Genomic DNA, 72,089 nt, shown 5'->3' on the forward strand with positions numbered 1-72,089 from the left:
AATTCACCTTGTGTCTTTATACAACCATTCACCACATTTGTAGAATTGTAAAATATAATTTACAAAAAGTTGATGTATATGAAAAAAAAAAAAGCGAATGACTTAAATATTGTATAAGAATCCAGCCAATTGCAGTTGGTTAAGAATTTGTCAAGCTTAATTCTTTTGCCGTTTTGCGACACAAAACAAAGATGAAATGCGAATATTATTTTATTGTCATGAAAATTGTTGAAGATGTGGTAACTTAGCATGGAAGATCTACTCCTATGATTTGAACCTTAGGTAAACTAATAAGGTCTATTTGTCTAAAACCATTAGATTATTTTGTTTATCGGTTTCATTAAACATATTACCTACCTGTTGAATTATATTTTATATATTAAATTAATTAATTTTAATTTAAATAATTCGACTAATAACTCATAAGTTGAATTACTAGCTTAGTAATTTTGTATTCTGATCAGATTAATTATCCGATTGATTTTGATAATTTTGTATTAAAAGAGAAAATATTATGCGAAAAACAACCAAAATAATAATTGCAAAAAGTATATGGTGATTGAAAAGAGTGATACATTGTTTTGCGTTATTTTATGCTTTGGATGCATGATCATATATAATAACTATTCTTGATATTATTAGGCAAGTGAAAGTTATGTATATCTGCAGTCATCTCTTTATCCTTCCATATTGACACATATTTTTGTTTAACGTGGAAGCTAATTAAATTAAATTAAATTAAATTAAAGCCCCACATGCATGGACAAATATATAGGATCATCACGCAGCGATTGGTGCCTTAATTACTTTCGCTCTCAGGTATTCAATAATAATCCCTTTACCCCACACCACTACTCATCAATCCCCTTTATCTTCTTCTTATTTACCAAGTGATTAATGCTAAACCGCTACCCTTTCTTCCATGCATGGTTTCCTTCTTTGTAAAACATTCATTCAAAAGTTGTTAGAATATGGGTTTGTAGGTTTTTTTTTAACAGTATTTTTTAATTTAACAGATTAAAGATTAATTTAGTCCAAATTTTATTTAAGAATTTATTATATATTGACTAATAAATTGATGTATACATAAAATAAAATTTAAATTCTCGACATTTGTTTAAACAAACAAATGAACTAATCACTTAATTAATTTAAATTGGTTAGGTTTTTTAGCTTTTAACATATAATATTGAAGAAAAGAGAGAAAAAAAAAACGTAGTTTGTGACATTATTGTCGTAAGTAAATGAATAATTATTAACATATCTAATAAGTAACAATAGAACCTTATATTATATAGTAGCACCTTATAGTGTAAGCCAAGTAATTAACAGAAATATTTTAAAAATCTATGTTATAGAGTAACAGACTAACAGCACTCATCCCATTGATTGGTTTTGGCCGTTAGTGTTAGGGATAGTGTTAGTGTGGTCCTGTAACTGCAAGTAAGTACCATGGGATAAGTCACGTGTACAGTGTACACCATTCTACAGTTTTATTTACTTTTACTTCTCCAAAAAATTAAAGTAATGCCACTCTAACAACCTTAATAGTATAGTGATAATGACACAAATTAAAGAAAAACATACTAGTAACGGTAAATTTTTTTGGCTACCAAATTTTCCTTTGATGATGATAGAAAATTATTGGCAATTTATTTACGAATGTCTTGCTAACTTTTTTTTTTGGTAGTTAATTGAAAAATAAATATATATTAACAAACTTTTGCAATTATTATTCTTCAAACAAACGAACTAACATAACATAGCTTTCTCAAAAATCAAATATCCGAAATAAATAAAAAAACAATTATTTCTTAAAACAAAATATTCTAACTGTAAATATCACGATACGTTTTTTTTTTTAGTTTTAGACAAATTTGTCGTATCCGTCGACAAACTCTATTATTTTCATAAAATTCGCCGCATCTCTCGGCAAACTTCATAATTTATATGAAGTTCACCACATCTTCCGGCGAACTTCATCGTTTATATAAAGTTTTCGCACCCCAACAAACTTCACCCCGAATTCACCACACTATATATGCCCGTGAGACCTTCATTTTGTCGTTTTCAGATTTTTTTCTCTCCCAAATCTTCTTTGTTTCATCTTCATTTGTCGTTTTTTTACTATCTTTTCTGCCAATTCTTCTGTCTTTCCGACCCCTATAAAGTTTTTTGTCGGCTCTATTGTCAGTTCCAGGTTAGTATGCGTTTCTTTTGTTATCGATTTTCAATTTGAGTTATTGTTTATAACATATTTCTTTATAGTTAGAGCAACTTATTAGTTAATTGTTAATTGAATATGTAGTTAGATTGGAATATGTATGAGTAATTAGTTTGATTAAATTATCAGTTTGAAATATGTCCGATAAAAATTTAGTTAATGTAAAATAGACAAATAGTTTGAATATGTCTGATAAAAAATTAGTTAATATGAAAGGAACTAAAATTTTTCGGTTTATTTTATTTTATTAAAGTATAGTGATGGAGCAGCAGTTATTGGGGAACGAGCATACCCTATATAGACTGGATCAAGTTGAGCATATATCAGGCAGACTTGATCGAGTGGTACACTTTTATCACTCTTATTTATTATATTATAATGAAAGGTGAATTTGTAATTTTATTTGTTGACCCTATTTTTTTTTGAACTTGTTTATTTTGTTCGGTAGGCGCCTCAGATCTTACACAGGAGACAAAATTCTATGAGACGCCCATCTGAGTAGATTAGACCATATCTCAGACAAGCGGGGTTTGAGTATATGGCGTACATGGTGGAGTTCGAGCATGATTGGCCATTGGCGTCAGCATTAATTGAGAGATGGAGACCTGAGTCCCATACGTTTCATCTACCATGCGGGAAGATGACTATCATCTTGCAGGATGTGTCATACCAATTGGGACTCAGGGATCGATGGTGATCCTGTTAGTGGTTGCATAGGTGGGCAGGAGAAGCACTATGATGGATGGTCCATTGAGGACTTCTGCCAGCAGCTATTGGGTGTTGTATTGGGCGCAGATGATAGACAGTCACAGACAAAGTGCACTGTCAAACTTAGCTGGTTTCAGAATATCATTTGCGGAGATCTGGAGGAGGATGTGACCGAGTAGCGCTTGTTGCGCTACACGAGAGGGTATATCATGCAGGTGATCGGGGTATCTTATTTCCGGACGCATCTGACTCTCGGGTACACATCAGGTGGCTGCCCTTGCTAGAGGACCTTGATAGATGTGGCAGGTTATCATGGGGCTCGACTATGTTGGCATGGCTGTATCGCTAGATGTGTCGTGCCACGGAGCATAGTCAGCACAATTTGGATGCTTGCGTCAGTTTGCTGCTCTCTTGGGCTTATTACCTTATTCCACTGCTACGGCCAGATGGATTTAAGACTCGTCGATTTTCGCTAGTTGAGAGGTATTATTCGTTTTTGCACTTTTCTTCGTGAGTTAATGAAATAGAGTTGTGATGTATAATCATTCGCTATGTATTGTGGGTTGAGTATCATCCGGATAATGCCAGAGGCGATAACATGCTTAGACATTACAGACGTATGCTGAATGGGGTCGGCATCCTCTATATAAGTGATAAAGATTTAATAATTTAATTTTATATTAATTAACTTTGAAACTTTTATATGATGCGTTTTGCATTTTGTGAACAGGTTGACTGGACGCCGTACCCTGACCTACAACTACAGGATGTAGTTCCACCAGGGATAGCTAAGGCTAAAGTCTCGGCAGCGGTTGTATGTCCGCTCTTTTGCTTCGCTATCATCGAGTGAAATCAGGTTGACCGGGTTGTGCATCAGTTTGGTGGCCTACAACATATTCCGACTAGGACATTGAACATCAACAAGATGCATCGTCACGATGGGAGGATCGGACGAGGCGAGTGGTTCCCACATTTTCTCGGTGGGTGGCATGAGATGTGGGATGCTCGTGCAGACCATCGACTCCACATATACCATCATATTGACTTGCATCCATCAGGGCCATATATGACATGATTTCTTTAGTGGACCCACATAGAGTTGTTTGGTCAGGGTGACCAACACTTGGTGGCAGGCGGAGTTGTGCCAGATGACTTGCCGAGTCACCACCCCAAGGCTCCAGAGCTGTATCAGCCAGAGGATGATTAGCTTTCAGAGGTGCGGCCTTATTTTGAGAGAGGGAGAGGTAGGGGGAGGGGGAGAGGTAGAGGTAGAGGTAGAGGTAGACGTGGTGGAGGGAGAGGGAGGCAAGGGGATCCGAAGGTTGCCCGCGATGGAGATTCGGTCAGCCCACCAGCGCATGAGGCAGAGGATATTGGATGCCAGGTCGGGGATCTTTCAGGACCCTTCCTCGGAGACTATTTGACCCTTAGACCTCTTGGTTCACATCCTTCGGATACCGGGCCCAATCACCAGGGGCATACACCAGGAGCCAGGCCCCAGTGCGCACCTTAATGTTCAATTCGACCTGCCATTCATCCCGTTAAACTTCGGGCCCGAGATTAACTATCAATCTATTTTGGATACGCAGGACATGGTGGATGTGACCCTGGGTATGCCTGATTGGATGACACATTTGATACAGGGAGGTGATGATGGGTTGCCAGATGTTTCGGTAAGGCCACAGCAGACCCATCCTTTTTCGCAGATGCACATCGATCACCCCTCCACAGTCTGCATACCAGCCACGACACGTGGACGATCCATCTAGCGGGTCATCATCCACTGCAGATTACGCGACTCTCAGGGACCAAATGAGCACTCCAGTACCTGATCCGGATCCACCCCTCGGGTGAGAACAACGCGATGTCAGACCTCCTGCATATAGCACAGGTGGATGTCTTGATGCGAAGCCTCATGGACGACGTCCTGATCTACGTGGTGATAGGCGAAGTCATGGCCAGTAGGATATTTTAGAGTTTTACGCATTTTAAATGTCTAATGTACATGGTACAACGCTTTGCCATCATTATGCACAGCTTGTATTATCGTGTATCATCATTATTTATAGTTTTCATCTTTATTATTGTGTTATTATGCATATCATCCTTTATAGTTATGTTTTAAAGTTCAATCATGTATTCCGTTTTTAACTAGTCAGGCGTAGTGAATTACATGATACAACATTTTATCAAAACCTACTCAACGATAATTACAATACAAGAGTTATCCACCCTAAAATAACAACTTATAACTAACGTCGACTAGATGATTCCCTACCCCCATCAAGAGCTTGCAAGTCCTACATGTGTGACCACTTGACGACACAATCTGCATCTCTTCTCCCTGCTATACTCAACATCATCCATGTTGTTGCGAATCCTGGAACTAACGGGCTGACCTCTCTTTACTCTCATCATCCTAGGGTTGGGCCGAATACGGACCCCATCATATGATGGCCAGTCATCCTCGTGACCAATCGGTCGAAACTCTGATCTATAAACATTAAATACCGACTCCATGTGATACATAGAATGTACATACCACTTCCAATCAAGTCGTGCATGAAAGCAAGCTGCAAGAACGTGACGACAAGAAACATGAAGAGCCTGAAAATACCCATAATCACACTTACCCTTATCAAGTAGCACTTGGTAATTCTGTTGCCTAGAACTGGGCACTGCTGCTAACTCTTCAACCGTGAACATAGTCTTCGACCGATCAAACTGATAAACATTCATAGTGTTGACATATTTCGAGTTGAACTCTATGGCCTTCATCAACGTCTGTGAGAATTTAGCACCAACTTGAAGCTGAGCAAGAGAATCTGAAACCTTCCTAGCAAAAAGTTCACCCAAATAGAAATAACTTGACTTAACAAGAGCAGTGATGGGCAAATTATGAGAACCCTTCATGACAGTGTTAATGCACTCCGAGATGTTTGTCATCATGTGACCAAATCGACAACCCTCATCTGCATACTGCACCTCATGTGAACGAGGCATTTCTTCAAGCCAGTTTGTAATTGTGACATTCTCGCCCTTCAGACGACCAAAATAATGAGCGAACTCCTGTTGCAACTTCGAATATACTACGTTAACTAGAACCTTCTTCAAGTCCTTATTTTTGAAGTGACTCATGAAGTTGGCAGCAATGTGTCTTGTACAAAATGCTTGGAAGGGATGCAGTGGTTTCCATAAACTTCTATCGGCGTTCAATGCAGCATCAATTGATTTGTACCTGTCTGAAATCACTAAGATGCCAGGTTGTGGTGCCACAAGCTACCATAAATATGAAAGAAAAAAATGACCAAGCCTCCTTCGTCTCACCATCAACCATGGAAAATGCAATAAACAATATGTTTACATTGCCATCTTGAGCAATAGCCATGAGTAATGTGCCTCCGTATTTACCATATAAGTGGGTGCCATCGATGGAAATAAGTGGCTTGCAATGCTTGAAAGCCTCAACACACGGTAGAAACGTCCAAAATACCCGATGAAACATGATAGTGTCAACTGCACCAGGCTAAGGCTATATCACAAGTTGCACCCAAGTACCTAAATACCCATTAACAATTAGCATATCTAGATGGAGATTTTATACATAACTAAGCACAATGTATTGCATCTTACCGGGTAAGTACATCTGCATAGCGAATAACCAACAAGAAAGATTGTTGTATGACTCCTTCTAATCATCATATATTCTAGCAATGACTCTCTGCTTTGTAAGCCAAACCTTTCTGTAGACGCCTTGTAACCGAAGTGATTCTCCACACCTCCCTGCAGAACCCTTATGTTGATTGTTGGACCTGCTTTGACCATGGTGAATATGTATTGAGCAATCACCTTTGAATCCAACCTACGATAGTCTTGGCTCATGGATGTTTGCATGCAAGTACGAGGACCATTATATCTCCTAACCTCCCATTTTTCTTGCTTTCGGCGATATGTTATGCGTATGTTCCAAGAGCAACTGGGCCCGAACTGGATACACTGTACATCATACTTCAACTGGTCACTATCAAGTATTTTATACTCCACATCCCTCCTGATGCTGTACTCCTTAACTACCAACATGACTTGCTCCTTATTTTTAAATTATTGTCCAACCTCGAACTCATGGTTAGATCCTCTTCGGAGCCTCTACGGGTAAATGACCAATCCGAAGTCATTGCATCCAGATTCAACCTAGAGAAGCAATCTGACCCAGTCATATGGTCGAGAATGACAGGCTGTATTAGAGAAATTTGTGTATCACCGTAGTAGTTTATCTCTTCTTCCTCGTCACCCTCTTCAGAAATTTTCGTTGGTTCATCATCAACATCGTCTTTGTCATCGGGGTTAACTTTATAGGGATCCATCATCGGATCCCTGATAGCAAAACCCTCATGACTTTCAACGTTATCTTTCATCATGTCAGCATTAGGAAGTTCAACGTTTGACCCCTCTTGACTACCTTCAGCTGGCATATTTAGATCAACTATCGTCCTTCTAATATTTCTTCTAACAACTCCATTTAACGGACTATCATCAACCGTATCCACAGATGATCCTCGTCTACCCAACTCAACTAAAAACACGAATGTTTTCAAATTAAAACCATCGTTTAATATTGAGCTCGCTTCTCCACCAGCCATATTTTTATTTACCGAAGTCAAGGTGAAGTTCGCCGTCCGACGAACTCTATGAAAATAATGGAGTTCGCTGGGGTGTGACAAACTTGTTTAAAACTGTAAAAAAAAATGTATCATGATATTTAAAGTTGGAATAATTTGTTTTTAAAAAAATATTTTTTTAAATTTATTTCAAAAAAAATTCTAGAATTCTTCAATAAAAATGTAAAATATTTTAGGTGAATATCCAATCACATTTTTTAAATAAGTGTTTTTAATTAACGTGACAATTAAGTAATTAGACAAATATATAAAAATTTTGTATTAACATAATGTACAAAAGTTAGTCACAATATATATATATATATATATATATATATATATATAAAATTCTTATATAATAATGGCTTAATTTTTTACATTTATGTAAAATGACTTTTACTTATTTTCTAAACCTCTTGGAATGGAATAATTATCCGTTAGTTATGTATATATTTAAAGTGAAAAAAAAGGAAAAGAATATGATGCAAGTACAAACGAACAATTAATGTCAAAATTGTATTTGTTTTTTTATTAATGATACATTATTGATGAGATATAATTAAGAGGAAGTTGAAGAAAATTAAAGTTGAAGGTGACTGATATTTGTCCATTAACGGATGGGCGTGTCTCATGTCTTGTCCATGGAAGAGTAAGTTGGAATGCTTAATGCCATATCGTTAGGGAAAATAGTTATACATCTTTTTGCTTCAATTTAATTTGATATTTGCCTAAACCCTAAACGACAAAACACAACTTCCCTACTCTTCCTTTTTTATAGGCTAATTTTTTTTTGTTATGAAAGTAAAGGTAGTGATATACTTTAATATGGTAATTTTTGGTGTTTTTTAAAACTGTGGAAGTACATAAATCCTTGGGTCCAATTTCTGTACTTAAAATTTTTTAATTTTTTTAACACAAATCTCTGGGACCGATTTGTGTATCTCTCACAAATCCTTGTGACCGATTTGTGTACCTCTCAGAAATCAGACGGTTCGATTTTTGTACCTCTAAAAATTGGACGGTCCGATTTGTGTACCTCTAACAAATCGGACGGTCCAATTTCTGCTTCTTTAGTTAAACGATCACACATTTAAGTATAACACCCCAACAATCCACATTTAAGAAAAACACCACTACCACTCCAATATTAAAAATAAAAAATTCTTTTCTATATCCTTTAATTTCTTTCCCTAGCTTCCATAAAAATTCTATTTGAATATCTTAAGTAGAGTGAAAATTTTGTCCATGAGTTTTACACATATATTAGCGTAATTAAGTTCAATTTTATATCATGTATATTATGGACTTCAATTGTACCTTACACTTAAATAAGTGGCGGGGAAGAAAGCAAGGAGTTTGGTGGGCGTAACAAAATAAAAATCGTATGTTATTTAAATAGTAAATAGTAATTATCTTTTACTTCTTGCCCCAAAGAATGTCTTGTACTAATTAGTATGCCTAATGAGAAACTTCCTCTCATACTTTATTTATTCTCAACACTCATATCTGTTATTCAATTATTCAGTCATGACTTATAAAGTGTGCAAAGAAGGAAATAAGAGTTAGCTTGCATGTAAGATTTTATCCTTAACTACTACAATAATATTGCGTAATTAATAATGTAATACTTGGTAAGTTGGCTAAGCCATTGCTGGTTTCTGTTAAAAGTGCACTTTATTTGTAATCTCAAATCTCAAATTAAAGGGTTTGACATCATAAGGCATATGGATCAAATTAAATTGTATCTTTCTAAAAGAGTTCAAAAGGTTCAAACCTCACATAAAAAAAGGTTTAAATCTTAAAAATGCTCAGAAAAGTATCATTCTGTAATTCCTTGTTACTTTATATATTCAAAAGGTGTAGAAATGCCACAAATCACCCCCTCCGCTCTTCTTTTCGGTTGATGAATTATTCATAATTAAAGTTATTATCAGTCTTGAAAATTAAAAGGGACACAATGGAGGTTTATTTGGTAGTCAACCCTACTAATTCATATTATCCATTTTCTGTTTATATATTTTTGTCATATATTGACAAGCAAAATTGAGACATTTCAAGAAATAATGATTTTACACGTACGTTAAAAATCAATCCCATATATATATAATATTAGAATATAAATATATATATTAAAACATGTAAAATATAATAATATGTATTTATACATAAATACAAATAACGAATTTAGTAATAATTCTTAATATACACATATTATTTTTTTTTTAAAAATAATAGGTGTTTACATAAATCCTAAAAAAAGGAGTATTTTGAGAATATAAAGAATATACAAATGTCCATTGTAATTTATATTTTCAAAATTTAACCATATTACACATACACTAAAAATTAGTCACTTATTATATATTAAAATACAATATATATTAAATAATATATTAACTGATTTGGCACTACAACATTTTAAGGTTGAGGCAACATTAAAAAGTGTTGCCTAAAAGCTGATAAAAAGTTACTTTTAATCTATGGCAACATTTTTGGACCTAAGGTAACGTTTTTGGGCGGCGTTGCATATGCAGCCGTTGCCTTAGATCAAGGCAACACTTTTTTGTTTCAAAAGCAACGCTTTTGAGAGCAACGCTTGGTAAGTGTTGCCTTTGGTTGAAAAACGCCTTTGGTTGAAAAACAACAACACTTCAAAAGTGTGTTTGAGACAACACTTTTTCAGTGTTGTCTTTTCTCTTATATTTTGGCCACTCTAAAAAGTATTGCTTATTTGCAATAAAATACAACCCTTTTACGTGTTGCTTATAAGTTTAAATTCGCAATACTTTAAAGTGTTGCCTATTAGTTATGAATATGCAACCCTTTAAAGCATTGCCTTTTCTTTTGGATATGCAACCTATACAAGTGTTGCCTTTTCTTTTGGATATGCAACCATACAAGTGTTGTCTAATATTCAAAATATGCAACTAATAGAAGAGTTGCCTCTTTGGTAAAAATAAAAGTTACTTTTTAATAAAAATACATAAAAATAAATTATTTAATAAATAAGAGACAAAATAACTAATAATAAAATTTATAAAAGAGACAAAATAACTAATAATAAAATTCTAATTAAAATAGATATTAAAAGGTTTAATTAGTATTTGAAATACATGTTCATCAATAATTCTCAACAAAATAATAAAATTCTTGTCTAACAATAATTGTCATAACAAAATAGTAAGTAATATTTATCAAAAAAATATCAATTTACTTGCATATTTTATATCCATGCTTGACTTGTCTCATATGCTAAATCTGCAAATAATACACAACAAAAAAGTATAGTATTAAAACTGAAAAATTATAATAAAAATTTCTTTATGATATTAAATACTATAGATATAAAAGCAAATTACCAACTCATACTTTAGGATCTTTATACGAGAGGAGAAGCAAATTAAAACATGTTTAAAATTAGCAAAACAAATTAAAACATGCCACTCAAACACAAATTACAACAAATAGTACAGGTTTCAAATAGTTGTAAACTTAAAAATATCTCCGGAGAAGTCCTGTTGACCTCATTTGAGACCATAATTATCAAATTAAAACATGCCACTCAAACACAAATTACAACAAATAGTACATGTTTCAAATAGTTGTGAACTTAAAAATATCTCCGGAGAAGTCCTGTTGACCTCATTTGAGACCATAATTATCAAATTACTTTCCCTCGTTTACAATGAATGAATTAGCATGGAGTGGTTTCTAACATCTGATGCAAGCAAATAACGTTAGATTAATATATCACTCAACAGGTTGTGCTAAGGATTAACATTGTAGTAAAGAAGTTAAAGAGTGTGTAATACCTAGGACTACTTTCAAAGCTTCTCAAATAGTACCCTCTGGGATGTTGACAAAGGGTTCCTACCCACAACAAGTGTAATCAACACTGAGAATTTATAATAGTACATAATTTAAGACATAAGTTGAAAACTTAATATTGTGAATCTTTTTCCAGTTAAGAGAAATAACCCAAGGGCCAAGGCATCCCATCGTGTAGCCTTAACTCCCAGATAAAAATGTTATTATCCGGTGGAAAGCAAACATGAATGATTGAGTTCACTATATCATGCAGCTTCAAAACTTCAATTAATAAGATACTATAATCTGTATTGGACAAGGGAAGCTACAAGAACAGAAATTACCATGGACTCGTGCAATGTTTTTTTTTTAACCTTCTCTAATGTAACAACAAGAAGCAGATTTATTAAACTTATAGGAACTTTCTGTGGACTACTCATATCTTCATCACCACACTAATTCTAAAGCCAATCCCGTTGGATATATTGGTTAGAGAAGACCTTAAACAAACCTTAAAGGTTGTAATTTATAAAAGATATTAAATCCAACAGCATCAATAAATATAATAGCAAATCTTAGACTTCAGATTCAAGCATACTTATTCACAGCAGTTTTTGCAAGACACCCATCAAAATCAAATGCAGCAATTTTAGGAAGAGCCAAAAAAAAAAAAAAATAGAGAAATATAGAAATAGTTAAGAGGATAAGAATTAAGACCATAACAATATAAACATGATAGACTTTCAGTTTTTCACCATTAGACACTAAAGCCATTACTAGGTCATCAAATAAACAAGAGAAAGGGAAAATCTTACCTTGTAGTTGCTCTTCACTTCAGAAACTGAAAAGTTAATTTTCTCTACTGCTTCAATGTCTGATTCACACAGCTGCATGCAATAAACATGAAGAACAAAGGGAGTTAACAGCTTCAATGTCTGCTTAATCAAATCCACAATTCTGACATGTGTGGAAACACATGCTTGCCTTCCTTCACTTTGTATCCCTGCCTTCATCTTTTTGTATGTCCTCTATAGCTTTATCAACCTATCAAAGAAGTGTACACACAAACAGTCAGTAAAATTTGAAAAGAGACAGGTTTGATTAAGTTCAATAACACAGAAAATTGGAAAAGAAAGAATAACTCATTATACTGGCATCACAAGTTAACTTTGCTCTCCGACATAATCTCTCTCAACATTTATATTTGATTTGTTTTTTAAAGAAATAATGGAAATCTCACCTTCTTTTGAGACTTGTCATGTGCAGCTACCAATATCTTCTTCAAAGCTTTCTGGTCAGTACTCTGAAGAAACAAAAAACATGCCAAACTTCACCTCAATAAAGTTGATACAAAATTCTCATCATAAGCTTCAAAATTCAAATTGCAATATTAACAAACTTGACTCATTTTTCACTGGTTGCATCATACAACAATATAAAAAAATGTATATTTATAAATTTCTTGAAATTTTGGGAAGGGGGGCGGGGGGATGTTCTTAAATTGAAATGATAACGTTAAAAACTTGTTTCACTGATTAAAAAACTAAAAGAATAAACTGTTGCAAATATGATAATATTGAAAGGCTTCCTTGGAGCAGCACATAAAATAGCCACTATTCACTTGGCAACTCTTTGGATATGAATCCAGTAGTAGGATCAGTTGTGTTGTGCAAGCCAAGGAGGCAAACTACTTTTAAATAACATTTATCTACATAATATTATTTGAAACAAGCAGCAGCACATCACATAAAGACCAAATTTGTATGAGCAGGCACAACTACCAGCCATAGGTTCAGCAAGCATTAGAGTCTCTTCCGAAGCTCCTATTAGTACATTACACGTTTGGTGTTTGTATATTAGATTATACAGTGAATATGAAATGGAACTTGTGGAGGTGAACTTATAATTCAACTGAAATGTTAAAGGGAACCAGATATATGGCATTCAAATGCTAGATTCTTGGAAATAATATTCATGTGATGTGATCATGTCTAATTGTCTGATAAATTCATAACCAATCCCTGTTGCAATCATCTTCCTAGTTTAGCACATAATGCAGTGTGCATGCTTGTGTTTATATCACAATCAGTGTTTGTGATATGATTCTACACCAGAAGCTTCAACTACATATAAAAAGTCTAATTCTATACTTAAATTACTTGTTGAATCACAATCCAGCAACGTAGCAAGCAACAGATCAAAACAGTAGAGTAAAATCTAATTAAGCTGATGAAGATTGCAATATTAAGAAGGAAAGAACATTTCAAACAGTGCGATCAAGACCAGAATGAAAGGAGAAATTACGAAACCTTACAGCCATCAATCCCGAATTGGAAAATAGTGACCGATTTTAGCGACCAACTAGATTGGCTTTGTCATCGGTAGCTAAATCGGTCACTAATTGGATTAGTTGGAGGGATCCTAGGGTGCTTCAAAGCATTTGGCAAGGATTATTAGCAGGAAAAAAGAATGATTATATTTAGAAAATAAATAGAATGTTGATAGTTAACGAACCTTTACTGTAACGGTGGTTCCAGCATTCCCTCGAAGCCTCTGTGCTGCAGCTTCACTATCAAGGCCATCAAGCCTCTCCCCTGCATAATCAACATTTATTAATAGAAAATCAGTTGATTCTCTTCAGACCCATAGTTTAATCCCCAAAATAGACTTAGACAAGCTCAAATTTGATGAAATGTCGTATTAGAAAGAAAATGTTTAGCAGCATAAAGAAACAACCCCAGGATTCTATATAAGGGAACATCTAAGCAATAAGCTTGCTAATTCTGGCATCTTTAAATGAATAGCTTCATCAAAAAGAAAAGAATGCAAATCAGATATTTGTTTGATACCATTTATCTCAACCAACTCATCCCCTTGATGAATACCAGCACGAGCAGCTGGACTGCCTTCAATGCAGGATAAAACAACCTGTGATTTCAACTCGAAAATCAATGTGTATGTTACCAGTTGATATTAAGAGATAATATTGTTAAAGTAAGAAACTCACGAAGCAGCAGATGCAAAGGTTCTATGGAGTAGACTGAAATGAGTTTCAAGAATGGGAAGGCGAAACCAAGTTTTCCTTAAGCGGGGGTAAGTCTCAATAGCATAACAATTGACCTCAGAACAATCAGCACAAATTTTTAAAGTGGTTCGCTGCAGATCACTAACCAAATGTCCTTGGTACTCCTGGCAGCCACAACACTGTCCCCGGCGGCCACGAACACAGCTGCGCAACTCAAAACAGAACCAAATAGAGCGGCGGCAGCCTACAGCAACTCCGGTGAGCTTCCTAAACGACAGTGGTGGCAGGAGCTTCGGCGGTGCTAACCGAGGCTTGACGGCGGCAGGAACGGCGGCGGTTGAAGCTCAGCAGCAACGGAGACCAGGCGCGGCGGCGACTCCACACGCGACGGTGACAACGACGGCTTCACCTCCTCCGCGCGCGCTCTTTCTTCTCCGTCCGTGGCTATGGTTCGCGCTCCCTTCCGTTCGCAGTTTTGTTCCGACGCGGCTCAAGAACGATCGGCGGCGACGACCAGATCTCCAGCGACGGCAACGAGGATGCACGACGGTGCCTTCTCCCTCCCAGTCCTGGCTTGCGCTCGTCACTCTCTCCCATGGCTCCCTCCGCGAACGCGCTCTCTCTCTCTCCACGGTCCGACAACGACGCGACGGCGGCGGTGAGGCACAGCACGCCGGTGCGATCTTCTTCTCCGCTCTCCTCTGCTTTCCCCAGATCTCTCTCTCTCTCCGGTGATGGCGGCGGCAAGACGCAGCACGGTCCCTCCTCCCTTCCCGATCTCCCTTCTCCCTCGGATTCCCCCTTTCTTCTTTCTTCGTTTCTAATTGTTGGAGTTAGGGTTTCTAATTGAAAATAGGACTTCCAATTTTGTTTTGAACTATAAGAATTTGAATCAGTAAATTAGTAAATAATATATAAATTATAAAGATGTATTTTGTATTAAGTTAAAAGAAGGAAAAAATATTTTTTGTTAAAATATTTAGAGGTCAAAATTTTAAGGAGAAAATTTTAATTTATTTTTGGCAACATTTATAATAAGAAGTTTATTAAAAATTTAAGAATAACACTTATAAAGTGTAATATATAAATATCATAAATGTTGCTTATTTAATTTACAAAAGCAACACTTCTTACTTGTACTTTTAATTTATCAAAAGGAATAGTTATGATGTGTTGTTAAAAAAGAGTTGCAACAGCTTTATTTTTATGTAACAAATATTAAGTGTTGTGTTTAATTGGTTTAGACAACACTTTTCAAGTGTTATTTGTAATATATGTTGCAATAGCTAAGAAATGTTGTAGTGTGGTAACTATTTTTTGTGTGACATAGCATTTTTATCAAAATTTCGGTAATTAAGTCACACTTTTCTTTTAATACAAATCCCAAACATCTCCTCTGATCTTAGGCTATATTGTTCAAACTAAAGAAAGCTACTTAACCAATATTTGATCTCTCATTCAAATAATTTTAAGTGCATACTGCATACCCAACTCTTGATTATGAGATTGTCAAACAAACATGAATTATATATTTGAGTACAAATCTGACAGAAATGGATATGCTTTTAATATGAGTGGTTGAGTTAAACTAGATTATATTAAATTTTTTTAAACATATTTGATTTTCATCGAAAATTTAAGAGGCTTTTCTAAGGCCTTAACCAGTTAACCTAACTTGTTTGCTATGTATTAAAGACTTCTTACATATCATTCTACCAACATATTCCTTGAATTTGTCCCTCAAGTAGGGTTCTAGACCTCTGTTGCCCAAATTTATTAAGAACAAAGAATTTGTTTATTCTTTTTTTTTTCTTCTACTTTTACTTCTTCTATTCATTCCATTTTATGTTTCATCACATTAAAAACATCAACATATTGTATTAGACAAAAAATTTCCATCATAAATGAACAAGAATTAAAAGTAAAATTTATCTTAAATAAGATATATAAAAAACTGCTACCGAATTATAACTTAAATGATATAATCATTTTATTCTCACACAAAAATCTCAGATTTGGGTTTCACTCCTAGTTTTTTAATAAAAAATATAAAAGACTAATTAATAAATTACATATTCAAGGTAGAAGTAGAAAAGTACTACCTTACAATACTGTTACATTAAAAAATAGAAATATATTGAAAATTGAATAGAAGATTAGAAGGGAAAAAAAGGGAGAACAGAAGTAAAGAAAAATCCAAAATATGTATAAATAAATTGAGAGTAAATGCCACGTCAGCACCAGCTAGCCAAGGCAGCCACCTTCGCCTACCCAAAAACCCAAAATATGTTGTCGTTGCAGACAGAGAGACAATAGACCCACTCTTCTCTCTCCTTCTCTCTCTTCCATTTTTCTGAGTTGAGAGAGAGAAAGAAAGAAAGAAAGAAAGAAAGAAAGAAACTGAAGAAAGAGAAAAGACAGCTCTAACTTCCCAACGAGATAATATAGCAGTGTGTGTCTCCTTTTTCATTTTCAGTCCACTACGCTTCTTCTCCGTTTCATTCACATTTCCACCTTTTACCTTCAACCCAAAAAAAAGGGAATTTTTTTTTTTGAATTTCATACCTTACAGCAACTACTTCTACTTCACTTCAAATCATTCTCTCACAATTCTACCTCTCTAAATTTACTTTCATTATAATTTTATTACTATCTATCTCTCAATTCGCCTTTTGGGAATTCGATTATTTGACTAGTCTTTTTGTTCAGCTTTTTTTCTTTTTTGGGTTTGATCACCATTCATCAACTTGTTCCGCCCCAAGTTGTGAATTCGCCGTTTTTGGGTTCAGGTTGGCTCCGATCGAATTGGGTATTTGCGGGATCTGCGAAGGTGTCTGGTTGTTGCAAAAAGTTTTGATCTTTGCTTTGCGGGGACGAACTCAAAACATCGGTTTGGATCTGATCGGGGCAGAAACAGCGCCATCAGATGGCGCTGTTCAGAAGGTTCTTCTACCGGAAGCCGCCGGATCGGCTTCTAGAGATCTCCGAGAGAGTTTATGGTTAGTTCTTGTTTAAATTCTTTCTCTTACTTTTTTTCCTAATATTTTATTATTGTTATTATTATATTTTTCTTTTGGTAACCATGGTTGTTGGCTTTTTTGGTTTGAATTGCTGAACTCATAAATGCGCGAATAACTGCAAGAAATGAAGCATTTTGACCTGTTACCATAACCCCCCATGCCCGCCTTTTTCTCTATGTAGCTTGTTTAGGCCTTAGGGGCAGCTGAAGTTGCTCTTTTTAGTTTTTAGGATTCATTTCAATGTTTAGAAGCTAAGGTACTGAACTTTGATATCGTTTTCGAACAATGCCGATGGTAATGTGCCAGGAGTCTAAGGCATTGTGGACTTTTTTGGACTTCAAACTTTGATATCATTTTTCTTCTTTCTCTTGCCTTTTCCATTAGAAACTAGGCAATAAATACTTCTTAGAATCATAGCTGAAAAACAAGCATTGCTAGTAGTTGATGAACTGTGAAGCTTTAAACTGAGATTATTGTCACTATAAACTTCATATTATATGGTATGCACTAAGTGTTGTTTCTAATAATTCAGTAGAGGTGGTATTTAGTAGAACTTACTCAGTGAAGTGCCCTCCTCTGGCACAAATCCGAATTTTCTGGTCTTCATTTTCTTAAGCAGTTGTGCAACAAATCCTCTGAGTTTGAGTTCCATGGGTTTCTGTCTGATTAAAATGAAAACAGACATGGAAAATGTAAGTTTCGTGGTTCTGTGCTAGCTGTTTGACAGTGACTAAATGCTTTTGCTGTATTTATGCAGTTTTTGACTATTGCTTCTCTACGGATGTCTTGGAAGAAGATGAGTATAGAGGTTATATGGGGGGGATTGTGGCGCAGCTACAGGATCACTTTCCAGATGCTTCTTTCATGGTGTTCAACTTCCGAGAAGGGGATAGACGCAGCCAAATCTCAGATATATTTGCTCAGTATGACATGACGGTTATGGAGTACCCTCGGCAATACGAGGGTTGCCCCCTTCTGCCATTGGAGATGATCCATCACTTCCTTCGATCAGGTGAAAGCTGGTTGTCTTTGGAGGGGCAACAAAATGTGCTTTTGATGCACTGCGAAAGAGGAGGTTGGCCCGTGCTGGCATTTATGTTAGCAGGTCTTTTATTATACCGTAAACAGTACACTGGGGAGCAGAAAACTCTTGAGATGGTGTACAAGCAAGCTCCAAGAGAACTCCTACACCTTTTATCTCCCTTGAACCCACAACCTTCACAGTTGAGATATCTTCAGTATATTTCAAGGAGACATTTGGGTTCCGAGTGGCCCCCTTCTGAAACACCCTTGTATTTGGATTGTCTGATTCTTAGGGTCCTTCCGTTATTTGATGATGGAAAAGGTTGCAGGCCTGTGGTACGTGTGTATGGTCAAGACCCTTCAAATCCTGCTAATAGAAGTTCGAAGCTTCTTTTTTCAACTTCGAAATCCAAAAAGCATGTTCGCCACTACCTGCAGGTGCTATATAAATTTACATTTTTGGTACTGAATTCTGAATTAATTATGTATAATGTCCTCTTAATTAATTTTAATCACAGGCAGAGTGTATTTTTGTGAAAATCGATATCCGTTGTCGTGTTCAAGGGGATGTTGTTCTTGAGTGCATACATTTGAGTGAAGATTTCACTCGTGAGGAGATGATGTTTAGAGTCATGTTCCATACTGCATTTGTGCGGTCAAATATATTGTTGCTGAGCCGTGATGAAATTGATATATTGTGGGATGCAAAAGATCAATTTTCTAGGGATTTCAAAGCAGAGGTAAGTTATAGTTATTCTTCTGTGGAGTCTATTTTCTGATGCATTACAAGTTGAACACATACTCATGTCTGTTTCAGGTGCTTTTCTTGGATGCTGATGCTGTTCTACCCGATCTAACCACAGTCGCAGCGAATGATGATGCAAATGAAACTGAAAGTGCCTCCACTGAAAGTGCTTCACCTGAGGAGTTTTATGAAGTGGAAGAGATTTTTAGCAATGTAATTGATGGACAGGAAGGTAAAGGTGAGTATGATTCTCATGCTATTAATGACAGTGCTGTCTTTGATGGAAATCATAAAGAGGTTTGGAAGGGGGAGTTGGATTCTCACGGCTTTCAGGATTGTACGCCAGATGATGGGCTTCAAAAACGGCTCGATGAGATGGATTCTGGTATTAATGAAGTGAAAGACATCTCTGTTGATGATGTGAAATACAAGCTTGATGAGAGCATGGATTCAGATCCTCATGCAGTGAAGGACATTGCTGTGGATGATGGAAAAATTAAGTCAACCGCTGCAATATTTTCAGACATGAAAACAATGGAAATCGATGTGGATGTGAACCAGGAAATGGCAATCCAAAACAAATATGATGAAGATAACAAAGCTATAGAAAGGGACTTAGAATCCAAGGCAGGGCAGCAGATAGCTGATATTGCAAGACAAAAATCAGGTAAACTTGTTCCATTGGCTCCGAAGAAACAACCTCCATCAAACTCAAAGCCAATGGGAGATTCAATTACAACAAAGCAAAAGACTAAACAGCAAGAAACCCAAAGTTTTCAGTCAAAACAAGCTAAGCCTACTGCAGTAACTCAATGGATTCCTTCTAACAAGGGTTCTTACACAAACTCAATGCATGTATATTATCCATATAGGAACAATAGTGCACCTGCAGCACTTACAAATTATACAGCTCCAAAGGATAAAATGGAAGATACCAAAGTGAAGTCTTCATCTGCATCTGCTGCTTCTACTGACACGAGAATTGATCTGAAAAGTCGCAAGGTGGCCCCTACAAAATCTTCAGGCAACACAGTAGTAGGATTGGATGCTAACCGCCCTCAATCATTACCATCTGTTAAAGAAACATCTTTTGACTTTGAGTTAGTTACAGAAGCAGATCAACAGAGCTCAGAGCAAGAGCTACGACCTCCACCACCGCCTCCTCCTCCTCCTCCACCTCCGCCAAGAAACTTTTCTTCACGTGTTTTTGAACCCTTATCGTTTCAGGATGATGTATCAAGTCAAGCATCTCAATCTCCACTGGTATCCTCATCCTCTTTGGGTGGAAATGTGTCTACTGCACAAGCCCCGCCACCTCCACCACCGCCACCGCCGCCATTTTCAAGATCAATTAGTAAACAAAAAGTAGGGATAAGTTTACAACCTGCAACTTCTCCTCCTCCCGCTCCACCCCCAACTCCACCACCACCCCCATTTTTTGGGCAAAACAAGGGGAGCTTACAACCTTCTCCATCCTCTTGGAAGTCTCTGTATTCCTCAATTTCCACTGCTGCGGAATCTAGTAGTTCTGAGGTATTTGAAGTAGTGGGTCTTGCACCTCCTCCTCCTCCACCAATGCCTCCTTCAAGCTATGGTGTTTCATCCATTCCTCCACCAGCACCACCTCCTCCTCCTCCTCCTCCTCCTCCTCCTTTAACATCATCGGTTCCTTCTCCTTCAACAACTAGAGTTCCTCCTCCTCCTCCTCCTCCACCACCACCACCACTTCCTACATCTTCCATGTATAGGGGTGCACCCCCTCCACCACCACCACCACCTCCTCCTCCTCCTCCTCCCCCTTTTAGTCATGCTTCAACATTGCCACCTGCTCCACCTCAGACTCCTTTTAGTAGAGCTCCTCCACCCCCACCACCTCCTCCATTTGGTAAAGCTCCACCACCACCACCACCTCCACCTCCTTTTAGTAAAGCTCCAACACCACCACCTCCACCTCCACCACCTTTTAGCAGAGCTCCACCGCCACCACCTCCACCACCTTCTAGTAGAGCCCCACCGCCACCACCTCCACCTCCTTCTAGTAGAGCTCCACCGCCACCACCTCCACCTCCTTTTAGTAGAGCTCCACCTCCCCCACCGCCACCTCCTTTTAGTAGAGCTCCACCTCCCCCACCGCCACCTCCTTCTAGTGGAGATCTGACTCCCTCGCCACCACCACTTTTGACTAGAGCTCCATCTCCTCCACCACTTCCTCCATTACATGGAGGCCCACCTGCACCTCCACCTCCTCCAATGTCTAGAGCCCCAGCTCCTCCACCTCCCCCTATTCGTGGAGCACCACCTCCTGCTCCTCCTCCTCCTATGCGGGGAGCACCCCCTCCTCCACCACCTCCTGGGGGTCGAGGTGCACCTGCTCCGCCACCTCTTGGTAGTCGAGGCCCTCCTCCTCCGCCTCTTCCTGGTGCTTCCGGTGCTCCTCCTCCACCTAGACCTCCTGGTGGCGCACCACCACCTCCACCCTTGGGTTCTAAAGGTTCAAATGTTGGAGCTGATCCAAGAGGAAGAGGGCGTGGATACGTGCGCCCTGCAGGAGCAGGTGCGGTTGCACCTCGACGGTCCTCCTTAAAGCCATTGCACTGGAGTAAGGTTACAAGGGCATTGCAAGGAAGTTTATGGGAAGAATTACAAAGATTTGGAGAACCTCAAATGTAATATGTCTTCCCTACTATTGCATGTTCAATTGATTCATTTCAATTTTGTGTGCACACAGTTCTTTCTGCTTTCTATATCCCTATGTTTGTAATGACTGATTTTATATTTTATCTTAGTGCACCAGAGTTTGATGTTTCAGAGCTAGAGAAGCTTTTCTCTGCAAATGTTCCAAAACCTTCTGATTCAAGTGGTAAATCTGGAGGGCGGCGCAAATCTGTTGGATCTAAAACTGACAAAGTCCACTTGGTATTCTTCTATCTAAATATTTTGGCAATTTGGGTTTTGAAGAAACAACATTGTTGTTAAACAATGAATTGATGGTTTTCACTTAGTCTTTCCTTTAGGAACTGCAATGAAGTAATTAACCATGATTTGTAGTTTTACTTCTCAAAGGCTGCTAAATACTAAAGTTCAACCCTATGTACATAGTAAAATTTAAGTGTAAGTTTGTAAAGTGGCTATTTGTTTGTTGAAAAAAGTCGGCTTCGTTCTGACCTAACTTGAAAGTTCAGGTACTAAATTTGTGGGGCAACCAAATGTACTTTTCTCTAGTTTTGTCTTGCCTGTAAATCTGTAAATGAGGCATACCTTGTTACATAATATATTAAGCATAGCTGACTGCACTGGTTTTATCTCTGAATAAAATTTCTTGTTTTTGAACAGTTACTTCTCTAACTCATTATGTTTTAAAGTTTAGCATCTTTATGCTGACAATTTAATGAACTGTGAGGTGCATATTGGGGCTGCTTTTTGGCTGTTAGTGCTCAGAGTTTGTTAAAAACTATCTGTCTCTTTATATTTGGTGGTTTCCTGTCACTGGTAATTAACTTGTTTGTTTGTATTATTGATTGTAGATTGACCTAAGGAGGGCTAACAATACTGAAATTATGCTCACTAAGGTTAAGATGCCACTTCCTGATATGATGGTAAGCTGAAAATTGGCGTGAATAAGTTTTTTGATCATTCAGGATAGAAGATTTTATAATGAAAATATCATTCTTATGCATGTTGCTTTCTAGTAAACATTAGTGTTTTTTATTTACATAGAAGATGCTTATTGACATTTGATTGACTTGTATATGTGCCTAAGGCCACCAGTAATAGCTCTTGCCAGCAAATCTAAAATATCCACCTCGAACAATGTGGTTAAGTATTATCTAACATGTTAAAATGGATATTCTCAGGCGGCTGTGCTGGCTATGGATGAATCAGTATTAGATGTAGATCAGGTGGAAAATCTCATTAAGTTTTGTCCTACCAAAGAAGAGATGGAACTTTTGAAGGTAAATATTAACAAACTTATCATTCTTAATTCTTACATCTTGTTTTGTCAGCTAAGGTTTCTCATTTGGCGTCTGCTGTTACGGAAACATATCTTTTACTCTGGTTTGTTTGCTTTTCTAATTTTGATTCCCCTTGGTTATGAAGGGATACACTGGTGACAAAGAGAATTTGGGAAAATGCGAACAGGTGTGTACTAATTTGTTATAGCCATATCATTATTTATGATAGCTAATTTAGCGTAAATCTAAGCACTCGGAATTATATAGGATACTGTTTGTAGGCTCATAACTAGGATCCGTCTACCAGCATTTGATTTCTTAGACCCTTTGCTTACTTTAAAATCTAATAGGGAGTTGGGAGGAATGGTGGAGAAATGAAGTAGAGAAGAGAGGAAACTTATTTTAAGGGGAAAAAAAGAAAAAACAATTGTTGGCATGGAAACTGGAAATTGCAAAATTCTGGGTATAATTAGCTGCAGAGGTTAAAGAACTGAATGCGGCAAGGCTTTGATTTTGGAAGTGATCAATAAAATTGTGCAAGAAGTCTGTTTCCTTGGAAGGCAGCTCATATGAATTCAAAGTCTATATCACGTATAGTTACAGATTTGTTGTTGCCTGCTTGCTTCTAGAAAGAAAGAAGCAATTTATTACATGTCCCCGCTTTTCCTTTAGATGTTGGTTATAAAAAAATTCTTTTGGCATTTCCTAATGCAATATCATACTATGTATCTATAATCATATCCTTGTATATATTTGGTCATGTTTCAGTATTTTTTAGAGCTGATGAAGGTGCCACGAGTAGAGTCAAAGTTAAGAGTATTCTCTTTCAAGATTCAATTTCTGTCTCAGGTATGGTGGTGCTTGCTATATTTTTCTATGTTTTGTGGATTTGAACTTTTGATTCAGTTATGCTTTCTTCTTTTTGCAGGTTACAGAATTTAAGAAGAGTTTAAATGCTGTGAACTCTGCTTGTGAAGAGGTACATTATGCATGAAACTAACAAACTGTGTTATTGGCATTTCTTTGACCTCATGCATTTTCTCTTGGGAATAGGTCCGAAGGTCTGTCAAGCTGAAGGAGATCATGAAGAAAATTCTTTTTTTGGGTAATACATTAAATCAAGGAACAGCTAGGGGTATGTACTTTTCTCTTTTAAATGCTAATGTCCTTATCATTCTCTGGGACATCGTTCTAGCTCTCTCAATTTTCTATGTTTAGATAATCACAGGCCCTTCTTAATTTTTCAGCAGTTAAAATTTAATTTGATTCTGTTAGATCTTGTCTAACGTAAACTTACAGTTTATGGATTACTATTTATTTATTTAATTTATGCAGGATCCGCAATTGGATTCAAGTTGGATAGTCTTTTAAAGCTTACTGACACTCGTGCTTCTAACAATAAGATGACACTGATGCACTATCTTTGCAAGGTATAATAACAATTGCACTAAAGGAATATATCATTTGATCACTTACCTTCTTTCCATTTTGCTATTTTGGCTCTAGGTTCTAGCTGATAGGTCGCCTGGACTGCTTGACTTCCACTTAGACCTTGTAAGCCTGGAAGCTGCGACTAAGGTGATGATTTATGCTTGGTTGGAAAAAGAAAATTATTCAACTGCTAATTGCTAGTTTGGTTGGTTTATTGGTTCTGTTTCACTCTATTCCCCTGTAAAACTGAGCACATATCTCCTCCTCTGACTTCTTGCAATGATATGTGTGTCACATGAATTAAGAGTTAACTCACAATTTAGAAGCTCATTAGAGTAAAGTGACCCAATATCAATCATCGTTATTGCTCGCCACAGAAGCTCATTACTTTGGCATAATCTCTTTTAAGTCCAATACCTGCTAATACCTTCAAACTTTAGCCCATATGCTAGTATATTCTATGGTTTCAACTTTGGTAATTAATAAACTTATAATCTGAAGGGCCTTTGCTGAAAAAGGAATTGCCAAAAAGTCACTGAATCAAGAGAAATTTCACCTAGTAGCACATCTTGAATCAAATTCCTGGAAGAACTCCATTTCATTTGACACATATTTCTTGCTTGTGTTCGCTGCGTAAGGGGATATTTGCTAGATGTTGAAAAGGGAGGTTGATTTCATCCTTGGTTTGCTTGGGCCTCAAAAGCTGAATGGTTTATTTCCTTTTTAGCCAAACATGAGTACTAGTTGATGTTTTATGGGACTTTTCCTTTTGGACATGTTGAGAGATTGGAAAGCTACGCATTATAGATAAAGCTTTTGTGTAGGGGATTATCCCGCAACGTGTATTGATTAGAAGTTGCACTTCTTTCAGATACAATTGAAGTCCTTAGCAGAAGAGATGCAGGCAATCATCAAGGGACTAGAAAAGGTTAAACAGGAGCTTGCTGCATCTGCAAATGATGGACCTGTGTCCGAAGTTTTCTGTAAGGTGTTTAACATGTTTATGTTAGACTCTTTTTATTATTCACTTTTTGTTTAATCGAAATTCTTTATTCTTCATTTTCCTTGGGGAAAAAACAAGGGAGTTTCAAAATGATTCATAATAGTAAGCTTTGTGCTTTTGATGGACATAGTTAATCTTTTTAATTATCACCAGCTTTGCCAAAAAACTCTTATATGCAATATGCTTACAGAAGAGTGTGTATATTCACCCGTGTTATTGATCATGGTGTTGACAACTTCACAAATTAATTTCAATATGCTTCTCTAGCCTTGTGTAAACATTGATTATGATGTGTTTATTTTAGCCCTTTTTTTGGGGGTATATCCATATCTACACACTAAAAAAGCCACTTTTTTCAAAATTTACTTTTTTGAAAAAGGATTTAGCTTTTCTGCCGGAGCTAAAAAGAGTAGCTTCTTCAAAATAAGTAGCTTCTTCAAAATAATAATAATAATTAATTAATAAATAAATAAAAAAGAAACCCCTTCAAATTAAAATTGTCACTTTTTTTGAAAAAATCTGAAATAAATGCACCAATAATCAGTTAATTTTTATTTTATTTTTTTATGGTATTGTAGTATTAAACCAATTACATTTTAACTATATTTGACTCATCTTTTGTGATCTCTTGTCAGACATTGAAAGAATTCATATCTGTTGCTGAGTCAGAGGTAGCATCTCTGACAAGCCTATATTCTGTGGTGGTAATTTGCCTAACCTTATTTTAGTACATTAAGCATCTACCAGTGAAGAGATAAATAGATTGTGTAATTTGTCAATGTACAGGGTAGAAATGCTGATGCACTCGCACTATATTTTGGCGAGGATCCTGCTCGTTGTCCATTTGAACAAGGTAAAATGACCATTGATCTTTTAACTGGTTACTTGTTTCATCAGATTATAGTTCATTCAACTGATGTTTGAGGCAAATTAATTCATGTCCATATCTGTTATGTTTGGGGAAAAAATAGCAAAATTATCTATTTATTTACTTTTCTGGTTTAAACTTTTATAATGCTCAAACTAACTTATTGTTTCTGGTTTGGCAATTACAGTCACCACAACTCTCCTAAATTTTATAAGGTTGTTTCGGAAAGCGCACGAAGAGAATTGCAAGCAGGCAGAGTTAGAGAAGAAAAGAGCCGAGAAAGAGGCTGAAATGGAGAAGGCTAAGGGCGTTAACTTGACAAGGAAGAGTGCAAAAGATAGTTGACGACTGTGTTTTCTGCATTTTTTGCACCAACATCATGCTCTTGCCAAAGAGTAGGTATCTTCCCATGGTATGAAGGGGAACACTGCTTCTGGACTTTAAGAAGCCTACCTTTCCATGATGATGATGTGATAATTAGCTTTTCGACCCGGTCCATTCGAGGTGGAATTGCATATTCCTGCTCCCTGTGGACCTCTTGATTCATTAAATGCTATGGTGCCGGAATCTGCACACACAAGTTTATGCAAATGACACCATGCTTCTGTTGCTTCAGATGCCCTCCACGGCCAGCGAGTGCTACGAAAAACAATGTATCCGGTCCCACGTCGATTCAAGAAGAAATTTTGTATTTTTCAGTGGCTTTGCACCATTGATTTAGCTGCTTCCTGACCTTCTTGGATCTGTAAAGCACCAAAGTCAATTATAGTATAATGAAATCTTGTACAAAGCTCTAACCCTTTTCATTAGGATCCAATTCTTTGTCATGTAACATAGAAAAGAAGATCAAATTAGTCTACCTTTTGATAGAGATTTTGGTAGTACCCTCAGGAAAAAAATGTTGTATAGCTGTCAGATGAGTTGAAAATAGAAAATCAGGTGATCATTGTATTGTAACTGTAATATAAGTGAAGAGTAGGCCGAATTAGGAATGCTAGTTCCCATTTTTCATGTGAAAAAAATACAATACTCGGATGTGTAACACGTTTTCCGGCTCATGAAATTTTATCACGCTGGATTATTTCTTCATATATTTTTATTAGAATGAGAAAATTTACACTGATCTCCTTTGAAGTTAGGTGGTATCATATATGATATTTTTATTTGTAAAAACATACACTAATTTTTTTATATTTAAGTTATATAATACGAAAGGTAGCCTTGGAACAATAGTTGAGTTGTCTTATCTCGAGATTATGAGTTCAAGTTGTGAAAACAATCATTGATATAATTATCAGGTTAGGTGAAATTAAGCTATGTGTATTACATTTTACACCCTTTAGAGTTGTTTGATGAAATAGTACTCTCTTATTGTTGTACTTTTCATTTATATAACAAAATAAGAGAAATATATATTGTTACAATGAATATGCATCTTTTGTTAACCCTAAATGAGTTTTAGTATAACAGGCTGAAATGTCTCTCTTTTCATATAGTGAAAATAGAGATTAACAATGATCCATAGAATCGAAATATTAAACTAGAAATATACTATACTTTGCCTTATTGCTTTTGAGCATATATGTCAATTGAACAGCATAGTATTAGCAGTCATCTCTCTGTAATGAAGTACAAATATCTAGTCTTTCACTGGTTTTGAGAGACAGTTTTTGACTGTGTTTGATTATGGAAGCCTTTGTATTATTCACACTGTAAAAGGTTGCTAAGTATCAATATACAAAGTAAATTTGATAAAATCAAAAGAAGGGGCCAATTGAACAATATACATATAACAGAAAGGAATCTATATAAATTGGTTACTCTCTAGCTTCTTATGTGTTGCATATGACTGAGATGAGGTTCCTCCATTGAAATTTGAAAAAACTTGATGCCTTCAATGTTGCTCAATTCACTGAGTCATCAAGCAACATGATGAATTTCTCTCAAAAATTTAACTGGTAGTTCTTACTCCTTAATCAAATCAATAAGTTGCTACCTTATATGTCAAGGTAGTTCTTCAAAATTTTTGTTCTTTATGAAACCATAATTGTCCTCTTCTTGAAATTCAATCAACAAGTTCTTGAATTCTTGATCCACACTCGATCCGGTCTTGAAGCTTTTGTAGAACATGCAGCTCACAATGGTGTCAATGATGACAAAGATTGAATATAAGTAAGCAATGAAAATCCCCTCTAAGGCCACATAAGGCCCTGCCTTTCCGGCTATATGATAAGTCCTTACAATGCGAAATTGGAACAAGGCCTCGACGGCGGCCAGGGCCACATTTACTGGAAGTGCCAGGAACAAAGCCATTGATGTCTTTTCTCTTATCATAACACAAGCCTTAAGGATTGCCAGGTACCCTCCATGTCCTTCCATACCGGATAGAGCGAGTGCCATATTGCATATGACAAGTGCATTTGCAAGTATCACAGAAAACAGAACAGCCCCAGATGTTGACAAAAAGAGGAGCAAACTCGGTGAAGAGTAGCCGAGCCCTTCCACACAGTTGAATGCCAAGAACAAGAGACCAAAGCCGGTTGCATTTGCCGAGAGGATCAAGAAGCAGTTGCATATATAGGTTTGGAGGAGTGGCTTGTAAAGGGAAAATATGGAACCAAAAGAAGGTGGAAGCAGAGTTCTTTTTTGTTGGTTTAGAGTTATGATTATAGAAGCTTTTGCTATGAGGAGAAAGGTGAGGGTAAAAGGAAGGGTAAATATTGATGAAGTGATTGTTTGAGAAACTTTAAGGTTAAGAATGGTAAATAATTCTGAAGGAGGAAACCCTGCAGCATCAAAGAGATTCTTCAGGCGATTGTATACTTGAGGCAAGAGTGATGAAGGTGAAGGAACCAAAGCCTGTGAGAGAAGCAATGAAACTGAGAAAGGAAGAACAAGAAAAACTACTGTTGAGGTAAAATAGTGATAGTTTTGAAGAAAACAATGAATAGATCTTCTCAGTATCTTGCTTGAATCTTCCATTGCCAAAAATATTAATATGTATAAGTGTTTCTTTTTCTCAGCCACAATAATATAGAGTCTCTATAACAGTAGAGAGGGTGTTATGTTACAAATGAAGAGGTTGGTGTTTCATTTTCTGTGAAACTTTTTCTCAAACAGGTTGTGCTCTTAAATTTCTGTTGTAGGAATGGATGGTAGGTTAGAGAGTTATTATGAATGGGGTTGGTGTTTTTTGGATGAACAGAATATAGATAATTAGAAATAATTGGCCAACAACAAGAAACTAACAAGTCATGAGGTGGAGTTGTTTCGACTTTGTTTTTACCATAATTTTTTGGACACTTTTGTGAGTTTTTCTTCTTTGTTGTTTGTTCTATGAATCCCTCCCTCAATATATTGAGTCCACATATATTATTAAATAAAATATAATATTTATTGATAATATCTTTTCTTTTAAAATATTATTCAATAACAATTATATGTGTGGATTCAATGTATAAAAATAACACAAAAATAAATAATATATTGAGTTTTTAAAAAATGTATTTCAATCTTAGTCTTTTCCTTTTTCAAAATAAAAACAATTCGTCTCTTTCTATATATAATTATATACTATTTTTTTCTGTTAAATTAAACATGTTTATATCTATTAATATCTTTGAATTTTTATAATGAGAAGTTTGAAGTAATTTGGCATGGAAATTCTTTAATGTGGTCTCTGTCTTTGATGATGAGACTTGAGAGGCTCTCTTCTCTCTTTTGGCTTGCTTAAAATGCACATTTATTTTTAGGAGGTTATTATATTGCTGATTACAAGTTACGACCCTTTTCCAAAGCACCAAAACTATATTATAAAGTCATGACAAAATGAAGCATTCAGATGTCGACCCCATATTATCCTTCAAATTAAAGCCTCATCTTCAAAAGGAGCATAGTTAGCGGCTGGTGCAAAATAAAATAAAGATCTTTAAGGCTGAAAAGGCGAAAAACACGTTAAAATATCGATGAATTATAATTTTTATTTTTTGTTAATTTTTTTATTGATATTGTATAATTTTATAATTGTGATTCTTGTATATTATATTTATTATTATCTTTTATAACGAGTAAATTACCAATTCTATTTTCGAATTATCAAAACCTTTACTTTTAATAACGATAAAAATACACCTAAAATATTGGAAAACATTACAAAAATATTCACCCATAAATAAAAATTTATTTCGTTAACAGAGTTAGCTGAGCTGTTAAACCGATTCCGTTACACCCTTTTTAGAGCTTAGGCCTCACCCTTTTCACTCTCATTCTGAATCCATGGTTGTTACATTCCGATCTTCTTTGTCTCGCATTCTCACACTCCACTTTCCGCTCTTTTTTCTTTTCCCTTCTTCTCACTTTCACTTCTCCAACACATTGAACAGTTGTTCATCAACCCACGCTACTTTCTCTTTGTCTTCAACAGCATAACTTTGTTGTCGCCACTGCTGCTTGCTCGCTTCCCTTCTGTTGTCTTCAAAAATAGATCTCGCATTTCCTTACCTTCTTCACTCTCGCACCAGATTTCTCAATCTTTCATTTGCTATTGCCGTCGCTGCTTGTTCGCCACCCCTCCATCGCTATCAAAAATCTGTTTTGCAGTGCCTTATTCTCTTCTCTTGCAGTAAGCCAGCAGCGGATAGTTCCTCTCTCTCTCCAGGGCGGTGAAGAACCCTTTCTCCAGCTCTTCTCTTTGTCATTCTTTCTCTTTGGATTCTATTTTTATTAGATTATTAAAAAAAGTATAATAAAAATTTGTGAAATTGCTAATTATGGATGATTATTACTGATTATGGCTGATTATTGTTGTGACTGAGATGAAGAGGGTGAGACCTAAGGTCTATTCTGGAAGGTTTGTAGGAGGGAGGGAGTTACTGAGATGTTGCTTATTGTTGTTGTAGTTGCTTTGGAGTGAGGGAGGATGGGAAGAGAGGGTAGCATCACTATAGCTCCGTCCTTGAAGAGAGAGAAAAGCAGAACAACAAGGGGAGAGAAAGAGAGAGGCGAAGAGAGAGAAGAACTGAAGAAGGAGAAATAGATATGCAAGATGATACTGCCAAAAAGCAAGACCATTGTCATACTTGAGGGAGAGAAACTATGGATGAAGAGGTGACATCGTATTTGAGGAGAGAAATAGTGAGAAAGATGTTGTTGCAAGAGGTTCAGCTAGGAAGATGATATAATTGTCGTTGTTGTAATTTCGGGATGACCGAGATATATTGTTGTTATTGCAACTTGAAGCGGCTTCTAGGAGGTTTAGGGGAGAGGGGAATGACTGAGATGCTGTTTATTGTTGTTGTAGTTGCTTTGGGGAGGGAGGGAGTGAGGGAGAATGAAGGAGAAGTAAAAGAAGGGGTGTAACGGAATCTGTTTGATAGTTCATCCAACTCTGTTAACGGAATAGATTTTTATTTACGGTCGAGTATTTTGGGAGCATTTTTCAATATTTTAGGTGTATTTTTGTCGTTAATAAAAGTGGTTATTTTTGTCAACGTTCTGATAATTCAAAAGTGAACTTGGTAATTTACTCTTTTATAATATAATTTGTTGATTCCATTAGGTAGAGTAAATTTAAAAAAAAATTAACCATAAATAATAATAGTAATAGAAAATTATAGCGTATTAAAAAAAAGTACTAAGAGTACTAAAAAAAATATTATATAAAAAATATATTAGAAAAAGTATAAAAAATTAAATATACTTAAAAAAATAATATTATAATTTAATGGTATGTCTTTTTTAATAATTATTTATCTAAAAGTGATTTTAACTAATATTGTCCAAACAAGGTTTATTTTATCAAAATCAATTTTGGTATAGAGTTATCAAACATAAATCATATTGACATAGATTCACTTCTACCCAAAATTAATTTTATAAAATCACTTTTATTCAAATTTCAGGTTAACAAAAACCAATTCAAATGCATATTTAATAGAGAATGAACAGTTATAACAGGTAGAATTTTAATTTAACTCATATGATTTTTTATTATGATTTAAATAAATGAACTGATTTTAATTTTTTTTTTATTAAGTTAAATTATTTTATATTTTAAATTTTATTATAACTTTATATTTTATATATTTAAATTTATTCTTCTAATTTTAAGTAAAATCTTGAATTTTTTTAGTAACTTCTCTTTGTGATGGATGAGGCTCTAAGATAGGACCACGACCCTATTTTTGGCACTTTTCATACGATGCAAGTGAATTAATAATACGTAGCTTCTAAGCCATATTAAATTAAGGTGGATTACTCAACATCATTAATAAATATATAAAAGATTTATATATACATACATAAAATGAATGGTAATATAACTTCCATCAACAATTATTAGAAGAAAAAAAAAAGAAGGGACTTCTTAAATCTTAGTGATATAGAAAATCCAGACGATCTATTTAACATAAATCATATGAATATGACGCACATAATTATTAGTGAATGTCAAATTAAAATTAAAATGGCATAAAAGGTGGGTAGGGTAGACGTGGTGCCAAAGGCTATATATAAGATTAGGCACTAGGATTATCAATAATCAATAATTGTTTAATTTTGGAGAAAATAATACTTATCAAAATTCAAAACTCTTTTTTGATGTTTTTATATATGTTTTTAATATATTTAAAAATATTTTTATGTCAAAATATATTCTTTCACTAGTATTTTATTTTGAAAACGCTTATTAAAAATATAAATTATAGGTGAAAGTATTTTAGTAAGGCAGTATAATTTTCTAAGCTTTTAATAATATATTAAACTCAATAAACTTAACAATTCTACATTTATATTCCTAATAATAACTTTTAAAATATCAGTAAAGGAAAAATATGAGGAATCAATGAAATATTTGTACAATGTGTACAATGAAAATTTATGGAGTATTAGAGATATAATTATTAATGTTATTTTTTTCCATCAGTTGAAACTTTTGGGATGAGCGCTAGATCCGAAAGGTCAAGAGTTTAATCTTTGGTGAACCCAAAATCAATTTAAGTTTTTGAAAAGATATTTATTATCTCTAGTACTCGAATGTTTATTCTAGATAATATGAGGATGTTCATTTTGTAACTCAATAACACATTATACACATTGTACAAATAATCTATTGTCTTTCTAGCGGAACTATCTGTAAAAAAAATTCTTAATTATAAATACAATACATATAGTGTTTTAGGATCACCTAATAAATATCACATATACTGAATTGATTGGGGCCATTTTTTGGCCAAGAAGTGAAAGACAATGCAACTCAGGCTGATTCAATAATGCAAGTATAATTCAGTAGTTGAACTGAACCAATTATTTTTAGCTTTGAGAGTTTATTAGTATTAATAATATTATTGACAAGTCCTTATATATATATATAAATTGATTTGTTTTTTTATGGTGACTTAATTATCTATTTGTTTGGTGACTTATTGATTTGGTTCTTTTAATATGCAGAGAGAGTATTATATTATAGTATCTAACTAAACAAGATTAAAGTATTTTTATTATTGTTTATAGCTTTGGTTATACTATCTTCACTTAGCTTGTTGAGATGTCAACACATTTGTTGACATTGCAACTGAAATTTAATTGCAATTGCAATTAGGTACTTGAAAACCAAATAATAGACTTATTTATAGACATGAAAAGATGTTTGGGGAATGGGCACTCTGGGTTTTCGAACATGGGAGCATTATTATTTAAGAAAAAAAATAAAAGCCGAAACTGTATATACAAACGTGTCGGTTAATAGTTGTTTAAAAACTAAGCTAAACCTTTGATGATCAAACAAAAAGGTGGTTGCAATTTTTATACCTTGTTAATGTAATTTTAAACAAAATTTTAATTATGTATTATTATGGCATTAACAAAGAATAACTAGCTTTTATGCTTACCAATATTTGAATAAGAACTTTTTGTTAAATTAGCACAGCTTATGCGCCCATTGATGGCTAAATCGTAGTTAAAATGAATATAAATATTACAGCAAATCTTTTTGTTGAAAAAAATGTAACAATTACGTTAAGTAAGAAAGTGGGAAGCTCTAACAAAAGAAATAAGCTATCTCTCTTTACATTACAAATTTCACAGAGAGAAATTTCCACTTGATTAGGACAATTTGGCATTATTAAAGTGGTGTTAGTATCTTTAGGTTAACAATTTTAGTAAAAGATTGAATGATTAACAATAAACCACTGCGTAACGGCACTGGAAATGTACCATTTATTTCTCATTAAGCATCTTCAGCAGTATTATTATATGAGGAGGAATATTTTACCCTACTGATTCTATATGAGTATACATTTTAATAGCCCTTTTTGTTAGGGGAGAAATAAAACATAGGAAAAACAACAAAGAAGCTAACACCCTTTTTTAAAATAGCTTGATTGAAAATTTATTCTGAATAAATTGAACCTATAAATATTTTAATTAATTTAATACTATTAATAAACACTTTTTTTTGTGACTAATAATAAACACTTTATTTCATGAGATTATTAATATAGTGCTTTATATTATCCATCATCAAATTCTTTTTTATATTGTCACTTTTGCTATAAATATAACAAACCAAAGAAAAGTATCTTTTTTTTTTCTCAAACTTGAGAGAATTATTTTTTTAACTTTATCATTATAATTTTTTGTCTTACGCTAAACACATTCACCACACTTAACCATATTAAAAAGAATTTTATACTTTTATATTTCACTCTTAAAATTTGAATTTTGGTACAATTTAATGAAAGCTTTATTAAGTCTTGACTTTGAATTGAACATTCACAATATTATAATTTTTTAGTCAAATTAAATTGGGTGAGCTTCAAACTCAAAACATCTTATCGAAAATAGAAAACACATGCCATTTGAGTTATGTCTATTATAATTAGAATCACCTCCCTCCTTGGATTTCTCTTGTGGGATACAAGATCCCTGTATGTAACCCAAAAAATCAAAACAAATTGTCTCATTTTCACTTGAAGCAAAAACAAAATTAGAAGTGGTTTAATTTATCTAACTAAAATAAAAAAATATTATAACTGTCCCCACTTTTTTAATACACAAATAAAAATATTTTTAAAATATTATAAAATATGACAAAAATAAAAAAATATAAATGACAAATAATTTTTATATTTGGTAAATTTGTTTCTGTATTAGAACCAAATTTTATAAGGATATTTAGATAATTATTTCAAAAGTATATAAAAATCTGAATAAAATATCAATCATTAGATTTTTTTAAAAATATTCTTGGTTATTGACAGAAAAATTACAAAAAAAATCTATTAAGCATAAAATTACCAAATTTTAAAAATAAAAGTGTCTCGTTTTTTAGTTACATTTACAAAAGATCACATCAAAATCTAATTTCTAAAATTTTAAAAAAATAATATATATATATATATATATCTAATTTGTATATTTTTGTTACCTTTTAAAAATAGTTATTTTTGTTTGCATAATAAAAAATTAGAGGCTATTTGATAATTTATCCTATTAAAAACTTTTAACAAATTTACTATTAAATAAAAAGTTTAAAAGTGTTATGTGCACATCAAAAATTAATTACCAAATTAGCCCTAATATATTTATGTATAAATGCATGGGGTATTTAACTCATTCTCATGGTGTATTTTGTATTTAACATAAATACTATAGTATGCTAACTTTTGATATAATCATAATGTGGTCGAAAAAATTATCAATATGAGTTGATGTAGATGGATAAGGATATGTGTCTTTTAACTATCTCTCCAGGAATCATTCTCGTAATAAAATAGAATACAACTTGTCCGCTTAGGTGTGCCTATGTAGTAAGAAGAAGCATGTTTAAATTTAAATGAATGGCGTCTTCAATTTGGAAAAAATAAAAAAAGCTTACAAAAACGAAAGTACTTTTCAATCTTTCATACACATTTTGTTGTTATAGATGTGTTGGTCGACAAAGTGATCTCGATAATGTAGTGTTCAATCGAAGGAGTTCGATGGTAATTATCTCGACAAAGATGAGGCTGGTTAAGGAAATTGGTGAACGTAGTGTATAAGACGATTACCATCTCTGCATTTGGTGGGAACATTTATTTTTCGTTTGCTCGAGAGTCGACGCATGGCAACATAGAATTGGATGAAGATATTTATAAATAGAATTATCAGCGATGAACAAAGGGTTGGAAATTCTCACTGAAAAACACACTTATTCTCTCACACATCCTAAGAATTTTTTATGACTTGTCTAAACTAGTTCTCTGTGTACGTTTCCTTCCACATATTCTTCATTTTTTTTTATTCTGTATTCTTTCTTTTAGCAAACTTGTTATTTTAGTTTCCTTTTATCAAGTTCTTATCTTTTGTAATTTTTAGCTTTTACTCCAAAATTCCGTGGAATATTACCTTGTACTCGCAAACACTTTGGAATTTTGTAAAGTGTTGTTTGATTTAAATTTATTAAATAAATTTATTCTTTTTTTTTGTTGGTTACTGTTGGTTATTGATTTATTAAGTAAATTTATTCTTCTTCATCATCATTATTGACAAAGTAGAGATTTTGATGCATGTAAAACAGGTACTCGCAAGAGGAGTAGTTTCACTCCCAAATATTAGATTTTGAAACAAGTAGAGATTTTGATGCACGTAAAACTGGTAGTTGAAAGAGGAGTAGGTTTCGCTCACAGATATTAGATTTTGAACCATTTTTGGATATTTACAATGGTTATCTTTTGTCACAATTTTTGACTGTAAAATATCTGATAACAAATTGGCATGTCCGATGGGACAATTTTATTGTTGTGTCAAATTTACGTGTTTATCACAACGTTCATGCATGTTTTTGATTTATTAATGGTGCAAGCGATTGCAAAGTTGTAAAATGATTAATATGTCATAAGAAGTTTCGAGTAATAATGTAGAGTCTAATTTACCTATGCCTACTGCACAAACTTCTACAAGTTCATCATCACATGCATAAGGTTGTACTCAGAATCCTAAAAATAGTTCTGGGAAAAATGTTGCGAATGATGGTGCAAGTTCTAGGGGTAATGAGTGCAATCCCCACCCCAGGATTTTACAAACACAGACTCAACCACAAATAACTGCAGGTTGTCCTCAATTTGATCTTCATCTTGGTTATATGGCACCTATGGCCACAATGCCATTAGTGGCCGGTATTTATGCTCCCCAATGCAGTTTGGGAATGCGCCATTTACGATGAACAACCAACCACCTCTTCTATATCCTGATATAAAATAATCTGGTTGGTTCATCGTCGAATAATACAGGGCCGATGGCTGCTTTTCGACAGCATATGGATGAAAGTCATCATGATTTAGTTAATTTGTTAACTCAACAAATGACTACAATTTTAAATTTTATTATAGCTGACACTAATACTAAATATGATCAGTTGGCCAGACAAGTAGAGCGAATTGCCAAGATTGTTGATTATGTCGAAGGGAATGGTAATCTTCAAAATTTAGACAAGCTTATGACAGTGTGGTTAATAATGCAGAAATCCCATTTAATAACCCTATTGAGAAAGAGGGTCATCCTCATGTAGTTCGACGTGGTTAAAATACTGATGATATGTTGAATAGAATTAGGAGTCATCAATATAGTGATCAATAACAAATAACTAGGATTGTTGAAAATGCACTCAATAGAGTAGGGATAAATGTGAGATTTATCAATCAACCTTATTTCATCTCAGTTTTCTCTGATGCGGTCCAAATGGCAGAAGTGCCTAGCGGTGTTAAAAACCCTAAAATTGTGACAAAGTTTACTGGGAAAGCTGATAAATCAACTGTTGAGTATATTGCTCAATACATGGTCGAACTAGGAAATTTAGCAAATAATGAATATTTGAAAATGAAAAATTTCCCTTCCTTTTCAACGAAAAATCCTTTTACTTGAATTTCAAACTTGAGGTCCAATTCGATTTTGACATGGTAAGAGTTAAAAAAATGCTTTTCCTACCTATTTTTATAAAGAAAAGTTAAATGTTACTTTGATAGATTTTTTGCTTTAAAATAAAAAGATGATGAATCGATAGATGAGTATATGATTCGGTTAAAAAATGCTCACAATCGATGCTATGTATCGATTCTAGATAGCGATATTGTTAAAATGGATAGTATGAAATTAGGGTTTAATATCCGTCAAAAGTTAGTGAATTTGCATATACCTAATTTAGCCCAGTTTGCTGAAAGAGTTAGGCAAATCGAGTTGTTTAAAAAAAAAGGTTGAAAAAAAGAGAAAAAAGTACAAAAGTTATAAACCTTTTATAAAGCTTTTGCTCGAAAAGAAAAGATTTTGTATGTTGATGGTGCGAAATTTATAACCACAAACTAACCGGCAAGTGCTTGGGTCATACCAAGTAGTACCTCAAGTGAATGAGGGTCGATTCCACGAGGATTGATGGACTAAGCAACAATGATTAAGTAATTTACTTAGTTAGACAAACAGAAAATGGTGGTTGAAGGTTCAAAAGCATTAACAGTAAATTTAGAATATCAGAAAGCAAGCAATAAACGGTTTGTGAAGTATATGGAGAAAACAGTTAAGACTTCAAAGATATCTATCTTTCGAATTGACTTTTCTTACTAACTATTTTAATCATGCAATATTCAATTCAAGGCAAACTATATGTGACTAATTTAAACCCTAATTCCTTAGATCTTTTTAGTCTCTTCTAACCTTCATCAACCGCTAATTCCTTGGTCACTTAATTCCAATTAGAGGGTGAAGTTCGATTCTAGTTTATATGCCACAAAAACCCTAATTACCCAAATATAAGAGGATTATATGTCACGTATCCCGTTAAGTCCAGATAATTAGAAATTTAGGAGAAATTATTTTCAAAATGTTGTTCAAGTAAAGAGCTTTTCCAAGTTATACAAGAACTAAATTAGAACAAGGGTCATACTTCCGTTCCACCCAGATTCATAAGATAAAGAACGAAAATAATTATTGAAATAGAAATCAGTACATGAATTAAAATAGAAAAATAATAGTATCAATCCATACAATAGACAGAGCTCCTAACCTTAACAGTGGAGGTTTAGCTGCTCATGGTTCAGAAAGAAAACTAGAATTCTCCAAAAACTGTAAAAATTGCAGAATGAGGTAAGAGAGAAGAGAAGAGCCCGAAGGGCTGATTCTTTTCCCTTTTATATCTAATTCTAATTAATGTAAAATATATTTTTTAAAACTAAATAATATCTTTTCCTATTTTAAAATAAAACAAAGTTTAATCAAAATTAATTAAGAAATCTCGTGCTGGCTCGTTGAGGCGTGGGGACCACTTCAAGTTGTTGAACCTGGCGCCAGCCCACGTTTGGCGCCACTCTACATGTGTCTCACATCATGCAATTCTTCAACCTGGTGCCAAACTTGGATTTTCCCAAGTTTGGCGCCACCAAGGCAAAACAAAAGGGGAGCTTTTTAGTGATCATGGCGCCAAACTTGGGAACGGAAGGGGAGCTTTTTAGTGATCATGGTGCCAAACTCGTAGTGATCATGGCACTCTAAGCTATGCTCCTCCATGAAGAACATTCATTTGTCCATGGTGCCATTGATGACAAGTTAAACAAAGAGCGCATTCTACAACACCAAACTTAAAATTTTGCTTGTCCCCAAGTAAAGAAAAACTCCAGGGTGTCAAAAATTCCTTTTAATTGCTCCTGTTCCTGTTCTAACCACTCTGCATGACCAAAACACATGTAAAACAAGAAAAATTCTAAAAAAATTGAGATAAAATAATTTAAAACCAGAACTAAAATAATTTAATGCTAAAATCAAAGTAACTATAAAATTAAAACCAAAGTAACTGCAAAACCAAGGATACTAGTAGTTGGGTTGCCTCCCAACAAGCGCTTCTTTAATGTCACTAGCTTGACACTTGATTGTTGAATTTTCTTCCTGTTCTTCCAGTTGGTTAAAAGAAATGTCTCCAAGGGGGAAAGGTGAAAATTAGTGCCCCCTGATATAAATTCCTCCTAATAAGCTTTCTTTTATTGTGGTTAGCTTGATTCACCTTGTTTATTGGGGTAGAGGTTGGATTGTTTTTTGCTGACCTTCTCTTTTTCATGGATATTTTCTTCTGTTTCTTGGTTACAATCCCCTTTTCAGTGCTTTTCTTGGTTTCCTTCACTTCTTTGATTTCAAATTTTGGGTGTTGTGTGATGGTTGGAGTGTACCCTTCATCAAGAACTTCTTGAATCGGTGATCCAAGAAACTCACCCTCTATGCCACTCTCTGCTTCATTGGAGTGTAGATTCCCATAATTGTTTTCATCCCTTACAACCTCCTTTGTTTGTGCATCTTCCTCTTCTTCCATATGTGAGGGTGGAGAGTTCTCTAATTTACTGGAGTATGAACTCCTTTTATTGATTTTCTCACTTTCTTCCATAGGATCTTGTATTGTATCTCTTGGGAAAAAATTTGCTTGTTCATCTTCTTGGGGCTTGATAATCAACTCCACATATTTCTCTATATTTTTGATACTCATCCTCATATCATGTATGCATTTCTTCATGAGAAGCAAATTCAAATGCAAAAACGGGCTTCTATTTACTGGCCCATTAGAAAATTAATTTTTCTTTTCTGCACACTAACAAAAATATCAAACAAGCTATTGGAAATTATTTTAAACTTAAACATATTTAATAATATTTGCTCATTATTTTTAATTTAAGTTTTCCAAACTCAACATATATGACTGAATTGAAAAAAGGCCCACCATACATTTGTCCTTCACTAAAGAAAATTGCTAATGCTGATAAAGCTAGTGATTCGAAATATAAGAGTGGTAAAAAATATAGTTTTGATATTACAAAACTAGAACAAATATTTGATGTGCTGCTACAAGATAAGCAATTGATTTTACCTGAAGAAAAAACTTTACCTTCTGTTAATGAGCTTAAAGGAAAATCTTATTATAAATTTTATCAAGAAACTAGCCATTCGACTAACAATTGTGTTCATTTTAGGGATCTCATTGGAGAAGCTATTATGGAAGGAAGGTTAAAATTTGATGAAGGCAAAGAAGAGATGAAGGTTGACACTGATCCCTTCTGTAAGACCTCGGATTTTTAGAAATTAGATTATGATATTTATTTATGATTTTAAAGAAAATTTACTTGATTATATCTAATTTTTAAATTAGAGTATTTATTTGAAAATAATATGTAAATTGATGAATAAATAGTATTTTCTTTAAAGATAATTTTGTTGGATTAAAATTGATTTTCAATTACTACATTACCCCTATTTTTATTAGAAATTATCAACCTACCCTCACCCTTTTTTCAGAAATCAAAACCCAAACCCTAACTATACAAAAACATAATCCTTCATCCTTTTCCTTATCACAGCTACCACCCCCTTTTCCAAAAACACATCCACGCACGGACAAAAGAGAAGGGAGGAGAGGAAGAGGACGGCACCGGCGAGGTTGGGAGCCACCGTTGCTGTCGCTATTAAAGGTGGAAGGAAGAAAGGGACTGCATGAGAAAGCAAGGGCCGAGAGGGAGAGAGAGAGAGACAGAGAGAGAGAAAGCTGTCGAGAAAGGGCTGAGGAGAGAGAGAGAGGCATTGCACCTGCTACGAGTTTGTCGTTGGAGGGGCTGTCGTCGCCGTTCCACCATCGCTGTCGCAAAGAAGGGAGATGCGCGAAGAGAGAGTGTCGCAGAGGAGGCGGAACCTGTCGTGCTAGTCGTCGTTGCTGCCATTGATGGAAGCCGTTGCTGTCGCCAGAGCCCGTGTCACCATCGTCCTTACCGACTCGCGAGAGAGAGATGCAATGGAGCTCCTCTGTTTCTGCTACCATGGCCGCCGCCCTTATTGAATTATGATGGTATAATTATCGAGATTTTGAGCTTGTTTTGGTATGTTGAGAAAAAGGTTGAGGAATGTTAGTTTGGTTCAGGGACGGACATAAGGGGGTGGGGGAGTGGCGGCCTCGGCCCCCAACTTTTTTTAATAGTAATAAGTTATTATGTATAATTTAATTTTTTTTAAAAATATTTATTATTTAGTCTAGTATAAATAAAAGTTCAGTCTAATTTAAATATTAATAATTTTTAATATCTAAAAAGTAAGTAACAATATTAAAAAAAATCTGAAAAAGATATTATTACTAATATTTTTTAATTAAATAAAAATTTTCAAATCTCATAAAGTGAATTCTTTTTCTTCTTGTGGCAGTCTTTTTTTATTCATTTGGTATTAATTCTCTCTGTTTCAACTGCTACAATTAAGAGATCTTTTTCAACTATGAATATTGTGAAAAATAACTTAGAAACAAAATAAAAGATGAATTTCTTGCTAATTGTCTTTTAATTATATTGAAAAGAAAATTACTGAAAAATTTGACACAAATTCTATTATCGGTGAATTTTATGATACGAAGATTCGACCACTTTGTTAATAAAAAGTATACACATATTTTTTTTACTTTAAAATATATTCTTTGTCGGTATATTTTTGTAATACATCTTATATTATATAATTTTTTTTACATAATTTTTAATATTATATGTGTTTTTGGCCCCCCATAATATCATTTTTGGATCCGTCCCTGGTTTGGTTGGAACCTTTGAAGGGTAACAAAGCCCAAGTTTTAGAGGAGATGCTGTTGAAATTTTATAAGTATTTAAGTGACTTTAGATAATTAAAATTTGATTTGGTAAAATGAAATGATTTGTTAGTCTCTTTTGGGAGAAAGTGTTGAACTAAAGAATAAAGTTGAAACCAATTTTGGATACTTGATTGAACGAAAATGAGTTTTGTTTGATTAATTTTGATTTAAAGACTATGTTTTTGAGGAGGTTTAGAGAAAATTGAAGTAATATAAGTGAATTAGAGATTTAACTTATTTTGGTTTGGTTAATTACAAAGAGAATTACGTTTTGGGTACTTGATTGAACGAAAATGAGTTTTAATAAATATATTCAAATTAAAGAGTGAGGTTCGAGGATGTTAATGAATTTAAAGAAATGAACTGGATTATTCAAGCTTAAACAAAAAATGAGTTCTATGATTTTAGTTGATTTAAGAAATTGGTTTATGATTTACTTATTTAGTTCTGAATAACAATGAAAAGAGATTTATTTATTTAGTAAAAAATTTAAAAATTTAATTAATTATTAATTCAAAGATTTGGGAATAGAAAGTGCGAGTATGATTATGTGTGATTGTGATTATAATTATTCTAATTGAAAATCGATTAATGATTATTGATTAATCACCAGGGTAAGATGTAAGGGTTAAGGTTTGTCCCACTTGTTCTAGGTTGAGACTTAAAACACTTGGGTAAGATACAAGGGTTGTGGTTTGTCCCACTTGCTCCGGGTTGAGATTGTAAAACTTGGGTAAGAAGCAAGGGGTTGATGTTTGTCCCACTTGCTCCAAGTTGAGATTTGAAATACCTAGTTAAGATGCAAGTGCTGTGATTTGTCCTACTTGCTCTGGGTTGATATTGTAAACACCCGCTTGGGTATGATACAAGGGTTGAGATCTGTTTCACTTGCTCAGGATTGAGCGGATAAGATGCAAGAGTTGTGGTTTAGTCTCACTTGCTCCGTGTTGTGGTGTTTCATATCCAGTTTAGCTACCAGATGTGTCAGATTCTGGCAGTTTAACCGACATGTAAGCTCACGACAAGTAGAACAGGCATGCATCATATGCATCTATGTGACATTGTTTGGGTATGCATATTGTATTTGCTTTGACAATGTGAATATTTCTGATTAACTGCTAATTGCTATACTTGTTGTAATTTCTCTTGATTGTGTTTGAATTTCATTACTTGTGATTGTGACTGATTAGTTCGGATTATGGTGATTTGAGTGTTGATTTGATTATGCTTTGGGTCGGAGACCATGATTGGATGAATCAGTGGTAAGTTTGGTTAGTACGGTCCTTTGGTAAGTAGTAAAATATTATGGAATATTATGTTTGATTGGAATTTTTATAATTGAAATATAAATTTCGATTTTTGATAAGTAATTGTTGATTTTCGAAAAGATTCATAAGACAAGCGACGATCACTAAGGTTGAAAACAACTTTCTTTTATATATCTTCTTATGACAATTCTGAAACTCCTCTGGTGAGACTATGTGGTTAGGTTCTCACTCTCTGCATGAAGGATTACTATGTGTTCATAATATGCAACGGAAGAAAAGAAAATAATCCTAAAGATCTATTTTGTGCTTAAATTTTATTCTAAAAACAATATATAGATCAAATCTAAATACTTGGATACGCTAGTAAAAATCACTTTCTCCTTTGATGGTACGAAGGCGCTATGCGTATCCATACCAAGAGCAACCTTTGCTATCACCTCTTTAACAATGGACATCTGATCTAAATTGAGAAACCTCTTGAAACTCTTTGCACACCATAAAATTCTTCTCCAAGAATTAGGCTCACATAAGTTTATGTGTGTAGAGGTAAAGGAATAAAATACTTGTGTGTTATTCATATCATTCCTCTACTCTCTTGACATACATATATATAGTATGAGATTTGTTACTGATTTTAAATTTGAATCTCAATTCAAATTTAAATTATATCTTGTTATTTTAAATTTGAATCTTTCAAATTTATGAATCATATCATAACTCAATTTGAAACAGAATCATTTTGGTTCTCATCCAAACTTAGAATTCAAATTTAGAAATAGAATAACTAATTATTCTCAATTATCATTTAATATTCTTAATTATCATTTTATTATTATAATCTTAGTGCTAGCAAATAATATAATAATATTCCATTTGAATTAATATAAATTTTTTTGTCAAATCAAAATAATAATTAAACATTCTTTAGTAAAAATTAGAACACTCGTTAGTATGTGACCTCATAGGTTCAACACTAAGTGGGTAGCAAATTATTCGTACTAAATTTATTAATCAAGATTGGTGTCTAGCAACACTCCTTAATGATCCGATAGTATGAAGTAATATATTTTTATTAAGAACCCGAGAATAACAAAGTATAATTCCTTCTATCTTTCCAGCTCTTGGTTAACCCTTAGAGTATGGTTTAATTGTCAAATTATAACTTGCTACCATTATTATAATGAATTGTGAATGACCTAAGAAACTCATTTCTTTATTCATTCAATCCCCTTAGCCAATGTTTTATTTATCTCAGTCATTATAATCATAGAGTTCAAACTCTTTATCGAGAGTTGATGAATTACTTTCTGACTAATCATTAATTCTACAAGTATTTAAATCATACCCAATATCCATTCAACTGGCACCCTAGAGTATTAGGTTTCCGAAATCAAAGTATAATAAATACATTGTTAATTACTATGAAAGTCGTAGGTCAAATGACCTTATATATATATATATATATATATATATATATATATATATATATATATTGTGATCTTTCCGGATTATTAATATCCTTTTAATAATCCTATTACCAAGAACAATTTAGATTAAATTATAAAAAATTATCTCTCATTATTATGATCACTATCATAATGATAAATCTCTAGATTTAATCAATGACCTTATTATATTAACCCTTTAATATAATAACAATAACAAATTATTTGGCACATGATTGATTGGATTGTGGTCATACTATATATTCCCAACACCACAGCTTTATCTTTTCAGAAAAAACGGATGAAAAAGCTTATGAAGAGATTACTGCGTTTTGATTATACGATATTGTTGTATTAGCTTAGTTAATTTTTTTTTGCCGTTATTATTATATTTTTATAAAGAGGGATACGAGTTTGTGATTTTTATGATATTGCTTTGTGTGTGTGTGTCTATATATATATATATATATATATATATATATATATATATATTGTATAATTATTCTAACTATGGATGTAATAGTATTATGATAATTTGTATATATGTATGCATGTTTATAAAAAGAAAGAAAATTATTTTTAGTTTTTCAAAGAAAAGTCGATACGGTTTTTAGTTAAAGGCTCTGATAAACCATTATTTTATGATTCATATTGTGTTTAATTGTGTGGTTCTATCAAGTCTTCACCCACTTATTCATATGATTTGCATGTATTTACAATTCCTTTCTAAAAATATTCTATGATTGAAAACTTGCTTCCTAAAGATCTTTTAATTGTATATTTTTATTCTCCTTTATACCATTCGATGCCGTGATCTGTGTGTTAAGTGTTTCAGGCTTCATAGGGCAGGAATGACTTAGAGAATGGAGAGGAAGCTTGCAAAGATGGAAGAAACACAAGAAATTTAGGAGATGACCAGCGAAAAGTGACGCGGGCGCATGGCTTACGCGACCGCGCGAACTGGAGGAAATCGTAGTGATGCGCTCGCGTACCTGACGCGACCACGTGGATTGGAAGCTGCACGAGTGACGCAAATGCGTGGACGACACGCACGCGTGGCACGGAAAACGCTGAGTGACGCGAATGCGTGGATGACGCGGTCGCGTGACGTGCGCGATCTGCAGAATTACAGAAGTCGCTGGCATAGAGTCTGGGCCGCATTTTAACCCAGTTTTTGGCCCAGAAACGCAGATTAGAGCCAGGGAACATGTAGAGATAGAGAATAACATTCATTCCACATAATTCTTAGTTTTTAGATCTAATTTTACTCCTCCTCTAGGTTTTCTCTCTACACATTCATAGTTCTTAGGATTTGATTTTTATTGCTTTTTGGCTTGGGATATTGAGAAGAGTTATTACTTCTGCAAGACTTCATCACTCTAGTTTGTTCTCTTTACTTATTGCTTACTCTTTCATATCCTTAATTTGTTCAGAGTTACAATTAGATTATTTTTAGAATTTATTAATACAAGAACCATTTTTATTTTTAATTGATCTTTTTTATTATTGTCTATCATGTCTTTCCTTATTCCTTATTTTTATTTTGTGAAATTTACATCCATGATGAGTGAGTAGTTCTCTAACTTGATTGGGAGTTGATTGAAAGGAGACCCTTGAGTTGGAGTGCTCAAGAGTAAAATTGTAATTGGGTTTATTGTTGGATGGTTCTCTAGTCACTGACACTAATGCTTGTCAAGGGAGAGGATTAGAACTTGTGAATAGAAGTAGACTTCCAACTTACTTGACTCTCCTTTACCTAGTAAAGGATAACTAAGTAGAACAACCTTCAATTATCAATTGATCTTGGGAAAATTCCAACAAGGATAGAACTTCTGATTAATCCACTCCCAATCAAGATTTTTATTTAAATTACATCAATTCTCTGATTTAATTTCCTGTTTATCCAACTCAAAACCATTTTGGAAAACCTCTGATCAAAATGATAGCACATCTTCCTGCAACTCGTTGGGAGATGACCTGGGATTCATACTCCCAGTATTTTAATTATAATTTTGTGACAACCCTTTTAAATTGATAAGCGGATTTTTGTTGGTTAAGAACTGTACTTGCAACATATCTCTCATATTAATTTCTTAATCTGCCAATTTTTGCCACATCAATTTTTGGCGCCGTTGCCGGGGAGTTGCAATAGAGTGCTAATTTATTGATTGTAATTTTTTTATCTGCATTTTATTTTATTTTGTTTTTGTTATCATGATCTATATGTCGCTCCCACTGAATGACTCGTTCATTGCCTGATTCGAACTTAGCCGCTTTTGATCCCGAAATTGAAAAAACTATTTCACGTATTAGGTGAGCTCGACGTCGGCTAGCCTCTGAGGGTGATGAAGTGATTAACGTCAATTCACCAGTCTCATCTGAGGGTGAATCTGAACCGCAATTTGAGGAAGAAATAAGTTCCTCTACTACTGATTCAGTTGATTCACGTGCAGATAATATGGCAGCACCTAGGAGAGTAACTATCCAGGAAGCCGGAGCCCCAGATTTCACACTGCAGTCGTATCAAGTGCATCACCCAGCGGTGGCTGTAGATTTTGAAATAAAGACTGCACTACTCAACTTGATGCCCAAGTTTCATGGCTTACCTGCTCAAGAACCTATCAAGCACCTTAGGAATTTTCAGACAGCTTGTTCTACTGTTAAGCGTGATGGTGCTGATGAAACTTCTATTCTGTTAAAAGTCTTCCCATTCTCTCTTGAGGAAAAGGCAAGAGAGTGGTACTACACTCAAACCAGAGTAACTGTTTCTAACTGGGATACGCTTAGAAGAGAATTTTTGGAAAAATTCTTTCCAGCTGAAGTTACCGATAAACTAAGGAAAGACATTTCCATGATTGTTCAGGACGAATCTGAGACTCTCTACGAATATTGGGAGCGCTTCAACAATCTTCTGGAAGCATGTCCCCACCATATGATTGACAATATAGTATTGCTTGGCTACTTCACACAGGGCATGAAACCTCAAGATAAGACCACATTGGAAGGTGCTAGCAATGGGTCTATGAAAAAGTACAAAACTACTTATGAGGCTTGACAATTGATCAGCGACTTAACTGAATCCACTAGGAATCACAGGCAGAAACAAAGCCGGTCAAGAGCTGTTGCAGAGGTATCCTCTAGCAAATAAACTACTGCTCTAACTCAGAGTATATGTGAAATGACCAACTTACTGAAGCAGATGCAATTGAGTCAACAACAAGCTCAGCAAGCTCAGCCTTCTCCACCACAGCAAAGCCAACAGTTGGTTCTACAAAGAGTATGCGGGATCTGTGCTGAATATAGTCATTACATTGATGAATGTCCGCAGCTCCAACAAGAAGACGACACTGTGGCAGCCACTCATAACTTCTATGACTGCCTCAATCAAGGATACAGTCAAGGTGGCAGCTACAACCATGGATGGCAAGACAATTCCAACCAAGGTTGGAGAGATAATTTGGTGCACGAAATCGCAATAACACTTTTGCAATCCCGCACAACTAACCAGCAAGTGCACTGGGTCGTCCAAGTAATACCTTGCGTGAGCAAGGGTCGATCCCACGGAGATTGTCGGCTTGAAGCAAGCTATGGTTATCTTGTAAATCTTAGTCAGGATATCAGAAATTATCAGGATTGATTGTAAAAAGCAAAAGAACATGAATTGGTTACTTGTTTTTCAGTAATGGAGAATAGGTTGAGGCTTTGGAGATGCTCCATCTTCTGAATCTCTGCTTTCCTACTGTCTTCTTCATCAAACACGCAAGGCTCCTTCCATGGCAAGCTGTATGTAGGGTTTCACCGTTGTCAGTGGCTACCTCCCATCCTCTCAGTGAAAATGTTCCTATGCTCTGTCACAGCATATGGCTAATCAGCTGTCGGTTCTCGGTCAGGCCGGAATAGAATCCAGTGATTCTTTTGCGTCTGTCACTAACGCCCCGCCTGCTAGGAGTTTGAAGCACGTCACAGTCATCCAATCATCGAATCCTACTCAGAATACCACAGACAAGGTTTAGACCTTCCGGATTCTCTTGAATGCCGCCATCAGTTCTAGCTTATACCACGAAGATTCCGATTAAAGAATCCAAGAGATATCTACTTAATCTAGGGTAGAACGGAGGTGGTTGTCAGGCACACGTTCATAGTTGAGAATATGATGAGTGTCACGGATCATCACATTCATCCAGGTTAAGAACAAGTGATATCTTAGAATGGAAGCAAGCATGATTGAATAAGAAACAGTAGTAATTGCATTAATCCATCAAGACACAGCAGAGCTCCTCACCCCCAACCATGGGGTTTAGAGACTCATGCCGTGGAAAGTATACAATGAAAACGTGTAAAGTGTCATGAGGTCCAGATACAATGTCAAAAGATCCTATTAATAGTAAACTAGTAACCTAAGGTTTACAGAAATGAGTAAATGACAGAAAAATCCACTTCCGGGCCCACTTGGTGTGTGCTTGGGCTGAGCAATGAAGCATTTTCGTGTAGATACCTTTTCTGGAGTTAAACGCCAGCTTTCATGCCAGTTTGGGCGTTTAACTCCAAATTTTATGCCAGTTCCAGCGTTAAACGCTGGAATTTCTGAGGCTGAATTGCCACGCCAGTTTGGGCCATCAAATCTTGGGCAAAGTATGGACTATTATATATTGCTGGAAAGCCCAGGATGTCTACTTTCCAATGCCATTGAGAGCGCGCCAATTGGGCTTCTGTAGCTCCAGAAAATCCACTTCGAGTGCAGGGAGGTCAGAATCCAACAGCATCTGCAGTCCTTTTCAGTCTCTGAATCAGATTTTTGCTCAGGATCCTCAATTTCAGCCAGAAAATACCTGAAATCACAGAAAAACACACAAACTCATAGTAAAGTCCAGAAAAGTGAATTTTAACTAAAAACTAATAAAAATATACTAAGAACTTAACTAAAACTACTAAAAACATACTAAAAACAATGCCAAAAAGGGTACAAATTATCCGCTCATCACAACACTGATGAGCGGATAATTTATATGCTTTTTGGCATTGTTTTTAAGTAGTTTTTAGCAAGTTCAAGCTACTTTTAGGGATGTTTTCATTAGTTTTTATGTTAAATTCACATTTCTGGACTTTACTATGAGTTTGTGTGTTTTTCTGTGATTTCAGGTAATTTCTGGCTGAAATTGAGGGACTTGAGCAAAACTCTGAAAAAGGCTGACAAAAGGACTGCTGATGCTGTTGGATTCTGACCTCCCTGCACTCAAAATGGATTTTCTGGAGCTACAGAACTCCAAATGGCGCGCTCTCAACGGCGTTGGAAAGTAGACATCCAGGGCTTTCCAGCAATATAATAGTCCATACTTTATTCGGAAATTGACGACGTAACTTGGCGTTGAACGCCAAGTACATGCTGCTGTCTGGAGTTAAACGCCAGAAAAACGTCATGATCCGGAGTTGAACGCCCAAAACACGTCATAACTCGGAGTTCAACTCCAAGAGAAGCCTCAGCTCGTGGATAGATCAAGCTCAGCCCAAGCACACACCAAGTGGGCCCCGGAAGTGGATTTATGCATCAATTACTTACTCATGTAAACCCTAGTAGCTAGTCTAGTATATATAGGACATTTATCTATTGTATTAGACATCTTTTGACAGTTTAATCTCTTTGAATATTCGGTCACTTGATCATGGAGAGGGCTGGCCATTCGGCCATGCCTGAACCTCTTTCACTTATGTATTTTCAACGGTGGAGTTTCTGCACACCATAGATTAAGGGTGTGGAGCTCTGCTGTACCTCAAGTATTAATGAAATTCTATTTTCTTTTATTCAATTCCTCTTTTATTCTTATTCCAAGATATTCATTCGTACCCAAGAACATGATGAATGTGATGAGTTAGATAACCCTCATTATCATTCTCACTTATGAACGCGCGTGATTGACAACCACTTCCGTTCTACATGCAACCGAGCTTGAATGCGTATCTCTTAGATTCCCCAACAGAATCTTCGTGGTATAAGCTAGATAGATGGCGGCATTTATGAGGATCCGGAAAGTCTCACCTTGTCTGTGGTATTCCGAGTAGGATCCTGGGAATCCGGAAAGTCTCACCTTGTCTGTGGTATTCCGAGTAGGATTCCGGTAATGAATGACTGTGACGTGCTTCAAACTTGCAAGTGCTGGGCGTTAGTGACAGACGCAAAAGAATCAAGGGATTCTATTCCAGTAGGCGCGGGAACCAACCAGTGATTAGCCGTACTGTGACAGAGTGCGTGAGCATTAATTTTCACTGCGAGGATGGGATGTAGCCATCAACCATGGGTGATGCCTCCAGACGATTAGCCGTGCGAGTGACAGCCGCATAGGATCATTTTCCGAGAGGATTGAAAGTAGCCACCGCTGATGGTGAACCCCTATACACAGCTTGCCATGGAAAGGAGTAAGAAGAATTGAGTTGAAGCAATAGGAGAGCAGGCGTCCTTGGGCCATACAGCATCTTCATATACTTAACTGAAATTCCTACCAATGAATCTACATAAGTATTCTATCCCTTTTATTATTTCTTCTTTTTATTAATTTTCGAAACCATAAACAATTTAATCTGCCTAACTGAGATTTACAAGGTGACCATAGCTTGCTTCATACCAACAATCTCTGTGGGATCGACCCTTACTCACGTAAGGTTTATTACTTGGACGACCCAGTACACTTGCTGGTTAGTTGAACGGAGTTGTGAATTTAACCAAGAGACACAATAGTTTTTGTGTACATACCAAAGAGCCAATACTATTGATCACAATTTCGTCCACCAAGTTTTTGGCGCCGTTGCCGGGGATTGTTCGAGTATGGACAACTGACGGTTCATCTTGTTGCTCGGATTAGGTAATTTTCTTTTCAAAAATCTTTTTCAAAATTTTTCTTTTATTTTTCGTTTTTCTAAACTTTATTTTCGAAAAAAATTAATAAAAATTCAAAAAAAAAAAAATTAGAAAATCATAAAAATCAAAAATATTTTGTGTTTCTTGTTTGAATCTTGTGTTAATTTTTAAGTTTGGTGTCAATTGCATACTTTTAAAATTTTTCTTGCATTTTTTCGAAAATCCCATGCATTCATAGTGTTCTTCATGATCTTCAAGTTGTTCTTGACAAGTCTTCTTGTTTGATCTTGATGATTTTTTTGTTTTGTATCTTTTCTTGTTTTTCATGTGCATTTTTGCATTCATATTTTCCATGCATTAAAGATTTCTAAGTTTGGTGTCTTGCATGTTTTCTTTGCATCAAAAAAATTTTTCAAAAATATGTTCTTGATGTTCATCATGATCTTCAAAGTGTTCTTGGTGTTCATCTTGACATTCATAGCATTCTTGCATGCATCTTGAGTTTTGATCCAAAATTTTCATGTTTTGGGTCATTTTTGTGTTTTTCATTAAAAATTCAAAAATCAAAAAATATCTTTTCCTTATTTCCTTCCAAATTTCGAAATTTTGGGTTGACTTGGTCAAAAAAATTTTAAAATTAGTTGTTTCTTACAAGTCAAGTCAAAATTTCAATTTTAAAAATTTTATCTTTGTAAAATCTTTTTCATTTTCTTTATAAGTTTCAAAAATTTTAAAAATATTTTTCAAAATATTTCAAAATCTTTTTCTTATCTTTATATCAAATTTTCGAAAATTAGCTAACAATTAATGTGATTGGTTCAAAAATTTGAAGTTTGTTACTTTCTTGTTAAGAAAGGTTCAATCTTTAAAGTTCTAGAATCTTATCTTGTAGTTTCTTGTTAGTTAAGTCTTTTTAAAAATTAAATCTTTTTCAAAATATCTTTTTCTTAAAACTTTTATTTTATCTTTATCTTATCTTTTCAAAAATTTTATCTTTTTCAAAATTTGATTTCAAAATATCTTATCTAACTTGCTATCTTCTTATCTTTTTCAATTTTGATTTCAAATCTTTTTCAATCAACTAACTAACTTGTTATTTGTTTCTTATCTTTTTCAAAACCACCTAACTACTTTTCCCTCTCTAATTTTCGAAAATATCTCACCCCTTTTTCAAAAATTCTTTTTAATTAACTAATTGTTTCATGTTTTAATTTTAATTACATTTTATCTCTAATTTTCGAAAATTACTAACTCCTTTTTCAAAATTATTTTCGAAATTTCTCTTCTCTCTCTTTTTATTCTATTTAATTATTTAATTACTAACACTTCTCTTCACCTCCCTTCATCTAAAAATCCGAACCCTCTTCTTCATTCTTCTACCCCTTTCTTTTTCTACTAACATAAAGGAATCTCTATACTGTGACATAGAGGATTCCTCTTTCTTTTCTTGTTTCTTCTCCTTCATATGAGCAGGAATAGGGAAAAAGGCACTCTTGTTGAAATAGATCCAGAACCTGAAAGGACTCTGAAGAGGAAATTAAGAGAAGCTAAATTACAACAATCCAGAAACAACCTTTCAGAAATTTTCGAACAAGAGAAGGAGATGGCAGCCGAAAATAATAATAATAATGCAAGGAGAATGCTTGGTGACTTCACAAAGCCGACGTCCAAATTTGATGGAAGAAGCATCTCCATTCCTGCCATTGGAGCCAATAACTTTGAGCTGAAACCTCAGCTAGTTGCTTTAATGCAACAAAACTGCAAGTTTTATGGACTTCCATCTGAAGATCCTTACCAGTTTTTAACTGAGTTCTTGCAGATCTGTGAGACTGTAAAGACGAATGGAGTTGATCCTGAGGTCTACAGACTCATGCTTTTCCCTTTTGCTGTAAGAGACAGAGCTAGAATCTGGTTGGATTCACAACCAAATGATAGCCTGGACTCTTGGGATAAGCTAGTCACTGCCTTCTTGGACAAATTCTTTCCTCCTCAAAAGCTGAGCAAGCTGAGAGTGGATGTTCAAACCTTCAAACAAAAAGATGGTGAATCCCTCTATGAAGCTTGGGAAAGATACAAGCAGCTGACCAAGAGATGTCCATCTGACATGTTTTCAGAATGGACCATATTAGACATATTCTATTATGGTCTCTCTGAATTTTCGAAAATGTCATTGGATCACTCTGCAGGTGGATCTATTCACCTGAAGAAAACGCCTGAAGAGGCCCAAGAGCTCATTGACATGGTTGCAAATAACCAGTTCATGTACACCTCTGAGAGGAATTCCGTGAACAATGGGATACCTCAGAAAAAAGGAGTTCTTGAAATTGATACTCTGAATGCCATATTGGCTCAGAACAAAGTGTTGACTCAACAGGTCAACATGATCTCTCAAAATCTGAATGGATTGCAACATGCATCCAACAGTACTAGAGAGGCAGCTTCTGAAGAAGCTTATGATCCTGAGAACCCTGCCATGGCAGAGGTTAATTACATGGGTGAACCTTATGGAAACACCTATAACTCATCATGGAGAAATCATCCAAATTTCTCCTGGAAGGATCAACAAAAGCCTCAACAAGGCTTTAACAATGGTGGACGCAATAGGCTGAACAATAGTAAGCCATATCCATCATCTTCTCAGCAACAGACAGAGAACTCTGAACAAACCAATTCTAATTTAGCCAATATAGTCTCTGATCTGTCAAAGGCCACTTTCAGTTTCATGAATGAAACAAGATCCTCCATTAGAAATCTGGAGGCACAAGTGGGCCAGCTGAGTAAGAAAGTTATTGAAACTCCTCCCAGTATTCTCCCAAGCAATACAGAAGAAAATCCAAAAGGAGAGTGCAAGGCCATTGACATAGTCAATATGGCCGAATGCACAAAGGAGGAGGAGGACAAAAATCCTAGTGAGGAAGACCTCCTGGGACGTTCCTCAAGCAAGAAGGAGTTTCCTATTAAGGATCCTGAGGAATCTGAGGCTCATCTAGAGACCATAGAGATTCCTTTAAATCTCCTTCTGCCATTCATGAGCTCTGAAGAATATTCATCCTCTGAAGAGAATGAAGATGTGACTGGAGAGCAAGTTGCTCAATACTTAGGAGCTATCATGAAACTGAATTCCAAGCTGTTTGGTAATGAGACTTGGGAAAGTGAACCTCCCTTGCTCATTAGTGAACTAGATACTTGGATTCAGAAAACTCTACCTCAAAAGAAACAAGATCCTGGCAAGTTCTTAATACCTTGCACCATTGGCACCATGAGCTTTGAAAAAGCTCTATGTGATCTTAGGTCAGGGATAAATCTTATGCCACTCTCTGTAATGGAGAAGCTGGGAATCATTGAGGTACAACCTGCCTTGTTCTCATTACAATTGGCAGATAAGTCCATAAGACAAGCTTATGGAATAGTGGAGGACGTGCTAGTAAGGGTTGAAGGCCTTTACATCCCTACTGATTTCATAATCCTAGACACTAGGAAGGAAGATGATGAATGCATCATCCTAGGAAGACCTTTCCTAGCCACAGCAGGAGCTGTGATAGATGTCAACAGAGGTGAGTTAGTCCTTCAATTGAATGGGGACTACCTTGTGTTTCAGGCACATGGCCATCCCTCTGTGACAAAAGAGAGTAAGCATGAAGAGCTTCTCTCAGTTCAGAGTCAAGAAGAGCCCACACAGTCAAACTCTAAGTTTGGTGTTGTGAGGCCACAACCAAACTCTAAGTTTGGTGTTCAAACCCCATATCCAAACTCTAAGTTTGGTGTTGGGACTACACACTAAATTGACCTGATCACTATGTGGCTCCATGAGAGCCACTGTCAAGCTATTGACATTAAAGAAGCGCTTGTTGGGAGGCAACCCAATTTTATTTATCTAATTTTATTTTATTTTGTTTCTTGGTTATTTTTGTGTTTTATTAGGTACATGATCATGAGGAGTCACGAAAAAAATCAAAAAAATTAAAAACAGAGTCAAGAACAGAAGAAAAAATTTTTTCACCCTGGAGGCAGCGCAGACTGGCGTTCAACGCCAGTAAGGTGCATCTGGCCGGCGTTCAACGCCAGAACAGAGCACCATTCTGGCGCTGAACGCCCAAAACAAGCAACAACCTGGCGTTAAACGCCAGGATGGTGCACAGAGAGGACAAACTGGCGCTGAACGCCAGAAACAAGCATGAAACTGGCGTTCAACGCCAGAAACTTGCATTACATGGGCGTTGAACGCCCAGAACATGCACCAATGGGCGTCTGAACGCCAGAATGATGCACGAAGGCATTTTACATGCCTATATGGTGAAGGAATGGTATTTGTTTTCACCTCAGGATCTGTGGACCCCACAGGATCCTCACCTCAGGATCTGTGGACCCCACAGGATCCCCACCTACCACATTCCCACCTTACCTTTTAATCCTAATCACACTCTCTTAATCCAAATCTCATTTCACTCTTCCCCATATCACACTTCCCAAAAACCTTCACCAATCACCTCAAATCCTCTTCCCAATTACCCCATTCACCATTCACATCAACCTCCCCTTCCCCATAAACCCCACCTACCCTCATAAAATTCAAATTCAATTTCCCACCCATTCCCACCCAAAATGGCCGAACTCCCACCCTCCCTCTCCCTATAAATAACCTTCCATTCTTCTTCATTTTCACACAACACAAACCCCTTCTTCTTCCATATAGCCGAACCTACTTCTCTCCCTCTCTCCCATATTCTCTTCTTCTTCTTCTACTATTCTTTTCTTTCTTGCTCGAGGACGAGCAAATTTTAAGTTTGGTGTGGTAAAAGCATAAGCTTTTTTTTGTTTTTCCATTACCAATGGCACCTAAGGCCGGAGTTTCCTCAAGAAAAGGGTAAGGGAAAGCAAAAGCTTCCACCTCCGAGTCATGGGAGATGGAAAGATTCATCTCCAAGAGCCATCAAGACCACTTCTATGATCTTGTGGCAAAGAAGAAAGTGATCCCTGAGGTCCCTTTCAAGCTCAAAAAGAATGAGTATCCGGAAATCCGACATGAAATCCAAAGAAGAGGTTGGGAAGTCATAACCAACCCCATGCAACAAGTTGGAATATTGATGGTTCAAGAGTTCTATGCTAATGCATGGATCACTAGGAACCATGATCAAAGTATGAACCCGAATCCAAAGAACTATCTCACAATGGTTCGGGGGAAATACTTAGATTTCAGTCCGGAAAATGTGAGGTTGGCGTTTCACTTACCCATGATGCAAGGTGATGAACGCCCCTACACAAGAAGGGTCAACTTTAATCAAAGGTTGGACCAAGTCCTAATGGACATTTGTGTGGAAGGCGCCCAATGGAGAATAGACTCCAAAGGCAAGCCAGTCCAACTAAGAAGACTGGACCTCAAGCCTGTAGCTAGAGGATGGTTGGAGTTCATCCAAAGATCCATCATCCCTACAAGCAACCGATCTGAAGTTACTGTGGATCGGGCCATCATGATCCATAGCATCATGATTGGAGAGGAAGTAGAAGTTCATGAAGTCATCTCCAATGAACTCTACAAAATAGCCGACAAGCCTTCACACATGGCACGGCTAGCCTTCCCCCACCTTATATGCCATCTATGTTACTCAGCTGGAGTCATCATAGATGGAGATGTCTCCATTGAAGAAGACAAGCCCATCACCAAGAAAAGGATGGAGAAAACAAGAGAAGTTCCTCACGGCCCTCAAGAAGAACATGAGGAAGTTCATCATCAACAAATGCCTCAAGGATTGCACTTTCCTCCCAACAACTATTGGGAGCAACTCAACACCTCCTTAGAAGATTTGAGCCATAATGTTGAACAACTAAGGGTGGAACATCATGAACACTCCATCATTCTCCAAGAAATAAGAGAAGATCAAAGAGCAATGAGGGAGGAGCAACAAAGGCAAGGAAGGGACATAGAAGAGCTTAAGAACATCATTGGTCCTTCAAGAAGAAGACGCCACTAAAGGTGGATTCATTCCTTGTTCTTTATTTCTTTCTGTTTTCGGTTTTTAATTATTGTGTTTATCTATGTTTTGTGTCTTTATTTCATGATCATTAGTATGTAACCATGCCTTAAAGCTATGAATAAATTCAATTAATCCTTCACCTCTCTTAAAAGAAAAATGTTTTAATTCAAAAGAACAAGAAGTACATGAATTTCGAATTTATCCTTGAATTTAGTTTAATTATATTGATGTGGTGACAATACTTTTTGTTTTCTGAATGAATGCTTGAACAGTGCATATGTCTTTTGATCTTGTTGTTTATGAGTGTTAAAATTGTTGGCTTTTGAAAGAATGATGAACAAAGAGAAATGTTATTGATGATCTGAAAAATCATGAAATTGATTCTTGAAGCAAGAAAAAGCATTGAAAAAAAAATGGCGAAAAAAAAAAAAGAGAAAGGAGCAGTAGAAAAAGCCAATAGCCCTTAAAACCAAAAGGCAAGGGTAAAAAAGGATCCAAGGCTTTGAGCATCAATGGATAGGAGGGCCTAAGGAAATTAAATCCAGGCCTAAGCGGCTAAATCAAGCTGTCCCTAACCATGTGCTTGTGTCATGAAGGTCCAAGTGAAAAGCTTGAGACTAAGTGGTTAAAGTCGTGATCCAAGGCAAAAGAGTGTGCTTAAGAGCTCTGGACACCACTAACTGGGGACTTTAGCAAAGCTAAGTCACAATCTGAAAAGGTTCACCCAGTTATGTGTCTGTGGCATTTATGTATCCGGTGGTAATACTGGAAAACAAAGTGCTTAGGGCCACGGCCAAGACTCATAAGTAGCTGTGTTCAAGAATCAACATGCTTAACTAAGAAAGTCAATAACACTATCCCAAATTCTAAGTTCCCCAGAGACGCCAATCCCTCTAAACTACAAAGGAAAAAGTGAGATGCCAAAACTGTTCAGAAGCAAAAAGTTACAAGTCCCGCTCATCTAATTATAATTAATATTCATTGATATTCTGGAATTTATAGTATATTCTCTTCTTTTTATCCTAATTGATTTTCAGTTGCTTGGGGACAAGCAACAATTTAAGTTTGGTGTTGTGATGAGCGGATAATTTATATGCTTTTTGGCATTGTTTTTAAGTAGTTTTTAGCAAGTTCAAGCTACTTTTAGGGATGTTTTCATTAGTTTTTATGTTAAATTCACATTTCTGGACTTTACTATGAGTTTGTGTGTTTTTCTGTGATTTCAGGTAATTTCTGGCTGAAATTGAGGGACTTGAGCAAAACTCTGAAAAAGGCTGACAAAAGGACTGCTGATGCTGTTGGATTCTGACCTCCCTGCACTCAAAATGGATTTTCTGGAGCTACAGAACTCCAAATGGCGCGCTCTCAACGGCGTTGGAAAGTAGACATCCAGGGCTTTCCAGCAATATATAATAGTCCATACTTTATTCGGAAATTGACGACGTAACTTGGCGTTGAACGCCAAGTACATGCTGCTGTCTGGAGTTAAACGCCAGAAAAACGTCATGATCCGGAGTTGAACGCCCAAAACACGTCATAACTCGGAGTTCAACTCCAAGAGAAGCCTCAGCTCGTGGATAGATCAAGCTCAGCCCAAGCACACACCAAGTGGGCCCCGGAAGTGGATTTATGCATCAATTACTTACTCATGTAAACCCTAGTAGCTAGTCTAGTATATATAGGACATTTATCTATTGTATTAGACATCTTTTGACAGTTTAATCTCTTTGAATATTCGGTCACTTGATCATGGAGAGGGCTGGCCATTCGGCCATGCCTGAACCTCTTTCACTTATGTATTTTCAACGGTGGAGTTTCTGCACACCATAGATTAAGGGTGTGGAGCTCTGCTGTACCTCAAGTATTAATGAAATTCTATTTTCTTTTATTCAATTCCTCTTTTATTCTTATTCCAAGATATTCATTCGTACCCAAGAACATGATGAATGTGATGAGTTAGATAACCCTCATTATCATTCTCACTTATGAACGCGCGTGATTGACAACCACTTCCGTTCTACATGCAACCGAGCTTGAATGCGTATCTCTTAGATTCCCCAACAGAATCTTCGTGGTATAAGCTAGATAGATGGCGGCATTTATGAGGATCCGGAAAGTCTCACCTTGTCTGTGGTATTCCGAGTAGGATCCTGGGAATCCGGAAAGTCTCACCTTGTCTGTGGTATTCCGAGTAGGATTCCGGTAATGAATGACTGTGACGTGCTTCAAACTTGCAAGTGCTGGGCGTTAGTGACAGACGCAAAAGAATCAAGGGATTCTATTCCAGTAGGCGCGGGAACCAACCAGTGATTAGCCGTACTGTGACAGAGTGCGTGAGCATTAATTTTCACTGCGAGGATGGGATGTAGCCATCAACCATGGGTGATGCCTCCAGACGATTAGCCGTGCGAGTGACAGCCGCATAGGATCATTTTCCCGAGAGGATTGAAAGTAGCCACCGCTGATGGTGAACCCCTATACACAGCTTGCCATGGAAAGGAGTAAGAAGAATTGAGTTGAAGCAATAGGAGAGCAGGCGTCCTTGGGCCATACAGCATCTTCATATACTTAACTGAAATTCCTACCAATGAATCTACATAAGTATTCTATCCCTTTTATTATTTCTTCTTTTTATTAATTTTCGAAACCATAAACAATTTAATCTGCCTAACTGAGATTTACAAGGTGACCATAGCTTGCTTCATACCAACAATCTCTGTGGGATCGACCCCTACTCACGTAAGGTTTATTACTTGGACGACCCAGTACACTTGCTGGTTAGTTGAACGGAGTTGTGAATTTAACCAAGAGACACAATAGTTTTTGTGTACATACCAAAGAGCCAATACTATTGATCACAATTTCGTCCACCAAACACCAAAGTTAAATTGTTGCTTGTCCCCAAGCAACTGAAAATCAAATAAGATAAAAAGAAGAGAATATACTATAGACTCCAAATTATCAATGAAACTTAGCTCCAAATTAGATGAGCGGGACTAGTAGCTTTTTGCCTCCAAACAGTTTTGGCATCTCACTTTATCCTTTGAAATTCAGAATGATTGGCTTCTTTAGGAACTCAGAATCCAGATAATGTTATTGATTCACCTAGTTAAGTATGATGATTCTTGAACACAGCTACTTATTGAGTCTTGGCCGTGGCCCAAAGCACTCTGTCTTCCAGTATTACCACCGGATACATACATGCCACAGACACATAATTGGGTGAACCTTTTTAGATTGTGACTCAGCTTTGCTAAAGTCCCCAATTAGAGGTGTCCAGGGTTCTTAAGCACACTCTTTTTGCCTTGGATCACAACTTTATTTCTTTCTTTTTCTCTTTCTCCTCTTTTTTTTTCGTTTTTTTTTTGTATTCACTGCTTTTTCTTGCTTCAAGAATCATTTTTATGATTTTTCAGATCCTCAGTAACATGTCTCCTTTTTCATCATTCTTTCAAGAGCCAACAATTTTAACATTCATGAACAACAAATTCAAAAGACATATGCACTGTTCAAGCATACATTCAGAAAACAAAAAGTATTGTCACCACATCAAACTAATTCAACTAGTTTCAAGGATAAATTTCAAAATCCTGTACTTCTTGTTCTTTTGTGATTAAAGCATTTTTCATTTAAGAGAGGTGATGGATTCATAGGACATTCATAACTTTAAAGCATGAATTTTATTAATTATGAATTAAGAACAAGACTCAGATATAGATATAAAATGAAACAAAAAAAAAATAAAAATAAGAATAGAAAAAAAAAGAAAAACGCAAAAATAGGCTCCTAATGATATAGGTTTTCACAGAGTTAGGACTCAACAACCTTGATTTTGAGAAGTGGATGCTCCCTCAGCTTGAGAGGAGAGCTTTTGGCGTTTCATCTCTTGGAGTTCACGCCCCTGCTTCTCTTGTTCCTTCAGCAATTTGCAGAGCATGCAGTTCTGATTCTGCTGTTCTTCCTTAAGTTGCTCCATAGTCTCTTGCAACTTGGTGATAGATGCTTCTAGGCTGGCCCAGTAGCCAATTTCAGGAAATTCAGGGAGGAACTCCTGCGCCCTCCTTTTGATAGAGTTGTCTTGCACTTGTCCTTCCATTGACTTCTTGGTGATTGGATGTTCAATGGGTATGAATTCATCTACTCTCATCTTTACCCCAGCCTCTTTACAGAGCAAGGAGATCAAGCTTGGGTAAGCCAGTTTGGCTTCAGTGGAATTCTTATTTGCAATTGTGTAGATCTCACAAGCAATCACATGATGAATCTCCACTTCTTTTCCAAGCATGATGCAATGAATCATCACTGCTCTCTTGATAGTGACCTCAGAACGGTTGCTAGTGGGCAATATGGAACGCCCAATAAAGTCTAGCCAACCTCTTGCAATTGGTTTGAGGTCTCCCCTCTTGAGTTGGTTTGGGACACCCTTAGAATTGGTTATCCACTTAGTTCCAGGGAGGCATATGTCCTCTAGAACTTGATCCAACCCTTTATCTACTCTCACCATCCTCCTATTAAAGGAGTCAGGATCATCTTGCAGTTGAGGTAATTTGAAGATTTCTCTTATTTTGTCCAGATGAAAGTACATAACTTTCCCTCTGACCATAGTTCTGTAGGTATGGTAAGCAGTTCCAGTCATTCTCTGCTTATCTGTTAACCACAGATTTGAGTAGAATTCCTGAACCATGTTCCTTCCAACCTTTATCTCAGGATTGGTTAGAACTTCCCATCCTCTGTTTCGAATTTGCTCTTGGATCCCCGGGTATTCATCTTCTTTCAGATCAAATCTAACTTCCGGGATCACTGACCTCAGACCCATTATCTTGTGATAATGGTCTTCATGTTCTTTGGTTAAGAACTTCTCTTGGTTCCAAAGATTCTTTGGATTATTCTCCTTCTTTCCTCTTAAATTGGTTTGTTTTCCTTTAGGAGCCATGATCTTGATGAATCTTGGCTTAGTGATCACGAAAAAGCACACCAAACTTAGAGGTTTGCTTGTCCTCAAGCAAAAGAAAGAAGAGAAGAGAGAGAGAGGAAGAGGAAATTCGAATGGTGTGGTGGAATGAGGGGGAACAACGTGTATTTATAAGGTGGGGAGGGGAGATTTCGAAAAGAAAAGAAAAATTTGAAAGGAGATTTGAGAAGATATGGAAAGAATTTGAGAGAAAGGTGAGGTTTTGAACAATATTTGGAATTGATTTGAAATAGATTTGAAAAATGGTTTTGATTTTTGAAGATTTGAAGGTGAATGATGAATGGTTGAAGTGTGATTTTGTAGAAAAGTATAGGTAAGAAAAGGAAAGTTTGAAAAGATTTGAGTTGAAAACGAAATTGTGGTCCCCCCACCTTTCTGGCGTTAAACGCCCAGAATGGCACCCATTCTGGAGTTTAACGCCCATTTGATGCCCCTTTTGGGCGTTTAACGCCCAGCCAGGTGCCCTGGCTGGCGTTAAACGCCAGAATTCCTTTGTCACTGGGCGTTTTTCCAAAACGCCCAGGATGCTGCACACCTGGCGTTAAACGCCCAGAATGGTGCCCATTCTGGCGTTTAACGCCCAAAATGGCACCATTCCTGGCGTTAAACGCCCAGAATGGTATCCATTCTGGCGTTTAACGCCCAAAATGCCCCTTACTGGCGTTTTTTTGCCAGTAAGCTCATTTTCTCTGCTTTTTGAGCTGAATCCTTCTGTAACTCTGTGAATTCCTTTATTTTTGATATTTGCCTCTGTAAGAACAATTCATATAACCTCCTAATGACTGGGTTGCCTCCCAGCAAGCGCTTCTTTACTGTCTTTAGCTGGACCTTCACTGAGAATCACTCAAGTCTCAGGTTTGAGCATTCCTGCTCAAAATTGCCTTCAAGATAATGCTTGATTCTCTGTCCATTAACAATGAACTTTTTGTCAAAATCAATATCCTGAAGCTCAACATATCCATATGGTGAAACTCTTGTAATCACATACGGACCCCTCCACCGGGATTTGAGTTTTTCTGGAAACAATTTGAGCCTAGAGTTGAAGAGCAGAACTTTTTGTCCTGGCTCAAAGACTCTGGTTGACAACTTCTTGTCATGCCATTTCTTTGCCTTTTCCTTATAAATTTTTGCGTTTTCAAAGGCATTGAGTCTGAACTCCTCTAGCTCATTTAGCTGGAGCAATCTCTTTTCACCAGCTAACTGTGCATCCATGTTTAGGAACCTGGTTGCCCAATAGGCTTTATGTTCCAGTTCCACGGGTAGATGACAGGCCTTCCCATACACCAATTGGTATGGAGAGGTTCCTATAGGAGTCTTGAATGCTGTTCTGTATGCCCACAGAGCATCATCCAAGCTCTTTGCCCAGTCCTTTCTTCGGGCTATCACAGTCCGTTCTAGGATTCTTTTTAGCTCTCTGTTAGAGACTTCAGCTTGCCCATTTGTCTGTGGATGATACGGAGTTGCCACTTTATGGCTGATTCCATATCTAACCATAGCAGAGTATAGCTGTTTATTGCAGAAATGAGTGCCCCCATCACTGATTAGTACTCTGGGAACACCAAACCTGCTGAAGATGTGTTTCTGGAGGAATTTCAGCACAGTTTTGGTATCATTAGTGGGTGTAGCAATTGCTTCTACCCACTTAGATACGTAGTCCACTGCCACCAGAATGTAAGTGTTTGAGTATGATGGTGGGAATGGACCCATGAAGTCAATTCCCCATACATCAAACAATTCTATCTCTAATATCCCTTGTTGAGGCATGGCATATCCGTGAGGCAAGTTACCAGCTCTTTGGCAATTGTCACAGTTTCGCACAAACTCTCGGGAATCTTTATAGAGAGTAGGCCAGTAGAAGCCACATTGGAGGACTTTATTGGCTGTTCGCTCACTTCCAAAATGTCCTCCATACTGTGATCCATGGCAATGCCATAGGATCCTTTGTGCTTCTTCTCTGGGTACACATCTGTGGATTACTCCGTCTGCACATCTCTTAAAGAGATATGGTTCATCCCAGAGGTAGTACTTGGCATCTGAAATTAATTTCTTTCTTTGCACTTTGCTGTACTCCTGGGGTATGAACCTCACAGCTTTATAATTTGCAATATCTGCAAACCAAGGAGCTTCCTGAATGGCAAAGAGTTGCTCATCTGGGAAAGTCTCAGAGATCTCAGTAGAAGGGAGGGACGCCCCAGCTACTGGTTCTATCCGGGACAGATGATCAGCTACTTGGTTCTCTGTCCCTTTTCTGTCTCTTATTTCTATATCAAACTCTTGCAGAAGCAACACCCATCTTATTAGCCTGGGTTTTGAATCCTGCTTTGTGAGTAAGTATTTAAGAGCAGCATGGTCAGTGTACACAATCACTTTGGATCCTACTAGATAAGATCTAAATTTGTCAATGGCATAGACCACTGCAAGTAGCTCTTTTTCTGTGGTTGTGTAATTCTTCTGTGCATCATTTAGAACACGGCTAGCATAATAAATGACATGCAGAAGTTTGTTATGCCTCTGTCCCAACACTGCACCAATGGCATGATCACTGGCATCACACATTAATTCAAATGGCAATGTCCAATCTGGTGCAGAGATGACTGGTGCTGTGACCAGCTTAGCTTTCAGGGTCTCAAATGCCTGCAGACACTGTGTGTCAAACACAAATGGTATGTCAGCAGCTAGCAGGTTACTTAAAGGTTTTGCAATTTTTGAAAAATCCTTTATAAACCTTCTGTAGAATCCTGCATGCCCCAGAAAGCTTCTGATTGCCTTAACATTGGCAGGTGGTGGTAATTTTTCAATTACCTCTACCTTTGCCTTATCCACCTCTATTCCCCTGCTTGAAATTTTGTGCCCAAGGACAATTCCTTCAGTCACCATAAAGTGACATTTCTCCCAGTTCAAAACCAGGTTAGTCTCTTGGCACCTTTTCAGGACAAGTGCTAGGTGATTAAGACAGGAGCTGAATGAGTCTCCATAAACTGAAAAGTCGTCCATGAAGACTTCCAGGAATTTCTCTACCATATCTAAGAAGATAGAGAGCATGCACCTCTGAAAGGTTGCAGGTGCATTGCACAGACTAAAAGGCATCCTCCTATAGGCAAACACGCCAGAAGGGCAAGTGAATGCTATTTTCTCTTGGTCCTGAGGATCTACTACAATTTGGTTGTAGCCTGAATAGCCATCCAAAAAGCAGTAATAGTCATGCCCAGCTAGTCTTTCTAGCATTTGGTCTATGAATGGTAAAGGAAAATGATCCTTTCTGGTGGCTGTATTGAGCCTTCTGTAGTCAATACACATACGCCACCCTGTGACTGTTCTTGTAGGAACCAGTTCATTTTTTTCATTATGAACCACTGTCATGCCTCCCTTTTTGGGGACAACTTGGACAGGGCTCACCCAGGGGCTATCAGAAATAGGATAAATAATCCCAGCCTCCAGTAATTTAGTGACCTCTTTCTGCACCACTTCCTTCATGGCTGGATTTAGCCTCCTTTGTGGTTGGACCACTGGTTTGGCATTATCCTCCAACAGGATCTTGTGCATGCATCTAGTTGGGCTAATGCCCTTAAGATCACTTATGGACCACCCAAGAGCTGTCTTGTGTGTCCTTAGCACTTGAATCAGTGCTTCCTCTTCCTGTGGATTCAAAGCAGAGCTTATAATCATTGGAAAAGTGTCACCCTCTCCCAGAAATGCATATTTCAGGGATGGTGGTAGTGGTTTGAGTTCAGGTTTGGGAGGTTTATCCTCCTCCTGAGGAATTTTCGAAAATTTCTTTGCTTCCTCTAGTTCTTCTTGATCAGGTTGAGCATCTTTGAAGATGTCCTCAAGCTCTGATTCTAAGCTTTCAGCCATATTGATCTCTTCTACCAGAGAATCAATAATGTCAGCGCCCATGCAGTCATTTGGTGTGTCTGGGTGTTGCATAGCTTTTACAGCATTTAACTTGAACTCATCCTCATTGACTCTCAAGGTTACTTCCCCTCTTTGTACATCAATGAGAGTTCGTCCAGTTGCTAGGAAAGGTCTTCCTAGAATGAGAGTTGCACTTTTGTGCTCCTCCATTTCCAGCACCACAAAGTCAGTTGGAAAGGCAAATGGCCCAACCTTGACAATCATGTCCTCTATTATGCCTGATGGGTGTTTAATGGAGCCATCAGCAAGTTGGAGGCATATCCTGGTTGGTTTGACTTCTCCAGCCAACCCAAGCTTTCTGATAGTGGATGCAGGTATTAGATTGATGCTTGTTCCAAGATCACATAGGGTTGTCTTGGTGCAAGCGCCCTCTAATGTGCATGGTATCATAAAGCTTCCAGGATCTTGAAGCTTTTCTGGTAAGCTTTTCAGAATGACTGCACTGCATTCTTCAGTGAGAAACACTTTTTCAGTTTCTCTCCAATCCTTCTTATGACTTAAGATCTCTTTCATGAACTTAGCATAAGAAGGTATTTGCTCAAGTGCCTCTGCAAACGGAATCTTTATTTCAAGAGTCCTTAGATAGTCTGCAAAGCGGGCAAATTGCTTATCCTGTTCCGCTTTGCGGAGTTTCTGAGGATAAGGCATCTTGGCTTGATATTCTTCAACCTTAGATGCTGCAGGTTTATTCCTTACAGAAGTGGTTGAGGAAACCTTGTTAGAGGGATTACTGTCAGCACTCTCAGGTGTCTGATCCTCCCTTGGCGTCTGAACGCCAGGAGTGGGTGGAAAATGGGCGTTTAACGCCAACTTTTCCCCCTTTTCTGGCGTTTGAACGCCAGAACTGGGCAAGGAATGGGCGTTTAACGCCAGATTTCCTTCCCTTTCTGGCGTTTGAACACCAATAACCTTCCTCTCTGGGCTCTTACTGTCCTCAAAGGGATTTTGAACAGTGGTTTGGTTATCCTCTGTCAATTATTCCTTGTTTGGCTTTCTGCTCTTTTGAACAGAGGTATTCAATGTCTTCCCACTCCTCAGTTGAACTGCTTGACATTCCTCTGTTATCTGTTTAGATATTTGCTGTTTTGCTTGATTTAACTGTAGTTCTATGTTCTTGTTAGCAACCTTAGTATCATGGAGCATTTCTTTAAATTCTGCTAACTGTTCTGTCATCAGGAGCAATTGTTGATTAAGCTCATTCATCTGTTCTTGAGGATTATGATCAGTGACTACTGTCATAACTTCCTCTCTTGGAGAGAACTCATTGCTAGAGTACAAATATTGGTTTCTAGCAACAGTGTCTATAAGCTCTTGAGCTTCTTCAATTGTCTTCCTCATGTGTATAGATCCACCAGCTGAGTAGTCTAAAGACATCTGAGCTTTTTCTGTAAGCCCATAGTAGAAGATGTCTAACTGTACCCACTCTGAAAACATTTCAGAGGGGCATTTTCTAAGCATACCTCTATACCTCTCCCAGGCATTGTAAAGGGATTCATTATCCTCTTGTTTAAAGCCTTGGATGTCCAGCCTTAGCTGTGTCATCCTCTTTGGAGGGTAAAAATGATTCAGGAATTTATCTGATAACTGTTTCCATGTCTTTATGCTTGCTGTAGGTTGGTTATTCAACCACCTTTTAGCTTGATCTTTTACAGCAAATGGAAACAGTAATAGTCTGTAGACATCCTGATCTACCTCTCTATCATGTACTGTGTCAGCAATTTGTAAGAATTGTGCCAGAAACTCAGTAGGCTCTTCCTGTGGAAGGCCGAAATACTGGCAATTTTGCTGCACTATGATAATGAGTTGAGGATTTAGCTCAAAGCTGCTTGCTTTGATGGGAGGTGTACAGATGCTACTCCCATATGCAGTTGTAATGGGGTTAGCATATGACCCCAGAGTCCTTCTGGACTGCTCAATCCCACTTATGTCCATAATGGATAAAGGGAATTGATATGGATTGCAAATAGATAAATTTTATTTTTTTTCTTTTTTTTTTTGAGTTAAACGAAAATAATAAAATAAAACAAAAGAAAATTAAAATAAAAATTCGAAAATCAAAAAGAAAATAAGATCAAAGCAAATTGAAAACTGAATCAAATAGTTAATTAAAAAGATTTTGAAAATAGCAATGAGAAAGATGTGATTGAAAAAAATTTTATGAAAAAGATTTGATTTTTGAAAAGAGGAAAGAGAAAAACACAAAAAGACACCAAACTTAAAATTTTTAGAAAATCAAACACTAATTTTCGAAAATTTTAAAGGAAAAACACAAAGAGGACACCAAACTTAGAATTTTTATGAATCAAAAAGGGACTAAGAACATGCAAAATCGAAAATTAAAAGAAAAACAAAGGCATGCAATTGACACCAAACTTAAAATATGAAACTAGACTCAACGAAAAGACTCTAAACCAATAAAAAAAATGGTCCTAATCTAAGCAACAAGATAAGCCGTCAGTTGTCCAAACTCGAACAATCCCCGGCAACGGCGCCAAAAACTTGGTGCACGAAATTGCAATAACACTTTTGCAATCCCGCACAACTAACCAGCAAGTGCACTGGGTCGTCCAAGTAATACCTTGCGTGAGCAAGGGTCGATCCCACGGAGATTGTCGGCTTGAAGCAAGCTATGGTTATCTTGTAAATCTTAGTCAGGATATCAGAAATTATCAGGATTGATTGTAAAAAGCAAAAGAACATGAATTGGTTACTTGTTTTTCAGTAATGGAGAATAGGTTGAGGCTTTGGAGATGCTCCATCTTCTGAATCTCTGCTTTCCTACTGTCTTCTTCATCAAACACGCAAGGCTCCTTCCATGGCAAGCTGTATGTAGGGTTTCACCGTTGTCAGTGGCTACCTCCCATCCTCTCAGTGAAAATGTTCCTATGCTCTGTCACAGCATATGGCTAATCAGCTGTCGGTTCTCGGTCAGGCCGGAATAGAATCCAGTGATTCTTTTGCGTCTGTCACTAACGCCCCGCCTGCTAGGAGTTTGAAGCACGTCACAGTCATCCAATCATCGAATCCTACTCAGAATACCACAGACAAGGTTTAGACCTTCCGGATTCTCTTGAATGCCGCCATCAGTTCTAGCTTATACCACGAAGATTCCGATTAAAGAATCCAAGAGATATCTACTTAATCTAGGGTAGAACGGAGGTGGTTGTCAGGCACACGTTCATAGTTGAGAATATGATGAGTGTCACGGATCATCACATTCATCCGGGTTAAGAACAAGTGATATCTTAGAATGGAAGCAAGCATGATTGAATAAGAAACAGTAGTAATTGCATTAATCCATCAAGACACAGCAGAGCTCCTCACCCCCAACCATGGGGTTTAGAGACTCATGCCGTGGAAAGTATACAATGAAAACGTGTAAAGTGTCATGAGGTCCAGATACAATGTCAAAAGATCCTATTAATAGTAAACTAGTAACCTAAGGTTTACAGAAATGAGTAAATGACAGAAAAATCCACTTCCGGGCCCACTTGGTGTGTGCTTGGGCTGAGCAATGAAGCATTTTCGTGTAGAGACCTTTTCTGGAGTTAAACGCCAGCTTTCATGCCAGTTTGGGCGTTTAACTCCAAATTTTATGCCAGTTCCAGCGTTAAACGCTGGAATTTCTGAGGCTGAATTGCCATGCCAGTTTGGGCCATCAAATCTTGGGCAAAGTATGGACTATTATATATTGCTGGAAAGCCCAGGATGTCTAATTTCCAATGCCGTTGAGAGCGCACCAATTGGGCTTCTGTAGCTCCAGAAAATCCACTTCGAGTGCAGGGAGGTCAGAATCCAACAGCATCTGCAGTCCTTTTCAGTCTCTGAATCAGATTTTTGCTCAGGATCCTCAATTTCAGCCAGAAAATACCTGAAATCACAGAAAAACACACAAACTCATAGTAAAGTCCAGAAAAGTGAATTTTAACTAAAAACTAATAAAAATATACTAAGAACTTAACTAAAACTACTAAAAACATACTAAAAACAATGCCAAAAAGGGTACAAATTATCCGCTCATCATAATTCTAACCAGGGTTGGAGGGACAATCATAATAGAGGAGGCAGAGATAAAAATGAAAACCAGAGGTGGAATAACAATAACAACACCAGATAGCAGAATCAGAATTAGGCCTACAGAGCACCTTATCTAAGGCAGCCTCAAGCATCTCAACAGACCCCTCAGCTCACGTATTCCTCTTCATCTTCTAATGATGAGTTATTACACTCTATTGATCGGAGACAGCAGGCCATGGAAAATAACCTTACTTCTACTCTAAATAGTTTGAACTCTACCTTGCAAGCCCTTGTCTCACAGATTGGATCACTAAATAACTCTAGTAGACTTCCTTCGAGCTCTAGTAGACTTCCTTCTCAACCCTTACCTAATCCCAAGGGTGGCATCAATGCCATCACTCTGAGATCCGGAACCACATTGCAGGAAAGGCACCAAGAGGAGACAAGTCCACCAGAACACACCCCAGCTGAAGATGCAGTAGAAGTGGAAGATGCTGAAGAGGAAGAGGACATACAGGACATAGTTGAAGAAGAGGAAACTCAACCACATGGTGAAGCACCAAA

The 72,089-nt window shown here is 36.3% G+C and overlaps 2 protein-coding genes across 7 annotated transcripts; one reads left to right on the forward strand and one right to left on the reverse strand.

Annotated features, from left to right (window-relative positions):
- Positions 1-16,738: 16,738 nt before the first annotated feature.
- LOC130936905 (formin-like protein 20) lies at positions 16,739-27,554 on the forward strand. 6 transcript variants are annotated; one of them, XM_057867044.1, is made up of 18 exons: positions 16,739-17,421; positions 18,200-18,903; positions 18,984-19,205; positions 19,283-19,448; positions 19,557-21,876; positions 21,997-22,126; positions 22,735-22,806; positions 23,065-23,163; positions 23,309-23,350; positions 23,932-24,012; positions 24,092-24,142; positions 24,217-24,298; positions 24,499-24,593; positions 24,670-24,741; positions 25,466-25,582; positions 26,233-26,301; positions 26,384-26,450; positions 26,653-27,554. In XM_057867044.1, the coding sequence occupies exons 1-18, from the start codon at positions 17,349-17,351 to the stop codon at positions 26,808-26,810; spliced, it is 4,620 nt and encodes a 1,539-aa protein (XP_057723027.1). In that variant the 5' UTR covers positions 16,739-17,348; the 3' UTR covers positions 26,811-27,554. The 6 variants fall into 6 exon arrangements, 5 of the variants coding, with proteins under 5 accessions (XP_057723027.1, XP_057723026.1, XP_057723025.1 ...); XM_057867043.1 differs by having other exon boundaries at positions 16,739-16,874; positions 17,212-17,421; positions 19,283-21,876; XR_009068227.1 differs by having other exon boundaries at positions 19,283-21,876; positions 25,466-25,577; positions 26,653-26,814.
- Positions 27,555-28,199: 645 nt separating this feature from the next.
- Positions 28,200-29,721, reverse strand: LOC130962606 (uncharacterized). Its single transcript, XM_057888799.1, has one exon. It carries the CDS (start codon positions 29,445-29,447, stop codon positions 28,470-28,472), a length of 978 nt encoding a protein of 325 aa, XP_057744782.1. The 5' UTR covers positions 29,448-29,721; the 3' UTR covers positions 28,200-28,469.
- Positions 29,722-72,089: the final 42,368 nt, after the last annotated feature.

This window comes from Arachis stenosperma, chromosome 1 (genome assembly GCF_014773155.1).
Source record: "Arachis stenosperma cultivar V10309 chromosome 1, arast.V10309.gnm1.PFL2, whole genome shotgun sequence".
NCBI lineage: Eukaryota > Viridiplantae > Streptophyta > Magnoliopsida > Fabales > Fabaceae > Arachis > Arachis stenosperma.

What these genes read in the sequence shown, in the direction of transcription:
- LOC130936905 (XM_057867042.1), top strand. Translation starts at nt 17,349, where the DNA reads ATGGCGCTGTTCAGAAGGTTCTTCTACCGGAAGCCGCCGGATCGGCTT. An exon ending in AGATTCAATTTCTGTCTCAG is followed by an intron (nt 24,013 to 24,091) that starts GTATGGTGGTGC and finishes TTCTTTTTGCAG; the next exon opens with GTTACAGAATTTAAGAAGAG. An exon ending in TCGTTGTCCATTTGAACAAG is followed by an intron (nt 26,451 to 26,652) that starts GTAAAATGACCA and finishes TGGCAATTACAG; the next exon opens with TCACCACAACTCTCCTAAAT.
- LOC130962606 (XM_057888799.1), bottom strand. Translation starts at nt 29,447, where the DNA reads ATGGAAGATTCAAGCAAGATACTGAGAAGATCTATTCATTGTTTTCTT.